Source organism: Mytilus trossulus, chromosome 1 (assembly GCF_036588685.1).
Source record: "Mytilus trossulus isolate FHL-02 chromosome 1, PNRI_Mtr1.1.1.hap1, whole genome shotgun sequence".
Classification (NCBI taxonomy): Eukaryota; Metazoa; Mollusca; class Bivalvia; order Mytilida; family Mytilidae; genus Mytilus; species Mytilus trossulus.
In genome coordinates this window covers 32,225,777-32,297,865 of record NC_086373.1, presented here as the reverse complement: position 1 = coordinate 32,297,865, position 72,089 = coordinate 32,225,777, and the positions used below count along the sequence as shown (strand labels likewise).

The 72,089-nt window shown below is 32.2% G+C and overlaps 1 protein-coding gene across 4 annotated transcripts; it reads left to right on the top strand.

Moving 5' to 3' along the window:
* Positions 1 to 21,994: 21,994 nt before the first annotated feature.
* Positions 21,995 to 59,498, top strand: LOC134721679 (uncharacterized). Of its 4 annotated transcripts, none has more exons than XM_063584848.1 (3): positions 21,995 to 22,270; positions 52,100 to 52,565; positions 57,917 to 59,498. In XM_063584848.1, the coding sequence occupies exons 2-3, from the start codon at positions 52,476 to 52,478 to the stop codon at positions 58,817 to 58,819; spliced, it is 993 nt and encodes a 330-aa protein (XP_063440918.1). In that variant the 5' UTR covers positions 21,995 to 22,270; positions 52,100 to 52,475; the 3' UTR covers positions 58,820 to 59,498. The 4 variants fall into 4 exon arrangements, with proteins under 4 accessions (XP_063440918.1, XP_063440910.1, XP_063440925.1 ...); XM_063584840.1 differs by lacking the exon at positions 21,995 to 22,270 and adding an exon at positions 48,361 to 48,869; XM_063584855.1 differs by lacking the exon at positions 21,995 to 22,270 and adding an exon at positions 49,741 to 49,839.
* The last annotated feature ends 12,591 nt before the right edge of the window (positions 59,499 to 72,089 follow it).

The following is a 72,089-nucleotide window of genomic DNA, read 5'->3' as shown; positions in this document are numbered from 1 at the left end:
ACTAGTAATATTTGGAGCCCTTTATAGTTTGCTGATCGAAGTAAATCAATACTCCGTACCTTGACCTATAATGATTTACTTTTATAAATTGTGACTTGGATGGAGAGTTATCTCATTGGTACTCATACCACATCTTCCTATATTTGTTTGACACGTTACCTCTAACCAAAATATGAAGATTTTTGATGAGTAGTTCTAGTAAATGAAAATGTTTTTTTGCAATCTACAACTTTGAAACATTGAAGATTTTTTTTTCATACATGAAACAGTCTTCGTATACGTTACAATTCATCAAGGTGAAGCAGCTGACCATTACAAGAGACATTCTTAGTATTGGATTTTCTTGAGAAACGTTTGATAAAAATATCAATTCAACATATAGAAAAAAGAACAAAAAATCAATCAGAGACCGTAAACGTCCGATAGATGCCAAATGAGGATCAGATATTAGAATTTCTTTTACAATTTTAAACTACGTACAGAATGTGAAAAATTAACTCGACTTTAATTTTGTGCTGCCAAAGTTCTTTTTCTGGATTAATTGGATTTCATCATGAAAACGTTAACCCAAACTTTGAAATTAAGCGATGTATAAACACGTAGACACGTTAGGAACTTAGAACAAAATGACCTTAAAAGAATAACCAAGGAGTTGGAACCATAATTTCTTCATATTTAAACAGTTAATGTAAGGTGAGGGAAAATCAAAATATGATCATGTCAGTAAGAAAGCACGGAATACAGAGCTGACGATACTCTCGTACACGAACAGTCCACCAGTAGTGGTATTGATCCAGTGCTCATAAATGTTAATAACACACATACACACAATTTCGTGCATCCAAAGAGTTTGCGGGATTGACCTTAACCAGGAGCGCACAAAACTTCTTTTTTTAAGCCAAGTGATGTTAAAATATGTCTAATCGTTAGGAGCCATATGACTAAAAGTGATCTTAACAGAATAGCCAAATTCATCAAAGGTCACCTATGGCAGATCTATACTGCAATTGCATTATCCGTCCCTTCGTCTCAGAAACTACCGAATGAATCCGTATTTTGCTTTTCTAAAATTAATTCCGTACTCAAGAAGTATTCCAACGTTCCATGAGCAGTATCTAAAATTGCTTAGAAATGGAGCCTCTTAATAGTTTTAGCCAATTTTTCAGCTGGAATAAGACTTCACCCTCCCTTTTTCACAACCTACCTGTTCCGTTTACAATAACTCTCTCTCTCACACTCGCTTGCCTCCTCTCTATATATAGTATCACTAAACCATGGTGTTAAGAATGCTAATCAGAATACAGTATAAAAGATAATGTCAGCTTTTAATGGGGGTCCTCCCTCAATGTCGTTCAAGCATAAATTAAATACTCTTTGCTTTTGTTGTGATGATCAGTAAGATCTTTCATATTGGGGAATTCCTTACGAAATCATATGCTTGTCTGATATGAGTTTATAATAGATATTATGAATCCACGGTACACCCTTACATATTACATCTCTATCATCCTTTCATTAAAAGATTAGGTATATTAAAGACTTGGATATTTTCTCTGAAAGATGGCCTACAAATTGTTACCTACAGACAAAGACATACGCTGTGCTAAAGATTCCTTATTGTAAGAGTTTTATAAAGGGTATATTTAGGAAGTATTACATTTTCCCGTTTTAAATACCCTGGTACACCTAGTTTCTCTGTGATATATGTATCTATAAATTACTCCATTTTTTAAATACGAAAGGGACGTTGCGTTTGTTTAAACAAACTGTATTATTTATTATATTTCCCTAATAATAATTATATATAATCTTCACAGATGGTTTTCTTTTCTTGTACATTTTTCAATATCAAGAATTTCTTTATATTTTTTTAAAATAACACACCCAATTCTATGCTATTTGAGCTAGATAGACAGCTATTTTGAACAGGTGTCCATGAACAATGGCGGAGTACTGTACATTAAATTCGTAATAATATTATCATTGATAACGATAAAAGCATTTAAAATGTTTCTAGTTTTATTAATGTGAATAGTTGTATTCATTTTTTATTTATTTTTGTTGACTATCAGTCAGGCTTATATTTTATCAAATAAGTTTTGTTTCTTTATTTAAACATTCCAAAGAGAGTTTGTGGATTGAATCAGGAGATTCATATTCTAATGCGATTTTTTTCAGCAGTGAACTGTAAAATAGTTGCATTCTCCCTTCTCCTAAAAGCCCCGATGAAAATGTATTTTAAAGCATGAACACACGAACCTCTAATACTTGAACTAAATCAATGGTTAGTTCACAGCTTAGCTATACTTTTATTACTTTTTAGAAGTAGTTTTTAAACGACTTAAGTGTACTTAAAAAGATTATTTTTGGCGCGATGTCCATTATATGTAAACATATACGGTATGACTTTAAAGAACTTTGTGTTGAGACGTCCCTTGGCCACTTCAAAGACACTTTCATTTCAATAGTTGACGTGTATACTTAATAAATTTCTGTATTTGTAGAACAATTACCATCGAAAAATATAGACAAAAAGGTAAATCAGAGTACAAATATGTCACATTAGTCTCAGACATCGACAGCACACTACTTTTCTCCTTTCTTATCATCATATACCTTTTTACTAGAATTCAGATGTTTATCCTCAATAACAGTTTTCAAATATTTAATGCAGACCTAAATTCAAATGATAAGGCAGCAACCATTTGATTTTCTGGGGGGGCTATGTTTTTTTTTTTCTGTGCAAACTTTTTTTCTCGCCTTCGGTGATGAACAATCTATTTTTTTAACGACAAACTGAAAACAATTTTTTTCTTTTTTCAATTTTAGCATTACATATAGTGGAAGCTGATGGTGAAACAAACAAATTTTTTTTCTCAGGGTTCAAAACAAATTCTTTTTTTCACCAAAACCTGGAAACAAACTTTTTTTTCCAAAAAAAAACATAGCCCCCCCCCCCCCCCCCCCCCCCCCCCCCCGCCCCAGAAAATCAAATGGTTGCTGCCTAACAAAGAGATGAATTCGGTTTTTCCTAATTGTAAACTTTCTGTTTCTAATACTTGAAATCTTAAAAGGAATTTCTATATGGAGTATCTATTTCTGAGTATCAACTTTGTATCAGAGCTAAGGTGTTTTCATTGGTAATGGCTAAATAGTCTGCTGATGCTTACATACATTGTACAGGCTAATACATAAAGGGTTACAAATGACACGTGTTTTTGTTTCTACAATTGCCTCCCTCGCTTGATTGCTCGGTTTCATACAAAGCACTGAATTTTCCGTTTGTCAAAGCTTTGAATTTATTACCAACTATTATAAGAGTTTCGTTTCATACATGTACTGTCCTATCTTATTTTTAGTATTGCTGTTATTGAAATTTATATATATATTCTACAATGTTGAGGCTTCAACACGGAGAAAACTGTATTACAACAAAAGTAGTCCAAGAACAGAATATACAATTTTGTGCATACATAGTTAAATTACCTCATAGAAAAACATTGCCACCTTAATCGCATGAAGTTGGTGTTAATAAAATTGAGAATGGAAATTGGGAATGTGTCAAAGAGACAACAACCCGACCGTAGAAAATAAACAACAGCAGAAGGTCACCAGCAGGTCTTCAATGTAGCGAGAAATTCCCGCACCCGGAGGCGTCCTTCAGCTGGCCCCTAAACAAATATATACTAGTTCAGTGATAATGAACGCCATACTAATTTCCAAATTGTACACAAGAAACTAAAATTAAAATAATACAAGACTAACAAAGGCCAGAGGCTCCTGACTTGGGACAGGCGCAAAAATGCGGTTAAACATGTTTGTGAGATCTCAACCCTCCCCATTTACCTCTAGCCAATGTAGAAAAGTAAACGAATAACAATAAGCAATATGCAATGCTGAGTTACTGTCTTAATTACATTTTTATAACGCATTTTATATGTATAGAAACAGGTAAACTAGATGTAACTCCTAAAAATCGCTACATTTATTTACAGTCATCAAGCGGTCTTCAACAATAAGTAAAACTCATCCGTATGCCTGTAGTTTAGTCATCAAATCCCCAGTCTGATAAGTGTGAAACCAACTTATTCTAAACCAATGTAAGAAAAACAAATATAACATACAACCAACGGCCATCACTGTATTACAATTTCACTGGGACAGGTATGTACAGAAAAAAGAATATGAGTATCAACAGAATTTAGGACCATTCCTATTAATCCCTGGAAAAGAATGCATGTTTAGTTATGTTTTAATCAAATTAACTCAGTAGCCGAGTGGTTTAATATCACTGGCCTATCAACACCGAGTTGGAGAGTTGGAATCTCGCATGTAGCAGGTGTACTCGACTCCAATATAAATTGAAAAGAATTTCCAGGTTCTTTTTAGAGAAGGTAGGTGGTTTCTCTCCGGGCACTCTGTCATCATTTACCAATTAAAACTGCCTGCTTTAAAGTAGCCAATATAGGGTTCTTATAGTGCTAAAAGTGTTAAAACACCAATTGATCAATTATTATATGAAGTAAAGAGATATTTCATCAAAACCTCGTGTTCTGGTTTTAAGATTCCATATCGATCTATTTTAACCTATACAGTACATATATGTCGATCATTCCTATGGTATTTACTTTTCATTTTTCTGAAGATTAAATCCTTCAAATCTAATTGAAAGATGACGCTGCATTCTTTATGGTCAATTGAAGGTCAAGGTATTGAATTGACGTGCGTACACACATACAAATGGTAATCTATTCTATCTAAAACTACCATTTATCGTATAAAAACACATTCCATCACCAGCTGGAAGTCTATCTATTGTTGAATATTTTTGTCAATATTTAAATCGTTACAAAATATTTATATATACAAGTGCTACACCTCCATCAACTGTGAGAATTGCCTTTCACATAAATGGATTTTCTTTGTTATCATAATTTTAGAAGATCAATCTCAGTGGATATGGAGTGTTCTACTTGACGATACTACTTCAAATGTTAAATGAATCAGCGAATTCCGTAAATTTTCAGTAGTCTGCTATGATAGTCTAATGAAGCAATTATGATATAATCCCTGTTTTGTGGAGTATTTCTTTAAATGGTGTATACTTTTAGTTATATTTGCTCATAGTGTAAATACATGTAGACCACACCAGCTAGTTAGTTTGATGATTTCTTTTGACACTGGTACTGGTACCTTAAACAACAAAACATTTACCGCAAAAACAAAATGAATTTTGCAAAAACATGAACTATTCTATCAAACTTTCCCCACAAATACACTTTGGTTATACTGACGAATTAATTCTTTTTTTTTGAAGACCAAGCTTGTAAGATATAGCAGAGAAATTGCCTCTAAATGGAATTTAATATTAAACTCAATATCAATTTAGTGTAAAATTTAATCAAATTATAACAATTACTTCAAATGCAACATGGATAGTTGTCATATTGGGACTCATACCACATCTTCTTATATCTGCATATCAGCTTTTGGTGGTTTTACGGGTGTGTGCTCTTGATACAAAAACAGGTTTTTAATAGTTGTAAGAAAAAACTGACTGAACTCGACATTACACTAGTGTTACAGTCACTTTCACAAATTGATTAACCGATGATACGCTGTGATTTGTGTCGTAGTTCAATTCACGGGGCGTGGTTTCGCGTTGCGGATGATGCGTCCCCTTGCGATGCTCCCGTATCGCTCCAATTGGAGTTTTTGCAACTTCCAAAGATTGTTTTTCTCTCACATTGATTTGTGCTTATGAGATTTGAATGTCGGAAACTACTCTTGCTTATAATGGGCGTGGTTTCGCATTGCGGATGACGCGTACCCTTGCGATGCTCCCGTATCGCTCTAATTGGAGTTTTTGTAATTTCCAAACAATTACTCTCTCTCACATTGATTTGTGCTTATGAGATTTGAATGTCAGTAAACTACTCTTGCTTCTAATGAAACTTAAGTTCACATTGATCTTAATATATTTTGTTATAACGAAAGAAGTAATGAATGAAATGATACATCAACTACCTACCTAAATATCAGCTGACAATGCCATTCATATTGCTAAAAAGTTAATAAAGTCTATAACAATTTCGATACTCCCAAAACACACAAGTTGTAAGGATTGACAATCTCATTCCTGTAGGCATTTCATTCATTTTCAATATCAAAATATGTTCAGACAAGAAAAGCACTAAAAGATAAGTCGATTAACACAATTTATATATAGTAACATCGACCGAAATTCACCAGCATACGTTATTCTGATGAAACAGTTGAGCTGACTTGAAATTGTTCTTTATAAAGTTATTACGCAGAATCTCCGCTTGTTTTCGAAATTAAAAGGTTTTGCTATGGCTTATTTCAATGGGCGTCTATTCTGTTCAGTAATTTGTCTTTTTATTCATATTTTTGCTGTCTCTAAATAAATTGCATCTTGATCTCAGTTACTTGAACGTGTTCTGAATTACCGAATACACTTTATAAGTGTCAAATTTTACAAAAGTATCAGACGGCCAGAAGCCATTACAAAGTCAAGTCTTAAAATAGGGACATACTAAGATGATTAAAGAATTAAAATCAAGTTGTATGGTTCAGCAAAATTTTTATTTCTTTGTTAACTTCCTAGTTTTCTTAATTTCTAATTATTAGCTACTTATAATAAAATCGTTGCTTGCGGAAACATACCAAAGCTAAAGGGTTCCCTATAGAATATAATACCAAACAGGGTCATTACTGGAATTTAATCCGAACCGTATCATTACAACAGTGAATTATCATAGGTTGTATTGTTCAAATTGCCTTATATCTGTTTAGAAAAATACCGTGGACCATCTTTAACACAGTTTTCCTATTTAATTCAATGTAATTAAAATATCTGCTGTATCATGATACAAGAAAAGACTTTGGTTAAACCCTAAGGACATGCGTCGTATTTTAACAAGAATTTAAATCCTATCAACAATTTTATATTTATTGCTAATATTAAATAACACGAAAACAATATCCCACATACGGTAAAAAGTATGTTGTAAAATGCTATACCTTCAACTGATGGTTTTCGAATACAAGACAAACATTCGCGTTTATTTTTAAAAACCTAAAGGGTTATGTAACACGTTTTAGTAGTTTTGTGAAACACCACCCGCTTTAATCATAATTACCAAGTTGCATAGTGTCAGAATGTCAAGTGTTCTAAGGAGGAAAAGGTTTCATCTACAAAGAAACGTAGAAAAAGTTCAAAGCTATAGGTAGGTAAACACCACCTCGGTATGACGCAAATTTTTACATCTATATAAAACATCTAACCATACAACCACTACTATGGAATGTCTACATAATACATGCATCTTCGTCATTATTATAAAGCAGGGTTACAATAGATATATATATAACGTTGAGGATTAAAATTTATAAAGTGAAAAAAATGATAACAATATATTGCACTGCAATCGGTATTAAAATATCAGCGATAGTGGTCCCCTAGGGTGACATTTATTCAATATTCAAGGACGGGAGTGAATGACATTAATTTACTTTTGCATATTTCTAAATTGTAAAGAAACTATGATGAATTCTAATGGATGGTTGAAATCATGCCAGTAGGTTTGATTTAACATAAAACCACTATTATACATAGTTTCTTGCATTTAAAAGCTTTTAGATCCTCTTTAAAATATTAAAACGTATATTAACTAAGTTAATTTTTATTTATCTTTATTTGGTTAGTGAAATCGTGACTGAAAGTTGTACATTTCTGTTCATCTCCATTTGTCTACTTATCAATATTGGCCTTTTAATCATAGTTGTGTCTGTTAAATCTCATATCTTTTGTGAATCTCTAGTCATTAGTTAATTAATGTAACGGTCTGTTAATTTCACTCCATCTCATGTGATCTCGATATGCTTGCACCGAATTTTGCAGGTTATAGCATGGGTTCGACACTCGACCAATCACTATAGCATTTTTTTTAATTTGCTGCTAAGCAAGCGAAATTAAGGAGTAAGAGCAGGGACTGTTCGGTTTGAATTAAAAGTTAAAATAATGTGTCTCTTTAGGATGACATGTCTTCCTGCTACTTTGTGATCACCTTGATACCCCCTCCCCCTTTTTTGGTGGGGATTGTGATGCTTAGTATTCATTTTACTATGTTGTGTCTTGTGTTCTATTATTTGTCTGTTTGTTCTTTTTCTTTTTTAGTCATGGCGTTGATAGTTTATTTTCGATCTATGAGTTTGACTGTCCCTCTGGTATCTTTCGCCCCTCTCAATTCTTGAATAAACGTTTTAAAAAAATTATACATGTATTTAGTACAAGTCATTTGTTAATGTATAGCGATATTTGTTAATCAACATTTGTCTGTTAAAATGATAGTAGGGAGCTGTAGCGTGATTGCTATTGAGTCAATTTTCAAGCAGATTCAAAATTACGTGGCTGTAAGCATTAATTAATCAAGCACGGCCTTCAATAATGAGAAATGTATAGTAAATTGTGAATAGCTTCATTATAGTCTGTTAATTTCATAATGATAATTAATCATAAAGTATGTTGATTTCTATGTGTCTGTTATTCTATCCCTATTTGTCAAATACAGTGTCTGTTAATATACCCCTATCTATACACCTTATCGCTATTACCCTTCTCGGCCGGCCGACCCGACCGCTTGACCTTTTGACGCATACAACAATCACTTTTCCATTGTGGCGTCAGATGTTTTGTTTTATGACGTCAAAATTTTACGGGAACCTGTGTGATATCCAGTAATGGCGGACAAAGAACCTGTGTGATTTTACGTAATGGCGGACAAATTTGCATACAAGTGTAAGACGTATTTACACTTACACGTCTATAAGACGTATTTACACTTGTATGCAAATTTGTCCGCCATTACGTAAAATCACACAGGTTCCCGTAAACTTTGACATCATAATTTAATATAATATTTGACGTCACAATTTAAAAGTGATTGTTGCTTGACGTCAAAAGGTGATTCGGAGTAGATCTAAGGTCATTCGGAGGCAAGATTCAGCTAAAAACCAAAAGTGTGAATACGTTTATTGACAACAGTGTCTCTTAATCTTAATCTGTTTATTAATAAACATTACTTATTAACATAATGTCAGTTTATTTCTATTCGCCGTCTACCTATAAGAATATCTGTTAATCTAACCAGACTCAAGCTAGCAGCCACTCGCTAACAGCCGCTTTGCTAGCAGCCAGTTTAAGGATGTGTCTATAAACCCAAAAGTTTACCTATATATATACACATATATGTGTCTGTCTGTTAAACTCCATCTGTCTGTTTAACAGTATTTGTCTATTCATCACAATGTCTGTTAAAAGTTAATTTGCGCGTACATCTATATATGTCTGCTAAACTCTATTTGTCTGTTAAACTCTATATGTCTGTATTGAGTTCACTGATTGTTAATCCTAACAGTATCAGTTCATCTCCATCTGCCAATTAATCAACAGTAGCTTATGATTCACAATATTTCTATTTGTGTTTAAATCTATTTTTGTCTATTAATCGCTATCTGCCTTTAAATCAACATGTGTTTGTTAATCTCTGTTTAATTGTTTACCTCAAATTTGCCATGTACCCAAATTTATGTTTTAGCCCCCCTTTTCACGTTCCAAATTTTAATATTTTGGAACTTTTTTGGTGCTTTTTTTTGTCAATTTCGACAACTATGGTTGATTGGAGTATATACATATACATATGATTACACCCCTCCTGTTGTAAAACTAATGCTAGCGGTCGCAATGGGAAGGTTAAATCCGACCCTGCAAAAAGGAAGTATGTCACGCTCAACTCTCATTACTAAAGACAATGGAACAACTTCATTTGTGGTTCATGGTTGCCAAATAAAAAAAATGTCTATTCAAAAGTAAAATAACAACAATATCGAACTCCGAGGAAAAATCTTAACGGAAAGCCTCTAAGAAAATTACAATATCGAAAGCTCGAACACATTAAACGAATGGGTAGCAACTGTAATATTTCTGACTGGTACATGTATTATTGTATGTAGAAATTGGTGGATTAAACCTGGTTTTATAGTTAGCTAAACCTCTCACTTGTATGACATAATTTCATTTGATTTCTGACGATGTGCGAACAAATAAAACTAACAATAGACTTTATCGTAACCTGATCGACCCATTTTGACCCTATCTATGATATAAACTTGTATCGTCCTGAATGTGCATGAGCTATTTGCCACTGAACGGTTAGCAGACGACAATTTAATAAAGATGGCGTCATGTGTCAAATTGGTGTTTGCTATACAACGGGAAAATGATTTCAAACGCTATTTGTGTGAGTTTAATAAACTACTTGAAATAAAATGTCTGCAAGGAATTTATTTATTAAAAATTTAAATAAAGTAAAGTAGTAGATACCTTTATAACTTGAAGCTAAGGGGTAAATTTGTAAATCAGTCCTGCGTAGTTGATAAAAATATTGATATAACTGAAAAGATATGAATGTGCATTGATAAACACATGCATATGTAACTTGCCTGCAGTTTTAATATATTTTAATCCTTTTAAGGAGTAATTGAAAACACTAAAAACGAAGCAGGTGATGGCAACGTACTGCTTATTAAACGATGAGCACGTCTGATTCAAAGAGGTAAAATAGAAGCCAGATTAAGGAAGTCGAAGGAGGTCCACTGTGCAAACAGTAGAAACAAAATGTTAAATATATATTCTAACCATGAAAGAGTTCCCTATTTCAACAAAAAAACATAGTGTACATGAAAACTAAAATTACGCTGTAATCCTCTGTACTTAAAAGTTAGAAGTACAAGACCCACGCATTGGCTGGAATGATTTATTCTCCGTGAACCGAACATATTTTATATTTTATAGTTAAACATTACACGCGTAATTAAGTTATATTTGAAGGCAATAACATCAATAACCATAAATTATTAAAAACATCGTTTAGATTTTGCAAGAATTCAAAGGAGTAAAATGACAATACTAAATCTTTACACTTTTCTTTTCTGTTCACAAGATGTTCGGTTCCAGAACACAAATCAATAACAAATGTTAAAGAAAAAAAACTCTTAACAATTAATATGATGATTTCTTCTAATTTTCCTTTGTTGAAATAAATTCCGATAAAAAGCGCACACTCATGGTTTTAAACACGAACATTGAAAAGAGAATCGGGTGCAAATATAAGAAATGACACCGTTAAAGGCATTACACCCACTGGGTCGATAACTTAGCTTGTGGACTTAAAGTCCCTGAGTGTATCACCAGCCAAGTAGCCAGTGTTTCGTTCTGCCATGCAATACACACGCTGTGTTATCAAAATTTGCTTTTGCTTAATATTTTGTATAATTTTAAGTTGAAGAATACATCTCCCTAATGCAAAACTTCTACTCCAAGCCCGGTTATACAATTATGACTATACGTTTTGGCCATTTTGGTTTATATATTATCTCTTCATCTTTTATAAGTTTTCGATTTTGAAATATTTTGGTCTCAGTCATCACTGAACGTTCTGTATTTTCGAAATGGGTATCTGGTTCAGAAATATGTGTCCGTTAATGTTATGGAATATTATAGCTGCGATGTTATATGCAGAGGAAACTAAACGTAGCCCTGGACGGTACTTTTACTGTGGCAATAGCCTCGTAAATAAATAGTAGCACTTATGTGTTGGCATGAGTTGTCATTGATATGGTCATAATTGTGAATTGAATGTATATAAAACTTTTAAATATTTGAAATAGGAAGGCTTTTCTACCTCAGGAATAGATTGCATATGTACCTACGCTGGATTTGGCTAAGCTTTCAAGAGTTTTTGATCCTCGGAGCGATTCAGTTTCGTACTTTTTTTGGTCTTTTTAACAACTTTGATTCGAGCGTCACTAATAAGTCTTTTTTTGATTGAGTTAAGCCTGCCAATTGATATTTTATTGTGTGTTTTTCTATACAGTGATGTTATACTATTGTTTCAGAAAAGGGAGAAGGTTTGGTACCATTAACGCATTTAATCCCGCTGCAAATGATTGCACCTGTCCTAAGTCGGAAATCTGATGTACAGTAGTTGTCGTCTGTTTATGTAGTTCATATGTGTTTCTCGTTTCTCGTGGTTTTACATTACTAATTTTTGGGGCCCTTTATAGCTTGCTGTTCGGTGTGAGCCAAGGCTCCGTGTTGAAGGCCGTTCCTTGATCTATAATGGTTTACTTTTATAAATTGTTATTTGGATGGAGAGTTGTCTCATTGGCACTCATACACTGTGTACCACATCTTCATATATATCTATTTTGTAGAAGAAACGTGTGTATGGCGCAGACACAACATTTCAATCTTGGTATCTGTGATGAGTTTATTTATACACATCAAGAACCTTAAATGACAATAATCAATATCAAATAATAGCATCACCATCTATCTTAAAATGTCCTTGTGGCTTTTATATTCCTTTCCGATCCGTCGGTTTTGGTCTATTGGCTAGATTGAAATGTTTTATAACTTAAATGTTACTTTTATGATAATATCAATATTATTACACTGCATTTTTATTTGGGTTATAGTCAATTGAGTGTGAAATTATATTGCAGGTCAAGGATTTTCTCTATGCATTTGAAATAAGCATAAGTATACTATTTTCTTTCCTTTCAAACCGTTTATCCCGCGTTCCATTGATTATACTTTCTGAAGATGAATTTATAAAGAAGAAATTAATAGAAGTGTATTTTTGCCGCATCGGCCTAAAAAGGCTTTATCGTGGTGTATTTTAAGAAGGAATAGCTGTTGTAACAATGTAACAAATGTACCAATACAGAGGGACCCCACCAGCAGTAGTGACATCGACCCAGTGGCTGTAAATACATTCGCCATAGATACATGGTTTGAAACTTGATCAAAAATGTGTACGCAAGGTGCGCGATTCTTCTATAGAAGACTCATCTGTTACACTCGTATCAAAAAGTTAAAAGGCTAAATAAGGTAATAAGTTGAATATCATATTGTCTGCCCTATGGTCGGGTGGTTGTCGCTTTGACACATTCACCATTTCCTTTCTCAATTTTATTTCTTACCGATACAAGAACCGACTCATCAGGTCATGTTATTGCCTACGTTTCTAGATTTCAGGAATGTTACAGTTGAAGGATTTCGTGGATTGATCCATTGTTGATGTTTATTAATTACTTTGCACGTATTTTTATTTCTATACTTTTACAATTTATAATTCATATTGACCCTAAATTTTACAGCGAGGTTTAATTTGTTATCTTGTTTATCATTCGCGTTGTCATCTTTTTTGTAGGGTGTATCGTAATTGTGGTTAAAATTAACTGCCTTTGGTTGTTATTGTTTTTGTGTGAGGTTTTTCGCTTCTCTTTGGAAACACATTGTTTTAGGCTGGTTCATTACATAAAAGACTAATTTATCAAGAGTTTAATTAATCAAGAGTCTTGTGTGTTACATTGATAGTTTAGATCGCTTAATTTTGCTTGTATAGGTTTCTAGTTATTTTGTAGGGCAATCATGCTTCACTATCTAAGTGCATTTATAATGTAAATAAATAGTTTGCCCTTCTGTATCATGTAGAATAACCTGAGTATAATTCCTGCTAATGGGGTGCATTTAACAGTGCAGGATGTATAGATACACAATCCCGTCCAATCTTATTATGGACGTTAAATCAAATACGTATACATGTATGACTTTGCCAGTATTTATTTGCACAATAGCCCACTCAGACTTCTCTTGCTTCTTTGCCTCAATTTGCTGCTCATTATGTTTATGCATAAATAAACAGATGGTTTGTTGGTTGTGCGGGTGTTTGGATACAAACTACATCCGAATCGGGACATACATTTTCAATGATTTGTTTTATTCCACTGCTTGAGTTATAACGGAATTGAGTGGTTTCCATGGCTGTAGGTGTCATCTATATCCATATTTATCCACACACCTTCTTCAATACTTTAAATTTTTTTTACAACCCCATAATGGAAGTATTACACTTCGATCACGTGTCTGTATCCAGGAATAACTTTTCAAATTTATCTGATCTTGAAATGTAATTTTTTTATGGGGATGATTTATTATTCATAAAATTAATCATCGTTTTATTCATTTTTAATTTATATTTGTGAAATATCAGCTCATACATTTACTTTAATAGTAATTCTAAGTTTCAGAACATTACATTTCTTTACTTGTAGCCGTTGCTGCATTTATACCCATATATGATTTACTGAAATTAATAAGTTTAGTTCTTTCAAATATTTAAATAACAGTACTAAAAGCAAGCTGTATATGTATTTAATATTATATTTATCTAAATGTTAGACTTATAGGTAGTTTGCAAACTTTAAAATGAAGTAGTTTTTATCTGAAGACCTACATTAACAGGTAGTGCTAATCTACTAAATATCTTATTCACACCTTACATAGGTATATATCACCAGAGAGGAATTAATGTGATTGATATATTGCAGTATTTCGAACTGTATGTGCGTAACATTTCATTGAAGTCAGTATTTTTATCGGTAAAACGAATTCCGCTGGAATAGCAGCAAGATAAAATAAAGTGCATCGGTTAAAAAAATCGACTCGCACGTCAGAACTTTAAAATACATTCAGACAAGGGTTTAAGGGGGAAATTCCTTATTAATGTACCTGACAACCATATCTTTTGATCTTATGTCAAGGCATTACCAAGTGGAATGTGTATTGCATATAAATGTAACAAGTTTAATACTGTTTAGAAAACGATAATATTATAAGCTTTTAATATTTTAAAATGTGCACTGTTTTCTTAAGGATAATCTCTGCTGACTTTTTAAAACTAGATAAAACGCAATAAGGTCAAATTGTATTCTATATGGGCGGCTGGCCATCTAGAGATATATTTTTAATCTGTTCCACACGTTTGGTGTCATTATCAAGATTAGAATGAGACTCTTCCGTCACTCCATCCGACAAACAATGATATTGATGGAGAGTTACTGTTAATTTGTTCTCGTCCCTAACACGCATGATACATTTGCCACTGAAAGTAAAGTAAACAACAACCAAACAAACAAAGCAATGTATTTGTATGCATAAAACTTAGTATGATATATAAAACTTATACACACACAGTGGAAGAGTATAACAACACAACATAGGAACCATCAAAATCAGTTGAATAGAGGTTGATTCGTTAGATCGATATAGTGCATTAAAACAACAAACAAAATCACTTATGACACAAAGATCCTGTCTTGTAGTTACCGAAATCTAGTCCAAAGACATGACATTGAGGTAGACGGGGTCGGTAATGATAAATAATAGCAACAGTAGTATACCGATGTTGAAAAGTCATAAATCGATTGACAGAAAACCAATCCAGGTTACAAACCAATTGACGGAAACAAAACAAAAGAACAACAGGAACATCGAACTGTAACCATTAAAATATTCCTGACTTGGTACTGGACTCAGAAGAAAAAAATGTTGAATTGAACTTGGTTTAATGGAATGCTTAACTTTCCGCTTAATGACAATGTTACAAATATTGCTGAAACACTAATGTGACAGAAATACAGAACAAACACACCCATGGACATTAATAACAGAGAAACGCACCAACAAATAATTTACCGGTTGTAGTCGACACAACATGCAAACCGCAGAACAACAACAAACATATTTCATCAAACGACAAACACCAGAGGATATAAAAAACAGTGACGCGCTTACGTAACTTACATGCAATATCGAACTTGAAATTGATTGCGTTTTTGCTTAATGTTATTTGATTTTTTTTATTAAGTATCTCTGATCCCTCGGAGAATTAAACTGTTTCTCTCTTAAATTACGTTTGAGCACTATGCATAAACCCTTTTTAACTGATTTTCTATTGTTTGTTCTAATGATGTTCTTTATCTCCACCGTCCCAGGGTAGGGGAGAGTTTGCAAACAAACACTGTACCAAGTCAGGAGTGTTTTGCACATAAATCAGGACATTATTTTTCTCGTTAGAATTGTTTTACATTATCAGGGTCTTTTATAGCTGACTATGCGGTATGGATTTGTCTCATTGTTGAAGGCCGTGACTTTTAATTGTAAAGTTATATATGATGTTGTCTCTTGTGGAGAGTTGTCTCATTGGCAATTACTAGTAAAGAACATCTTTTTATTTTTGTATATACATAAACAATTTAATTTTGTATACTAGAAAGAAGACACATAGCTCTTCGTGTTGCTTAGTCTTTAATTTCTATGTTGTGTCTTGCTTTCGTCCCTCTCTTAATTTTGCAAATAAAAATATTTAAGAAAGAGGGTCAAGCAAATCAATTTCAACCACAAAAAAAAATGGTGAAATCATAACACATTTCTTTATAAAAGATATTTGAGTTAGCTCCAATTATATGGCAAAGATAAAAAAAAAACATTAATGAAAAACAAATATTCTGGTTTTTTTGTGGATAAGTCTTATAAATTAGATAAAATATGCAAAAGAAAATTCTTACAAATAAAGATATTCCTCTCTCAAAATTTACACATTTTTTTTTCAAAGATACCCATTGCGTTCTGCTGTTAATCAATTACAAGATGAAGGAAGACATCCGATGTACTTTAAAGGGTCTCAACTGGAATACGACAGTTGTTGTACATTCGTTTGTTGTGTTTGTACTTTCGATTTAGCCATTTGATTAGTGAATTTCCATTTTGAATTATCCTCGGAGTTCAGTATTTTTGTGATTTTACTTTTTGGTACACCTAGGAATACATACAACCTTTCGTTAAACAAAGATTGTCAGTGAAAACTTGTCACTGATGAGTCTTATGAAGACGAAACGCGCGTCTGGCGTACTAAATTATAATCCTGGTACCTTTGATAACAATTTACAGCTTTAATCATATAATAATATATCGAGAAAGTAGATTTAGCATATTGACCTGTTGCATTACAGAAGAAAGGTTCAAATGAGTTGCAGCAAATGAATGTTTCATATTTCATTAATTTCATCGAAGAATATTTTTTCGATACGACACGGGGACAGACTGCAACAGTATATATAGACAATAACTGTTTAGTGTCTTTAAATATCAGCTGTATTTGTCTTTATCCTGCCATTAATTCTGCATATTGTTGGTGTTTTGAAAGACTCAAAACTAACATATTTAGCATTTATTTTCGATTTGTCATCCCTTGAGGCGCGCGTAGTAATATCAAAATCACACATTACGCTGAAGACGGGTTCGCAAAAAAAAAATAATCGAATTGTCAACAATAATACATCGCTTAAGGTGAATAATTATCTATTTTACTTGGTTTTAGTTTGTTACTCCGATTTTGTTTTTTGTCCGAGAATTTATGAGTTTTGAACAGCGGTATACTACTGTTGCCTTTATTTAACATAACAACTAATTTTAACATTAAAAACAAATAACAAAACATTGTTAAATTTGAAACAGAAGATTGAGAGTTTTCCTACGCTTCACATGACATTCACTAAACATGCATGCTGAAATTAACCAGGTTGATTTTGTAACACAATCATACACATTCAAGTTTTGAAATCGACAATTGTCATCGTCATTGGAATGCAACTGGAATACAAATTCTGAGGTCACACAGGTTCAAACAATACTCAGTCCGGCAGTGGGCGGAGCTTTAAAGCGATACATGTATAGTATACAGATACAGCATAGCGATATCTGGAGGGCTGTATCTGTATAGTAGGACATCCAATTGCAGGATAATATAAAATGATGGCCGTATAAAAGCACACAATAGAAATAATTAAAAAAATAAATCGGTCATGGATGTATATTGCGTCAAGATGCATTTTATAAAATTCGAATAATGAGTTTTTCTGTAACTGACAATTAGACAGATACAATAATGCAAAGTTATAAAAAGCTAATCACATATTTAAAGCTAATGATAAATATATAGTATCTTTACTATATGAAGCAATTGACAAAGTTCAAAAAATTGGACAAGATTTGCAAGACCAATATTTAAACCAAGAGTGAAAATTCAGTAGATACGACTTCTCTGAAAGAAATAAAAACGTTATTGACGTGTTTTAAAAAAACGATAAGTAATTTCGCTATCTCAGCTGATCGGACTTAACTGTTTTTTTTAAGTAAGCCATGTTTTATGCATTTCCTGATAAAAAAAACCATTCCTTTATTAATGCATTCCCAATCACCATACAGTTCTGTTATTAATTCGGCATTTAAAAAAAGTTTAATGACATATTAACAGCAAATGTAGAAATTATTGCTCTTCGATAGGCGTATATAAACTGTAAAGAGGTAATTATTTACTGCATGATGTATTAAAAATACCTTATACCAAATAGATATTTAACTTGCCATTTCAACGAGTTAAGGTGGTACCTAAAACTACAGGGAGATAACTCTGTAAAATCAGATTTAGTTTTGTCAAAGGGTCAAAGTAAATACTTTGTCAAAATTTTGAGAACATTAAACAAGCCAAATTAATTTTAGTTCAGGTGTTGGGTACCACCTTAACAGGTAATTAGTTATGCGGCTTGTATATTCTAAGAAAAAAGTATTAACATAACCAAGGTTTGTTTTTAATATCAATGGTTATGTTAAATCTGGACGTCTTTTCTGAACACCACTTAAAGAAGGATATGCAAAGACAATGAACAATCTATTTTTTGAATGGATGCAAGATAATAATACAGTGCATTTATACTGGATTTTCTCGCTGTGTTCAAGACATGTTGCTGGTCTTGGACTGTTTTCTGGTCTGTAGTTATTATCTTTTTGGCACATTTCTTAATTACATTCTCAATTTTTTTTCGATTATAAAGGATAAATAGTAACGTTGCAACATCAACGACAACTATCTGTATATGTATGTTACACAGTGCAGGATCCGATCACGGATATATGCGCAGGTTAGTCCAACCGTTGGAGGGCAGCCCGGAAACCCTCAACTGTCTTTTGACATGCAGTTATCTCGTCTAGATGGTTCCACTCAACTATTGTTTTTGGAAAAAAAGAGTTCTTTCGAATGTCTGTTTTGCAGTCTATTAATTTATACGATCTGCTATTTCTGGTTTGTTGTCTTTCCACTATGTTTGAATATTGGAAGTCACTAAAGTTTTTTGCTTTGACTTGGCGTTTATTCCTCGTCTTTTGTAGATAATCTGTTGGATCAATAGCCGGCACCAATCCCTCAACCACTTTGTAGAACATAGTCAGCCTCTGATGTTTCCTTCGCTCTTGGAGAGGTGGTAGTTTTAGCTTAGAAAGCATATTTGTGACGCATCCGGTGTCTCTGTATTTATAGTCGTGCAGAATGAAACGTGCTTCTCTTTTCTGTATACTTTCTATTTTTTCTATATCCCTGATGGTGAATGGGTCCCAGATGACAGCACCGTATTCTAGTACGGATCTTACCATGGCTAAGTAGGCAAGTTTTTTGCACTCTTGGGGGCACTGGCGTAAGTTTCTTCTCAGGAACCCTAGTGTACAGCTTGCCTTGCTTGTTGTTTTCCCTATGTGGCTGGTCCATTTTAGGTCATCAGATATGTTAAGACCTAGGTAAGGATTAGTTTGTACCTGTTCTAGTATGTGGTTGTCTAGTTGGTAGAAGTGTGTCGATTTTTGTTTGAAGCTCATTATATAGCATTTTTTGGCGTTGAATTTCATTCCCCAATTTAGTGCCCATACTTCCAGAGCTTTTAGATCTTCTTGGAGGGTTTGGTTGTCTTTTGTGTTTTTAATCTCTCGATAGAGTAGGCAGTCATCTGCAAATAAACGAACTTGAGATTTTACGCTTTCCTGGAGGTCGTTGATGTGGCATAGGAAAAGCAGCGGTCCTAGTACTGTGCCTTGTGGTACGCCAGAGTCTACGTGGGCGTATTCTGAGTGCTCACCTTCTACAACAACCCGCATTGATCGTTTTTGCAGAAATGCTGCTAACCATTTGTTCAGATTTCCATCTATTCCGAAGCTGTTTAGTTTTGCCAAAAGTTTGTTATGTAGCACAATATCAAAAGCCTTTTGAAAAGTCGAGTATAGCTATATCGAGTTGAATGCCACTGTCGAAGCTCTTTAGTAGGTCTTCTGTTGTGACTAAGAGCTGTGTTGTACAAAAGTAACCTGATCTGAATCCATGATTTAAATTTGTCAGTATTTTGTGCTTTTCCAGATGTTTAAGGATGTGTTTACAGATGATGTGTTCCAAAAGCTTACATGATACACAGGTCAGTGAAACTGGTCTGTAATTTTCAGGTGCGTGGACGTCCCCCTTCTTAAATACTGGAGCTATGTTTGCACTTAACCAATCTTCAGGGAGAGTGTCTGGATTTAACGAATTTGATTGTCTCATTATCAATCTACTAATCGGACTTCACTGTTCCTGTTATAAAAACCTGGTCTATTCTTTCTACACTTTTTTGATTTAAAACTTATGCATGCTAGAAAAAATTGCATTCCCTATCATCACAGCAGTCCAGTTAACATCTTGACAATAAGATAAGGCATAATGATATAATAATGAGAACAATTAGAAATATCAAATAATTTCTCTTCGATATGCATGTATCAACTCAGAAATATCGAACACCAAGAAAAAGTCATAAAGGAGATGTCAATAATCAAACTGTTCCAATCAACGGAACAAATTAAAAACAACTGTCATATTCCTGACTTGCTACAGACATTTTTTCCATAGAAAAACTTAATGGTGGCTTCAACCTGGTTTTATAGCTACATTTATGTTTAGCGACACCTTCCACTTGTATGGCATTCCGTTGTTTATGGTTCCATTATATTTGATCATGTCATATATACATAATTACCATTGCAATTAGTTATACAGCCTGTGTCATGTTTTACACAGAAAAATGTTAAGGTAATAAGTGGTAAATATTTAACATCAATGGTCATGTTGGTACCGTTAATTTTATTACTTCCACTGGGTCGATGCCTCTGCTGGTGGACTATTAGTCCCCTAGAGTACAGTATCACCAGCCCAGTAGCCAGTACGTCGGTACTGGCATGAAAATACGGATTTTTTGTGTTATTAAAATTTGCTGTTACAAAATGATAGAAATTATTATAAATTAAGGAATGTATCTCCCTCCTGCAAAGCTCTGATTCCTTTCACGGATTTTTACTTTTTGGACCTTTTGGATAATAGCTCTTCATCTTGTATATAAGCTTTGAATTTTAAATATTTTGGCCACGAGCATCACTGAAGAGACATGTATTGTCGAAATGCGCATCTGGTGCAAGAAAATTGGTACCGTTAATTTTATTAAGTCTGGACGCCTTTTCTGAACACCATTTAATGTAAAAACGTTTGATATGTATAGACAATGAAAAGTCTATATTTTTGAATGGAGGTAAGATAATAATACAGTGTGTGCATCCATGTAAAATTATTGCCTGTAGATACGGTTATTTATCCAGAATGCATGATCAATCTAGTGAAAGTGGTGTTTAAAATCACGATAATTATAAGTGAGATATGATTTAACATATTTTCAGTATACTGTTCGTGATTGGTTCACCTTTGTTCGAGTGTCCTCTGAGTAATTTCTAACTTGATACTACGAAATCAAAAACACAAATAAAGCATCCCATACACTTCTGTCAAATAAGATCATTTAATTTCCTGAATGAATCGTGACTTTGTATCTGGATTTCTGACTAGGTTAAAATAACATTGATGATTAATCAGGACCTTTCTTTATTTCCGTCAATCGGATGTCATTTTTTTTACGAAAAAAAAGGGAAGCATTTCAAATATTCTCTCAATGTTCTTAAATTCCTCGGAGTGTTACGATATATGTTGTGTTGAACATCTTATCGTTGTACAGTTAGGGTTATACACGTGAACAAGAAGTTTTCACTTGTATAAAGTCACAGGTAAAATGCCCTGCCAATCAAAGTATATGAACAGCGATTGGTAGCTGGTAAAAACGACTGTTAGATCAACCTGTTCAAAAAATTAAATCTTCAAAAACTATTATAAAGTTAAAGTACGATTAAGTGAATTGACGTTAAAAAATAAGACGAAATTGAAAATGCCACATTACGTATAAGATATATTTGGATTTTTATCTATATATAGATTTATATATCATTAAACAGTGGTTATTAGTGGTTTTTGGATGTATCATCGTTTTTTGTATAGTAGAAAATTTGGTGCAAGGAATACGTGAATCTCATAAAAGGATTATGTAACTGTTATAGTTTTCTTTTAATGGTTTTTGAGGGAAGCAAAGAATATTCAAGATTTGACAGGTAATTGTAAAATTTTAATAAAATATTACTTATAAACACACATATATAACCATATCTCTTTATACCCTAAATCTATACCTATTTTGTGTAACATATCTTTCAAAATAAATCTTCGTGTAATTTATGCAGGAATTTAATCACATCAACTTATTCTAAATGACATAATATTTTTGCAACAGAAATCTTCTTTCATATTCTCATTATATTTCGTGAGGTGAATGCCACAAAGCCATAAATATAATTCGGTAAAGAAATAAACTACCCTATGGAGATGAAAAGTTAGAATAATTATTTAAAGCAAGCATGATATCTTTTTGTTTAACCAGTGATGCGTCGGTAGAATTTGGAAGAAGAGCAAATATTATCACATGCTTGGGTTTACGTTGAAGTATAGTTTCAAATTGATGCACATGAATGGTTCACACATTCGGTATTATCATTGGCGTTTTAATCCAAAGATATAATCTTTTGATTTTACACTAAATCTACCTAACTATAAATGTTAAATGAAATGTAAATTCTCCTAAAATGCTTAACTTTTCATACTGAACATAAAACTACAATAAAAAAAAGGAAAACTAGTGGATAACCACAGAGTACTATATTTATGAATAAGTAGTTGAAACTGGGAAGTAGGTACTCAATGGCTATCATCAAATGGACTGAACGTAAATGTATTTCAATGCAACTGAACACTAAAGAAAATAATGTCTCCAACTGTTTTGTGTTGAGCAAACATCAGGGAAGGGGACATGCGATCAAAGTAAAATCGAGAACTGGACAACTGTATTTAATCATTTTGTTATACTGGTGGAGATCTTTACTTAATTATCAAAACGTTAAAAGAAATTTCATTTTTTTTTCACGTTATTCCAAAATGCTAATAAAATATATTAGAGCCTGGTCACATCTTGTGTATTTTTGTACGTAATTTACATTTTAAAAGTCAGCCATATAAATAATCTGCCATCTAGTGACGAGTTCAGGCATACATTGAGCTTAAATTCTTATAACAAAGTTAGGTGAAGTTACAAAAAAAACCAGAAAAGAATTCCAAGAAAACAAACTGCTGATAAAAATAGTCCCATGTGCAACTCCTCGTGGTTTTGTTTTAACATAATAATAGCAATTTACAGCGAACTTGACCTGAGGAGAACGTCAATATTGTATGTCCATGATTTAACTAGCGTATAAGAATAATTTTTTTCTGAAATCCACTTACTTCTTTACAAGAAACTGTAAAGAAAAGTCGGAGTTTACAAAATTGGTGCATATTAACCTTAATTTCTAATGACACCAAAAGAATAATATTTTAGCGAGTACATCTATACCTCTATTTTAAAACTCTTCAAATAAGACAATGTTGAGACCAAATGCAATGACATTGTTCTGGTTTATGTACCGATTAAGTAGAAGTATTTTGTGAAGCTATTGTAAAATATATCGGGTCAAAGTTGAATGATCCTTGATTAGATATTCAGCAGTTCCAAGTAGGTCCGTTCTGCAGCTGCGTATGTACTGATTATCACTTCTTATATCTTATATCTCGAAAACTTAATATGTAGTGCAGGCTTTCGATAAAACCCATGATCATACGTATATTTTGAGGTTTAAAAAAGATAAAAGACAGGGTATAAAATTTACCTTAAGATTCATGTTCATATTACTTGCTGACTATTTAGAACGTATAAAGTAAGATGCACAACAAAAGTTCTAGATAAGGGGCGTTTTCTTTCAATGCACAGCAGAAACATTAAACAAACTGTATATATTGTTCTTTTATATAGGTTTTTGGTTTTATGCGATAATAATAATAATACTTAACGCTTAATATTTCTTAATATTTACTTTTTTCCCATCTAAATAAAAGGATGATAAAATTCGCATCCTTTTATGGATCAGAGAGATATTTACAAAACATAAACACTAACTTGAAAGAAATATATGTAAATACAAAACATTTGTAAAAAGCGATATCCATCTTTACAATAATAAGACAAGATTTTTTGTTATTTTTGTTTTATGTTTATTTTTTGTGATCAAGAAAAAGTAAGAATGAATTGATATTTAAAGTCACTGGACGATTTTACGATATATGTAATAATTCTTCTTTTAGAGATGTTTTCAGTTAAAATGCTGATCATATCTCTGCAACATTTCTTATGCAAGTCTAGTTTTGACTGAGAAACAACTTTTATCAAAAGGTTTCGTTATATGTTACGACGTCAGACAAAATGGTCCCAGATGCGATATAACGTAATTTTAATTATGACGTTGCAAAGTTAACGTCGACGAGCACCTGCAAAATATGTGTTCGCTGCCTCTAAACAATATTACTTTACTACTTTAAAAATGATATAACATTATTTTACCTCAAAATTGGCAAAACAATATTTTTTTTCATTGCTTATTTTTCGCGCAAATAGAATACTGTACTTTAAATTTTTTCGCGCGCGCAAATGTCGTGCGTCTCGTACAGTTTGACCCAATCCCAGACAACAAACGTACCGAAATGAAAAAAAGTATAGTAAGCCACAGTGTTACCTGGAATAAAAATAACACATCATTGTAGTTGTAAATCAACTTATATATAATTATTGAAGAGAAATTCGATTTGGTTTGTGCAAATCCTCATCTTTCATCATGCATGCAAGTAAAAACATGAACAAATAGATGCAAAACCATGAGCTCTAAAATCGTCCAGGCTCCCTTCTCATTATAAAAAAATGATTGCTTACACGCTGACAAATCTACTAAAGAAAAGTACATGATAATATTGCGGAATCCATAAACAATTGAGTCATATTTGACTAAAAGTGCAAGTATATGGAATGTTTGTATGATTCAGATAATGGAGCGACAACAAAATCAGACAACATTTATTCGTTCAATGACCATTTTGTTTCTCATATTTCTGTAGACTTAAACAATAATTTAGATATATATCTGATTGACCTTTTAAGATAACAGTAAGCAGATTTACGCAAAATTTAATACGTAAAAATGATACGTCTGTTAAAACATTGCCGATATTTATAAATTAAAATTATCCAGGGATATAGGTACATACTGAACATAAGAAATCTGTTTAAATTAGTACTGCATTCATGATTTGTGCAATCGGTTGTGTGTTTTGTTGTTCACAACAATTAGTGTGTTGAAATTGCATACCTATATTTGTAAAATTACAAATTTCGTGCATTTTGCCTATCAAAATACAAAGGAGTTTATTAACATAGGGATAGAAGGCTACCGTTTAGTATTTAAACCATTTAGAAAACATATTAATTATACTTGAACATATCTTCACCTTAAAGATTAAATGATAACGGTAAACGTGCGAAAATACCGCACACTTAGCTACGATCTTCAGATTAGTTCCTATAACTAGAATTCAAAAGCAAAAACAAAGAAGACTTTCAGAACCATTACTCTACATCCGTTGATATACGTGTCTTTATCCAGATAGCTTCTTATTCTAGTATTCACCATATCTAGCTAGACATGGGTGTAGTTGCTTGTCTTAAGACCAGCAGCAAGTATCGGCATAACAAGCTTGTAGATGAACGATTTTGTGTTTGGAAAGTGTTGAGTGAATGATTGCTGAACGGTTTTGAGACAAAATGAGTACATCTTTTCATGTTCAAATATAAAAGAGGTGAAGGACTCTCACGACATTAATTTACGAGCCTATCATAGTAAAAAAAACCAGAATGGAAATGGGTAATGTGTCAAAAATACAACAACCCGACCATACATCAGACAAAAAGCTTTTTTTATGAGGAATATAGCGTGAATTCAAATTTATTGAAATTTGCAAAAGCATATTCATACTATTGCACAGTAAAGGAATACATATGCATCCTTTGCGCTGTTCTTTTACAGTCGGTTTGGAAATGTACGATTTCAGGCGCCGTTCCAGGATCCCTCTAACTATTTTAATGTGTTTTTTATTTGCATATAATTTGAGGGTTGTCATTTTGGTTTTCGTCGCTCTTTTATTATTTTGATTCGAGCGGCAATGTTGATTCAAGTGCTGAAGAAACGCGCGTCTGATGTTATAAATTATAATACCTGATGCTAACTTTTAATCGATGATTTGCTTCTTTATAACAACTGTTTGGTAAGTGTTACTGCGTGGTATACCCAATGATTTGTTAGGTTCAAATATAAGTATTGATTAGCTATAATCATGTTCAGATGATAACTTATAATTGAAATATGTCGGCTTACTTATTCAAATATAGATAATAAGTAATAAAATTTCATAATCGATTGTAAATAAATGCTCACTTAAAATGAAAATGTACTGAAAGCATGCTAGTAACATTTAGATATTGCATATTTCTTTCTAATCAAAGGATTCCTTTTCAAGAGAATGTGTTATTACGCAGCATTTGCACCTCTTTAAAACAAGATTTATAATAGTTAAGTATAATCTTATTTTTCTCGTTTATATGATAATAAAACATATTTTCGTACGTTTCGAATTATTTAATACTGAACCAATTACACATATTTGCATGGTATTGAAGTTGTTTACCGGCCAGGAAATTTATATAGGTAATCGGTTGCCATTTCAAATTAGATTATATTTTTTTTAAATATAGGTATGTATACCATAAAAGAAACATCTTATTAATAACATTAAGATCGGCCTAGTTAATCATTGTTTTATACATATGACAACCTATACATGTCCTACATTAAGCCTTAATATTTACTTCTTTTTCTTCATGATCTCATTGTCGCGTGCTCGTCTAGCCTCGAATGCGGGTTATTCGGTGGGTTCGTCTCCGGCCGAGTCGTCACAAAACCTTTCTAAATTGGCAAATGCAACTACTCCACTAAGCATACGGGATTTAGGAGCAAGAGCAAACACTGATATAGGGTCAAAAGTCTGGCCATGTGATGCATTATCATCTTTTCCCCGATTGTAATACTACCGAACAGATACTGCTGAATTTACCCCCGTTCTATAGGTATGGTTCGTGAAGCGAAATTTTCACCGTTTGTAATGGTTTTTTTTCTTCAACTTACGAATTTTGATTGCCCTTGTGATTTTCTCTCCCACAACTGTAGTTGGACAATACAAACCTCATCCGATAAAAAAGGATAAAATTTAAATAAGTTAAATCGAATTATTTTTTTATCAATACTAATGTTTTGAATTTTGGATCCTCAATGCTCTTCAACTTTCTACTTGTTTGGCTTTGTAAATATGTTTATATGAGCGTCACTGGTGAGTCTTATGAAGACGAAACGCGCGTCTGGCGTACTAAATTATAATCCTGGTACCTTTGATAAAAATTTACCCATCACAGTATATGTAATTACACAAAAAAGTTCCATCTTAAATTGTACCAGTCGTGCCACGTGTGTTCAATTGTTCAATGATTTAATACAGAATCTTACGAATACAAGATCATGCATGTTAATTTGATCGTTTTAATTGTATAGTCCATCCACCCTTTATATAAACATAACTTATATATAATGCATTTCTGTCAGATTTAGTTAAAAGAAATATTTTCATATTGGATGACACTATCAATGCCTTTTACGAAATAATGAAACCCAGGGCGTGGCATCAATGAACCTTTGTAACGTGTCAAGGACGGACACTTTAACTTGGAATGCAATTTGCATCTGCTTATTATCAGATTTAAAAAGACATCAGATTATATAATTACTGCATGCTATTTGACCCCACATTCTGCAGATAATGCATACCTTGTAGTAGTCAAGATTCCTTCACACGAATAAAATCATTTTTTCATCGTGAAATTTCAGCAATTTTATAGAGCTTTTGTTGCATATTTTGAATACCGTGAAAGAACTGACTTTTTATTGACCGATTCGACGTCTAATGCCTCAGTTTAAGATAATCAATAACAACCATTATTTCCTCACACGTATTAAATAAAAGTGAAATAAGTTGACCTTAAATCATATATAAAAAATATTTTCCTTAGATATCAATTAAATTGAAATAGTGTTTTTATCTATCCGAAGAAGATTCAAAATTCCAGAATAACCTCTAAAAATCCCTGGAGAGTAATTCCGTTTTTTTTTAATATAAGGTATTTCACAAGTACTCGCAAAATTAACACAGGTTTATCATGATGTATTTAATGTAATTTGATTTCTTGTAAAAATATTTTGAAAACCAACAGTGACCTTAGCTATTGTTAAGAATAGTCCTTGTATTGACATATTTGCCCAAAAAATCGTAGCCTTGGAATTTCTTACCGCTAATTTTGCCCCCTCGGTTGTTTAATATTCAATTACTAGTAATTGGTAAATAAAATAAGTGTTTATACAATAAATTTACAACTAATTTATTTAAATATAGTTTGGATCGAGGAAAGTGTGAGTGAGATTTCCGCCATATCCGCAGACGACTATTCAGATTTCAAAACAATTTGAACGAAATATCATAAAGAACTAGAATGTCAAAATTTGAAACTATCTTCATTCGTTTGACCTGTAATATAATATAAAATACAAAGTGGATTTATGATGGATTATCTATGGGCGGAAATCGGTGCAACTAACGCACTTTGGTAAAACAAAAAATCGAATTAAAATCACCCCAGAAAACAAAACGGTTTTTATGGGTATGGGAGCTCCTAATGTATAAGGGCTGCTGGAAATTATCATTATGAAATAATTGACTAGAAAGTTCAAACAGATATAACGTATGAAATTTATTCATAATCTGTTTCGCTTTAAAAAAAAAAGTCAATGTTTACTAAGTGTAAGGATACATTATAAATTCCGAGGCAATAAAATTCAATCGTAAACAAGTTATATGTTCCCCGCGGGTTAGCTATCAAAATCGTTTATTTTTCACAGTATTTAAATTTGGCTTTAATTGAAAATTGATCAGTATGAAATATCGGAAAGATTTTAAAATCCAGTACAATGCATCGTGAAACATATAATTATACACGGGGCAATGGGGTCGTTCACACTTGAACAATAGAAGTTGTCCTTAAGTGACCATACCAAATAATCGTATCAGTTTAAAGTAAATAAGGTATGATAAATATAACTGATCGTCGAAAAATCATGTATCCAATGGCTTAAGCAAACAAACTGTCGTTCAACTAAATTTCAAGACAAACATTTGAAAGACTTTATGACAAAGATGAACAGATATTTGAAAAGGGCTTATTTGCTCATCATTTATGCGGATAATTCAATTTTATGCTACAAACCACTCGTTATTCTATACTAAAACAATCAAAATACCATAACATGTAGCATTATTGGCCTATTAAATCGGTATTTGGTTTTTAGTTAGAGCACTCCGTCCTCGGAATGTTTTCCTTAGAATTGACACGGTCACCCTATACTTTATACATTGACTATCTAATCAAACAAAAAGGTAAAGTTTTATATAAATATTCAGACAAACTTTCTACTTGACGTATTTACTTTGATGTTTGTTATGTTCTAAATAGTATTAAGATATTGCAATAGTTAAATAGTCTGTAAAGTAACCTTTTCCCATCAAAAGTTTTTATTAAACAGTGTAGTTTTAAAACATTAACCATTATAACCTAAACAAAAAAGGACATTCGAAAAAATGTTGAAGAAATATGCCGACATTCTGTCGGGAATAATAATCGATTTTAACTTGTTGCGTCATTGAAGACCCTCGGTCAAATCATTTAGATTTCTTATTTGAATAACGAATTAATCAAGTGCACCTTGCAGTCTGCTGGAATGTGTTTTCCCGCCAAATTTTGCCATCGTTCATTAGCACTTGACCTAGAAAGTTGAGAGTCGTATCTATTTGTTATGGTAACGACAACATTTAAGGTGCATGCCCATTATAGTTTGGTCAGTGCAAGATCTAAACATTTACAAAAATCTCACATACACGACAAATGCTTTTAAAAATTACATCGACCAACGTCATTAACAATCATAACTGTTTATACATAAAGATGACACAACTAAAGAAACACCCAAAGACCTCGTCGTAGGGTATTCGTTATCAGTGCAACGCGATCTAGCATGTAACATATTACTTAACAGTTTGGAACCTACTTGTGAAAACCACACCGGCGCACGTTTTGTATTTACCGCATCATCACTCTCCAGTGTTAATCCGTGCACATATGCAAATTACTGGTATACATATTAAATACCATAACATACTTTATGGTAATATTATGCTGGTATCTTATTGTTATGTGCTATATAATCGCCACGGATAATTAAGGCTTTCAATCCTCTAAAATACAAATTATTGTATCATATGTTGATAAATCATTCCAATAAATAAATAACATATTTGTGTCTTTACAAAAATGTGAATATTTGTGTCTTGCAATTCAGAAAAACAAAATGTTTTAGAATGGATTTTTTTCAACATAACAACTCTTGTTACAATGAAAAAAACAGTGTGAAATTAAGATACATCATTAATCTCAAATAGAAAGGATAGGATCGTTTGGCAACAAGTAGGACAACCGATAGCTATGGTGTTATCATATCAACAATGTATCAGTTTTAAAGTCATCATTTATGAAACGCTATAAAGCGAAACACATTTAATCGAGTACCAAATATTAACCTCGCAATGCAGCTGGTTCTGCAGCTACTAATTTTTTTTACCAGTCAAAACAATTTTGAAAAGTCACACACATGCAAATAATTGGAAATATTTTAATATTTATTGCTTATACTTACGTTTAAATGTTAAATAAAAGCCTGCTTTTTTTTTTTTTTTTAATTTTTTTTTTAAATAAAACTGATTCGAAATAAGGCTTGTGCTTAATATATCTATATCAAAATTAATTGAAAATTAAAAGCAAAAACAAAAATTGCTGCCGGTTACCTAGTAGATTTAATGTTAAGTTTAAAGTGTCACGTAAGGGGAACCAATGTATATTATCTAGTTAATACTGTCTGCAGTGTCAACGTTTTTATGTTCGTGCAATAGTTGAGAGAATAAAAATATAGGCGAAGAACAGGTACTTGATGCGAAGATGAAACAATACCTGAAGGTTTTTGTGCAAGTTATCTAGATAACACATGAAAAGAAACCTTATTCAATATGATAAGCTGACCTGCGGCAGTGAGATATATACTGATTGTCATCTTATTTTATTACCGTCGCTATAAAATTATAAACACTTTATTCCGATGAAAATCTGTGGATTGATTGATTGCAATTGCCGAGTAGTATCTAAAATTTTAAAAATAGCCACATAGTGCACCACTGTTTTTTATTTCTTTTGTAAAATCTAATCATACTCTTCCTTTTTTCTACTCGACAAGATTCTTTTCCTAAGTATACGTAAGTATGTATATTTGAGTCTACCCAAAACATTCATAAGAGGAAGAAATAGTTTATTAATCGCATACTTCATACCCGGAGACAGGAATTGCGAAAACATTAAGGAACAACAATCATATGATTTTCTCCTAAATAAGGTTTTGCGTCTTAGGATGACCATAAACAGTGTGATGCTCTTGCTTCGTAATTTATTTGACCTTTTATTACTTTTTTGGATTCGAGCGTCACTGATGAGTCTTTTGTAGACGAAACGCGTTTCTGGCGTATATACTAAATTTAGTCCTGGTATCTATGATGAGTTAATTTGCTGGTAAAGACAGCAATGTCCGTATATGTTTCATTGAAAAAAAAACCATGTTCTTAACTTATTATGCAATCTTTATAATTTAACTGCTTCAGGGTTTGTAGGAGTGATTTGTCTGAGTCTCCATTGGATCTGTGTACTTTTACAAGAATCTCAAGCAGAGCTTGCATTAAATTGTCATTCAAAAAATGTTTACAGCTTCACCTTCATTGACATGTTGGCTGAGGGAAGTTTTACCGACATTTTGTAATTGATAAAAGAATATTACGACCATATTAAGAATCCGTAATATTTGAATTGACATTCGATGGCCATACAAGCTGTTTGACCAAGTTAAATTTCTATATTTTGATACTGAGAAACAAAATTGAGAATGAAAATTGGGAATGTGTCAAAGAGACAACATCCCAACCAAAGATAAGACAACAGCCGAAGGCCACCAATGTGTTTTCAATGCAGCGAGAAACTCTCGCAACCGGAGGCGTGCTTCAGCTTGCTCAGTTCTGTGATAATGGACGTCATACTAAACTTTTTTTTACGAACCTTTTCAATTCATCGAAACTGTCGAGGAAGTTGTATTTTAAGTGGGCCGGACACAACACCAGTGACTTTCTATAACAATAAGTATTATTTTTTATTCATAGACATGCATATATAACTCATTGACATATTCGGTAGTTCCGGCGTATCATACCAAACATTTTATAAATACCTCCGTTATTTTATCAATGTTTATCACAGAAATAAAAGCTTGGGCCACAAACTTCCGATTTGGTCAAATTCATCAATGTTTGATATAAGGTATGTTAGAAAATTTTCTTTCCCTTTTTTTAAAAGAAAACATGAGTTTTTTTCAGTTTAAAAACACTTATTCTAGTTTCAAAAAGTAGAATTGGAGACAGACACGTGTTTTTAGTATATACCGACATTGAAATTGGTTCTTCTAATTGTTTTGAAGTAGTAACGGTAATAGAAAGGGTCCAGTTTGTAGAAATTTTTGTGATTCTGGTCCAAATATTATCTAAAATTGAAGGCATTAGCATATTAACAAGGGTGGGACACAAATTCTCTTTAAAAAGCAGAATAAATCGAATGGGCTGCTTGCTTGACATCCAGTAGGAAATATTCTATGAATATTCAAGAAGAAACTAGAGAATACATGCATACAAGCAAACGATTGATCATATACACTAAATACCGAAAACCAAAAATGGAAAAAGTCTTAACAAATAAAAACAACCGTCATAAAAATTTAGAGATTTCTACATATACCTTAATGAAACAAGATCTTAATACTTTTTATTATTTTCTTAAGACAAAAATAATTGTTGAAATTGATTTAAAGAAGTACATTGAAGATGTTATTAGTTTTATCTTAAAAAGAGAAACAATATCTGGTGTATATGGGATAATCACAAGATGCACTCGCACTCCTTAATACATAGCAAAACCTTCTCCCTATCTTAACCAATCAAAATCCGATATTTTACTTGAAAATCCCCATCTTAACTCCTTAAAAATTATTCTCACTTAAGATATGATAAAATCAGTCCCGATAGTTTTAATCGGCATCTGCAGTACAGATAAAGTTAAAGCTTTCGACCCATGGGCTAATATAGGATATATTATGACTTCCGATTGCAAACTTTAGACGTACTTTAATGCATATGATACCTTTTAAATAGCCAAAATTACTTTAAATAATTGTTATGTTCCGTGCATAGCTAGGATTGAAACGGGGAAATTATGCAAACTTTCCATGTGGTATTTTTAATTATCTGTACACAAATAACGAGGTGTGGTGTGTTAACTATCCACCAGAGATCTTAGGACATGGATTTCAGCAACAATAGGTCACCATACAGCCGTCAACAATGAGCAAACCCTAAACCGTAAATCAAGCTATGAAAAAGCCAAGCCCCGGCATGCCAAGTGTGAACAATTCAAACGAGAAAACACATAGCCTGCACTTTGTTTCATGTTATACCTTTCGACTGAGGATGCAAGAACGGAAACATTAATAAAATGACTAAATGTCTGACATACTCGGCTCACTAAGTTTTATTTGCTTGATAAAGTGAATTGCTTTAGCAAATATAAATTTATTGGACGGAAATTCAATTGTGTCCTCAGGGCTGACAGAAATGCATTGGACAGGTATATGATAAATTAATTTAAGGCAAAAGAAACAATACAAAGATTCAGACTCTTACATATTTGTGGGGAAATTCAACTGACTATGAATCTTAACTAGAGTCACCCAGATGCGAATCTATACCTTAAACCAGGGCCAATAAAACTAACCACGAAACTGAACCCTTCACCAGAACCATGCATTACAATTAACTCTATGATATTTTGAAATCGGTTTTAAAAAAAAAATGACCACATACCAGATTATGATCTGGTAATAGGCTGCAATAGTTAATACGAAAGTCTTTTTGTTTCGTTTGTCTTAGTCTCCTATTGAAAAATTATAGCATACCATTCAGTGCAATTGTTTAAAATACACATTTCTGCAGTATTTTTTTAATCAGTGTTTAGATATATAGCGTTTAATTAAAAATAAGAATGACTTTTATTTAATAAAAAAAGAAATTATTCAACATTACAATGCAGTATTAGTTACTTTAAATTGTAAATTAGAAAATTCTTTAACGTAATAAAGACATAAGGTAGAAAGTGTTATCAGTGATTAAAACATTTCGTACTGGGAGGTACAGTTCGGAAATCCTCTGGAATCCATAAGGTCAGATTATATCGGATATTCTTGTAGTGTCTGAGACCAAAGTGGCCTATAGATGTTATCATAAAATACTACACTGTAGGATGTGCATTACTTATGTACATTTTCTCATGAATCAAGTAATCCAATAAATATGTTTACGTCACTTCTGTTGTTTTTTTTGGTAAAAAAGATTCGAAGAGTTTTAATCATCCCTTTTATTCTTTGATCTTTCTATTTGATAATATGCTTCTTTAAAGCAGTTTATCTCAATTTGATTCCCCAACAACTATAACAAATGATCACACATTGTAATGTTGATATTTTTTAGTTAATTCGTCTATTGACGCTTGTCTAGTTCGCACTATTCCAAATGTAAAGCCGGTATGTACACACGATGAAATTTGTATTATAACGTCAAGATCGACCTGTGAATATATTTTGAATGCATTATCGTGTAAATTGTATTAATTATGGAGCAATGCCTTGTATGTGATACAAATAATACATTGTCCTTGATACAGAAATCGTGCATTCTTAGCTGACCATTTATATTCATCCAATATATATGTTCTATAAATTGGTCATTTATATAGCTCGTTCACCACAATAAAATTATCATGTGCCTTTTGGATGCTGTATCATCGGTTTTGAAACGTTGAAATTGTTGTCTATTTTTTATACCGAACTTTAAAAAGTGCGCTTTCAAATCCTTTGTTTACACTTATATTATATTGCTTAAACATGAATGATGAAATTTAATGCAGATACATGCATAATTTACGCACATTGTCGGAATATGTAAAGGTTAATAGCTTAAGTTTTATGAATAAGAAGGATCGCCGAGATTGTTTATAAAATGATCTGTTATTGTCCTCTGTTATATCATATACATTTTAAAGCATTTTGGATTTCATTCTAATAGACGTGGTTAAGGTTTATGTACCCTTCTGTAGCCATTTTTGTACGAACTTTTCAAACTTCAATTGTATCAAAACAACAGATATAATGAATAATAGAGATAGGCCATTTAGTACATATTTGAATAGGAAACTTGATGCAAAGCATTATTTTTTACTGTTCCATTGCATTTAATAGAAAAAGAGGACTTTGTGGCAAATAAATCAAGATTTTTTTAGAAAATTCACAGCCTTTATCATTGTACTCTCATATTTGGCAATTTGATGACTGATAGATACATGATTATTGCATGCAGTGCTAGCATTGATTTTCTTAAAACAAGTTTATAAATGTAGTTATTGGTTAAAACAAATATAAATATGGCCAAAATCAAGTACACCTTTTAGGATGCGCTCGACTTTAGTGACTCAGCACGAGGTGTTGTGGAATTTACAGGTTTCTTAGAACTTTTTGTAAAAAATGAACACTAGCACATGATAGAAAATCAAGTGAGTAATTTATGTTTCAAATTTTATAACAAAAATCTCTGTATTAAAGCCTGTGGATTTTCTATAAAAATCTTGATTTATTTGCCACAAAGTCCTCTTTTTCTATCAAATGCAATGAAACAGTAAAAAATAACGCTTTGCATCAAGTTTCCCCTTGGAATATGTACTAAATGGCCTATCTCTATTATTCATTATATCTGTAGTTTTGATACAATTGAGGTTTGAAAAGTTCGTACAAAAATGGCTACAGAAGGGTACATAAACCTTAATTTGAAAAAGTTTGGATGATATATTTCGCTTATTGGTAACGTATTTTCTTTATAAACAATTCAATTCATATTACTAACAAGTGAACAGTGTCTGAAAAGTAGTAAAAAGTATGTTGTAGTCAAAGGAGATGTCAAGACAGTGTTTTACACATGTAAACATGTATACCGGACGTTTACAACTTGGTCATTGGTAGGCGTTCTACATGTCAGGCCAATGTTAAACATATATAATGTGTTTACTAAATAATGGTCAACAGTTACCATGATATGCGAAATATGTAAACTAAACATTTAAAACTTATATCAATGAAATCTCGGTTTCAAATATACGTCACACATACCTTCCATTGAAATAATACCAATTATGATTTTTGAGCAGGGTCTCTGATGCGCTTTGAATTGTTATAAGATAAAGATTGAAACACAAGTATTTTCGTTATCGGAGTACCATCATCTCTTCGTGGTGGTCTTTTAACGCGTATTTAGCACAAAAAGTAAAATACGGTAGGCATTTAAAACAATCTGTAGAGTAATTCAACATAATAGTATTTACCTGAGGATTATCACGCAATGAAATGACAAGAAAGATATTAAGATTATCAGTTTAATAGGATAAAAATAAAACAAACTAATATATTTATCTTTATGTTAAAGTGTTGGTTCTCTATAACATGATTGAGGACATCAAGTTCGTCGACACTTCCAAGACGATGGGCATCAACAAATATCCCATTCTCTGCTTTACGTTACACTGTACAATGTTCATCCACACCCTAATTAACAATTTGAATAGTATGACCATAAAGATTAACACCCTAGCTTAAAATAAGTCTGCACGAGTGTCTCGTCAGCAACACTTTTGATTCATATTTTTTATGTTATTTTACTGTTCAGTCCCGAAAGTCTATATAAAACAGTCCAAACTATATAATGTTAAATTTACATAACAGGGTCGCAACCAATGCTTGAGCTTTAATAAAATATTATAATATTAATTGAAAACCTGACAATTTGAATCAAAGCATCTAACGAAAAAATGCATATGTACTGGGCGGATTTTTCTCACCAGAACTGATAGTCAACCAGCAGAGATATTAAAAACAAATCTTCCTATTTGTATATTACTTTTAATGCGTAAAGGTATGAAAACAATTAAATTTGGAATGAAACCATGATGTAAAATTGGGCAATGCATCATACATTTTACTTAGAGCGACTGAACGAATCCTTCATGTACAATGAATCAGTTCGTCATAGTACAAAGAGACTGAATTAATCCCTGACGTAAATAGAATAAGCCCTGATGTAAAAAAGATTAATCCCTGATGTAAAATGGATCAAATTCACAATCTGATGAAAATAGGTCAATCCCTAATGTAAAATAGGTCAATCCCTCATGTAAAATAGATCAATCCCTCATGTAAAATGGCCCAATCCCTTATATAAAACAGGTCAATCCCTGACGTGAAATAGATCCCTGATGTAAACTGGATCAATTCCTGATGTAAAATAGATCCCTGATGTAAATTGGATCAATTCCTGATGTAAAATAGATCAACCACTAGTGTTAAATGAATCTAATATAAAACAGAAAAGTACACATAGACACGAGATTCATGACTATGACCACGTAAAACATTACATAAGTTTGACGAAGGAGATTTGTGTAATATTTACTATATCTAAATAGATATCTTCAAAAAATCTCAACCACTTCTTTTGGCGATTATTCAATACCTTTAATGACAGGTTACGTAATATTAGGTTTTAATATGAAGACGGGTATGCACATAGAAAGCACAAGCAAATACGTACCGTCGCATACCACCCGTTAGAAATTGAACCCTGGGTCAAGTTTTAAGGAGATAATGATCGAAGTATTGATATGTTTATAGGTAAAAATCAAATGGTACCGTGCAACCGGTATTGTTACAAATATTTTAAACGGAATACTTGAAAACGAATGGAATTTGAAAAATGTGTTTCTTGTTTAATTTTCTATCATTATATATGTTTCCTGGTGTTTAATTTTAATCTCTCCACAATATGTTTTTGAATTGGACAGTTAATATATTTGGATTTTCTAAATCACTTGTTAAGAATTTGTATATGTTTTTTCTTTAATAATCAACTGTATAAATCATTGTTGTGTTACTTTCTAAATATTTATATTCCTCCTACAAGTTTTTCATCAGAGCAAAAAAAAATACATGCATATATTACGAAACAGTTAAAAGTAATACCTTTTGTTTTTTAGATATAATCTTACAATGTCCGTGGGCATAGAGATAGTACAACTAAGAACTTCTGCTTATCACTGAATATTTAGTCCCTGGTCTTGTTTTATCAACAGAAATCCAAAGTTATGAAATCAGCTTATTAATGCAAAATGATATAACAGAGGGATAATCTTAACACCAACCCACGTTCTTCGTGTTACTCATTTGAATTGCATTCGTTGTAGAGATACTTTTTGGTGTTATAAAAGTTTCAAAAAGTGCGCTTGAACTTCCCAATAGTATACTATACTATAAAACAAAAAACAATTTCGCCGTTTCACTATCTTAAGTGTATTACGGTTATTTTCACTTTCAACATTCAAATTGTTGTTCATCAAAGGCCATTATATCAACTAGGTGATCTTTTAGTCGGTAAAATAGTACTGACATAATATATAATGAGTTTAGTAGTAAAATGTTAAAATTCATTTTCACAAAAACGAACTGTTTTTATTAGCTCACCTGGCCCAAAGGGCCAAGTGAGCTTTTCTCATCACTTTGCGTCCGGCGTCTGTCGTCGTCGTCCGTCGTCGTCGTCGTCCTGCGTCCGGCGTTAACTTTTACAAAAATCTTCTCCTCTGAAACTACTAGGCCAAATTAAACCAAACTTGGCCACAATCATCATTGGGGTATCTAGTTTAAAAATTGTGTCCGGTGACCCGGTCAACCAACCAAGATGGCCGCCATGGCTAAAAATAGAACATAGGGGTAAAATGCAGTTTTTGGCTTATAACTCAAAAACCAAAGCATTTAGAGCAATTCTGACACGAGGTAAAATTGTTTATCAGGTCAAGATCTATCTGCCCTGAAAATTTCAGATGAATCGAACAACCTGTTGTTGGGTTGCTACCCCTAAATTGGTAATTTTAAGGAAATTTTGCTGTTTTTGGTTATTATCTTGAAAAATATTATAGATAGAGATAAACTTTAAACAGCAATAATGTTCAGCAAAATAAGATTTACAAATAAGTCAACATTACCGAAATGGTCAAATGACCCCTTCAGGAGTTATTGCCCTTTATAGTCAATTTTTAACCATTTTTCGTAAATCTTAGTTATCTTTTACAAAAATCTTCTCCTCTGAAACTACTGCGCCATATTCAACCAAACTTGGCCACAATCATCATTGGGGTATCTAGTTTAAAAATTGTGTCCGGTGACCCGGTCAACCTACCAAGATGGCCGCCATGGCTAAAAATAGAACATAGGGGTAAAATGCAGTTTTTGGCTTATAACTCAAAAACCAAAGCATTTAGAAATTGTTTATCAGGTCAAGATCTATCTGCCCTGAAAATTTCAGATGAATCGAACAACCTGTTGTTGGGTTGCTACCCCTAAATTGGTAATTTTAAGGAAATTTTGCTGTTTTTGGTTATTATCTTGAAAAATATTATAGATAGAGATAAACTGTAAGCAGCAATAATGTTCAGCAAAATAAGATTTACAAATAAGTCAACATTACCGAAATGGTCAAATGACCCCTTTAGGAGTTATTGCCCTTTATAGTCAATTTTTAACCATTTTTCGTAAATCTTAGTTATCTTTTACAAAAATCTTCTCCTCTGAAACTACTGCGCCATATTAAACCAAACTTGGCCACAATCATCATTGGGGTATCTAGTTTAAAAATTGTGTCCGTTGACCTGGTCAACCTACCAAGATGGCTGCCATGGGATAAAATGCAGTTTTTGGCTTATAACTCAAAAACAAAAGCATTAAGAGCAAAACTGGCATGGGTTAAATTGTTTATCAGGTCAAGATCTATCTGCCCTGAAAATTTCAGACGAATCGATAGTCAATTTTTAACAATTTTCATAAAATTTGTAAATTTTTACTAACACTTTTAACTGAAACTACTGGGCCAATCATTATAGATGGGGATATATGTACGCAGCAAGAATGTTCAGTAAAGATAGATCTACAAACATATCACCATCACCAAAACACAATTTTGTCACGAATCCATCTGTGTCCTTTGTTGAATATTCACATATACAAATGTACCAAGGTGAGCGACACAGGCTCTTTAGAGCCTCTAGTTTTTAATCCTAAGGGGAGATAACTTTCTTATTTTTAATGTTAGGAACGCGCAAACAGGCGACAGAGCAACAACTGTTAACATGATAATATTGATAAAATATTCCTAAATTAACTATGAAAGTTTTGGAATTACTACATACATACATAATCGTTAGTAAACGACAAATCAAAACTAGGTAATATCAGTATTAGTAGTCTTTTAGTTCGATAGTATAGAATTTGTGAGATACTAATTATCTAAATTGGCAGACTATAGAAACAGGTGAATAAACTTGAATTTGTACTATTTCCAAGTCAAACCATTTCACAGGTAACATCATCAGTTTTTAATAAAGCATTTCAGATATGAAAATAAAGGCCAAAAGGTTGGTGACATTGATAGGAGTTATTTATATTTGTTTACGTGCCTAGTTCTATCAATTAGTATCATTACGTGTGTCAAAGTGTGGAGTTTGCTGTGTATTATTGTATACTCAAAGGAAACCTGTCAATGTACTCAGATAATGGGAACTTACTAAGCCGTTGCATAATATTAAGGATACAGTAAAGTTGGTTTAACCTTTGAAACAATGTCACGATCTGCAATTGTTATCGTGTGCGAGTCGATAAATTACCGTAAATATATATAATTGTACCAAGAATATGATGGTTGAAGGTCATTTGCATATTGTTCGTTGTATTGTGTTTGTATGAAAGCACAACCAAAGCAAAGAATTTCGAGCTTCTGACTCGCTTTTCTGGTTTGACCTCGGTTTGACCTTCATCAAAAACGTCCAAACCAAATAATTTGATAGCCAAATAGATGTAATACCCTCTTTTTGAAAATGTTTGTTGTAGGACATTGGACACTATTAATATTGTATTTATATTTTTAATGCGAAAAATATTTGTTCTCTCTATAGAACGCAGTTAGTTTTTACCTCAGCTTTTGACGCAGACCTTATCCACACGAAATCAAAAGTAAACTATCTATGGAATATCAAGTTTAAAAACCGATATCAAATTTAAATAAGAATTAATTAAAAAAACAGCCATGTCAAAAAGATATGTTGGTGTACTGGTGAAATGTATTTATGTTCAAGTGGTGCTATACAAAATCCAAATATAATAAAACACTTTTGATCAGTGTATGTTTTTGGTTAAAGTACATACGATGTTCATGTTTGCAATATTAAATGTTAAATCAATCTTTTCACAGTACGACTTACATTATAATAGATGAAAGAATTGAAAACACAAAAAAATGTATTTGCTTGTTTGTAGTGAATAAATACTCATGTTGAAGGCCGAAAGACTATGAAGTGTGTTTCAACGCCTGTATCACTTGCGCGTATTTATCAAGCACCCAAATTAAAATAGCCATAATGCATTTAAAACCTTTAACTTAATTTTTCAATTTCATCTGTTGAGTGTTTCCTCAAATGATGTCATACAACGTTTGATGTTACTTTGGGGTTACTTCATGAATGATATTTACATTTTTTGTGGGTAAAATAAAATAAAAATGTATTTACTTATTCTGGTAAAAACCCAAGATTCCTTCATCTATCTATAAATCACGATCAGTGCTGAAGTGCATTCGCCTATGTAATACTCTGCTTGTAGTTTTCCGGGTATATAAATCATTTTATTTTTTGCATTAAAACCATTGACGACATCGTTCTATGACTGTTGGCTAAAATTTTTAAACAAAATGAAAAAAGTTACCATAAACTTCAAAGGGAAATTAAGGTTAAGATTTAAATCTTGAGAAAAACAAACCTACAATATGAATTTTAATGTAAACAAGTAGAACTTCTTACATGCATATCTTTAGCCATGTCATTTTTAAACAAATTTATTGATTCCCACACAAAGGAATAGTTTGTGATACAATCAAGGATAAATATCCTTTAGGGTAAATGTTAACATAAGACAATTGTTTTTTAAAGAATGGCTTGTTATCAAATTGGTTCATTCTCAATGCATATGTATACAGGTTCACACCTTCGGTATAAATCATACCTAAATTGTGTCGTTCTCGTTGACAATTGACAGGTAAATACACACACAGAATTCATTACTGTTCGTGCTTCCACATTCCGACAGCTATCTGACACTCTGTATACAAATATTACTTACCAAACTAAGGAGAATGAAAATTTAATATGATTTGAACAAGATTTGAAGAGTTAGCTTTATAATTGTAATAGAGTTCATATTTCATTGATTATCCTACTGTAATGTCAGACGTGAAATCTAACACTATTCTAATCATAAAAAGAAATAATTATCCGGTCACCCATTTCAAACAGTATGCAAGTTCAAGGATTACTATCACACAGTGAGCTCATCTCTTTCTCACATACTATACTGACTTGTTGCCTTTTATGTTTTAAACTTTGAATGTTTATTATCATAATCTATATCTCGTTCAACAACTCATCATTGGAGTCCAGTCATTAAGGTAAAGTTCAACAATTAACTATGTAACACAATTAAAGAGAGGGGGTAGGAGGGGTCCTGGTCCCGAAATCCCGGGCTTAAAAACACCTGATCCCGAAATCACAGGCTTAAAAACACGAAATCCCGATGTCCCGAAATTCGAAAAAAGAATAACCGGATCCCGAAAGGGTCAATCCCGAAATCCCGAGCTTAAAAACATCCGATCCCGGAGTCCCGATGAAGGTCCTATCCCCCTCATTAAAAGAAGGGCGAAAGATACTAGAGTGACTTTCAAACTCATGTTTCGAAAAGTTGATCGATTGATTGTTGATTACTGTTCAGTAGCAAATATTTCAAGTTATGCATTTTCAGGACGAGAAAAAGTTAACAAAAAATAAAATAGGAAGATCTTGCAATAATAGAGGCTATCGAAAAGATACAGACAACTCGGTGGCTAAAAAAGGAAAATACCTCTAAAACATAGATAATTAGAATAAGAACTTAAGAACTTATGTACATTGAAAACTCTAAATTCTTTAAATTAATTTTATTGACGTTTATATGCTGTAAACATGCATGCAAATGCATTTGAAATATTCTTTACTATCCTACCAGATCCATTTGTTAAATAGTGATATTTATATCCTACCAAATACATCTGTAAGGTGAAGATATTCTATCCCTTCCTTTCAGACCCATCTGCATAAATCAATCGAAAGTTGTATAATGATATCTACGATATACACGATACCGTACCCATGACGAGACACTTTTTATTGTCATAAATCAACACTTTACTAAAAATATTGCACGCGATCTTGTTACACTGCATATGCTTTTAAAGGCATTTAAGATGTTTTTATTTACCCTTTGTTCCCTTACCCGACATTAAGCAGGTGGCCATTACCGAATTCAGATCTACTTTTTTTTATAATTAAATTGGACAAAATTATGAATGAGTATTTAGCTAACTTAAAATACAATTCGAAAAATGAAAGAAGTATATTATTGATATAAACTAGGAACAGTATATCAATATATATGTTCCTGGTATAGATAAGTTTAATCTCAATCAGAGAAACTATTTTGGCAAACATGGTTTTAGAGTCGCAGAGACCATAAAAACTTAAAGTGCAGTCAATTGGGCCTTCCATACGAGATTAGCTAACGGCACTCTTAATCGATGAAAGTCATTATATATAGTAAGCTGTTCTTATCCTTCAGTCAGTTCTTATAATGACTACAGCTCTCAATTTACAAATACGAGAGATATATAGTAAACTCATAAATTAAAAGTAATAATATACACAAATATGATGAATTAAAGACGTCGACATAAAAGTATAGATTACAACTGTTATTTTCTTCGTGAAATAAATGTTTCTAAATCGCTTTCAGACATACAACTTGAAAAGACAGTAATTTATGGATTATAATTTTTCTAACTGTTTGATAGATTAACGATGTCTAGTTAAACGAGGTTAACAAGGTCAACACTTAGGTTGATTTGTAATAATCATCGTTATAAGGCAATTCTCTTTGTTCAACGAGACTTGTAAGACAACGCACGCGACTTCTTGTTTGACATTATATATATGGTGTTAAACACTGTATATTTTTTGTACATGAAGTCTTTGACCTTTAATTACAGATAGAAACTAATTTCTTGATAATGATTTGAAACATTACACAATATTAACCCTGGCTATAGGATATCACATTGTTTAACCTAGATATTCATAAAGTTCAAGTTAACGGTCGTTTGACTTTCTTACACTGTTATAGCAGCAAAACTTGCTATGCTTCTCGCAAGTATGGACAATCTTTTATAGAGTACTGCGTGCTTTTCTATAGTGTTTATAGTGTTGGAGCATTGCATGCCTTCTCCTGTTTAGTTTTAGTTAAATGTTTTATCGAGCACGCAGCACTGTTTGTCTTCTTGTGTTTAGTGTTAATGTAATGTTTTATGGAGAATTGCATGTCTTCTCGTGTTTAGTTTCAATATAATGTTGTATGGAGCCCTGTATACCTTCTCGCGTTTAGTTTTGATACAATGTTGAATGGAGCACTGTGTGCTTTTTCGTATTTAGTTTTAATGTAATGTTTAAAGGAGCACTGTATGCCTTCTCGTGTTTAGTTTCAATGTAATGTTTATGAAGCACTGTATGTCCTCTCGTGTTTAAATGTTTTTTGTTTTGTTCAGAAGTGTTACCCCTCTCATATTTAATTTTAATGTAATGTTTTATGAAGTAGTACATGTTATCTCGTTTGAATGTTTTGTTCATTACATTTTCTGTAATTTTTGAAGTAACTATGTTTTACACCTCCTCTGATATCTTCTATTTTTCTCTTCATACTAAGTTTTAGCATCTCCTAAAAAAAAAATGTTTTTTTTTTTTTTTTTTTAACAATTTAACTTAAAAAACAGCTGATTTGAAAGCAGATTTAAAAAAAACAAACTGTAGTTTAAAGAAATGTAACACGCTCAATTGTGCTTCACATTAAGGGCATACTATGCAAATATTCATTGACAAAGAATTTTCAAAATGAATAGACTGCAATTAAAATGCATTGCTGTTGTTGGACATCTTTAATTGTATACTTTGATTGTTCAAACCATGTATTATTCATTAGACATACATTAAATACCAAACTAAGTACTTGAATTGGTCCTGCTCACTGATGCAGCTAAATAAAACACCTTGTACTCAAATAAAGGTAAACCACAGCTTGCTCATTTAGAAAACTAAACACGTATTCAGGAATGAAATAACTGATCGTGGAATTTCAATGTTTAAATAGCTTTGAAGCAAGAACCACGAAAAGAAAATCTCCTTACTTTTATACCTGCTTGATTTTTAAAGCTTTTTTGTATATCTATTTGAAATTGGTATGAATAGAATTAATATGTTTTGCATTCCTTGTTTAAATAATAAAGTCATAAAGAGATAGATCTTCACTCTCTATCGTCATATCTTCCTCAAATATTTGTAAACATTTAACCAATAAATAGGAAATTTAAAACCGATTTATTTATACACTGTTTAAGCATATTTTTACTGCTTAGTTTTTAACATGAATTTTTATTGAAATGGCTTATATGGTTATGAGATTGTATATTTTACCTGAGAAAAAAACTGCACACGTTGAAGTAGGGGTGTAATTTCCTTTGCATATATTTGATATGACAGGTTGTTAGAGCACGTGTGAAAGGTCGTGAAATTAAAAACATATTTAGCTTTTGATTTGGTGTTTGAAATTATAAGGAGAAATTTATCTTGAAAGCTACTGGTATCAAATTATAGATACATTAAAGACCTTTAGACATGCCTCTTCCACTGTACTATAGGTACCTTTGACTGAACTTCATTTATCACTGTCAACCAAAATTACTTTGAAATTTTAAGACCTACATTTTTATGTGCATAATATGTTTGAAATTACATGTAGGGTAAATATCTGTATTGTATGTGCATATTTTTCAAATGATTTAAAACTAAGGTCTAAATTCTTTACTGTCGAAGATGCAAGTGAAACTTTCGGTGCTATGAAAGGCAATTTGTGACATCTCTGATTCGTACAAGAGCACGGAAATACTTAAAGGTATATATCTGAAAGAAGTGTAAGATTATACCTTTTGTTAGTTAACACAAAGTACATACTTGCTGATCGGTTTAAAAATAAACGAACTTATTGTACTTAACAAGGTCGAAGGTTACTGTAAGGAACAATACGGCCATAAACACTAGAACAAGACAGCTAAAATAGTTCAATAATTTGTTGATTTTATTTTTACATTCATCGGAAACAATTTCATGCAAAGGTCTATTTAAAACAAGAATAAGCCAATTTTAAGTTCATTAACATATTTTGGAGTTTTATATGACGTCCTTTATCACTGAAGTAATACACATTTTTGTTAAGGGGCCAGCTGAAGCCCACCCGAAGGAACGTGGATTTTCTAGCTTTGTTGAAGACGCATTGGTGGCCTTCTGTTGTTTTCTGCTGTTTGGTCTTGTTGTAGTTTCTTTGACACATTCACCATTTTCATTCTCAATTTTAAACAGTATAAAAAATCAAACTCTCTGAAAACAATAATGAATGCAGACAGACTATACAATGTGTACTTTTTTTTGTTAGTTGTTGACCATATTTTTTAACGTACAATGAGTGCTGTGTTCTTTTAATGTGCGCATTTGAATTATGGCCCCAATCATTTATACAGACATACAAACAAGTGTAAGAAACTCAAATAAAATACTAGTATATAAGCAACTTCAAAACATGGCATGTTGACGGGAACTTATATTGGTTAGTAACTCCCTCTAACACTAGTTTCATGAATTCCAGAAGGATTCACATATTCAGGTCGCATGTCATGTTTTCTAGAAAGGTTCACATATTCCTGTCGCACATGGCATCTTCTTGTCTGTCTATCATTTGCATACGAACTTTGTGAGTCATATGATTTTTGCGGTTTTATAGGGCTGAATATTTGAGTATCGTGATGAAGATGTTTGAAAGATAGTATGCCAAAAAATAAAACTATGCTCAACATTTGATATGAAAATGTTTACTCTAAAATAACATACCGGTTACCTTAATTAAGGTGCAAAAAGAGGGATCATATGGTTACTCTTATTGTATGAGTTATTTTAAATGTAGTCGACCTAGTTTATGCCCACTCAAGACGAGTAAGATGCCATATGCAACGTTTTCACAGTATAAAATCTGTCTAGCTTGTTAATTTCAAATACATGCGCTTCCATGTACAAGTGTAATTTTCAACGGATCCGTAGGTAATAGATTTCGCTAAATAATAAACAAAAATATGTACCGTGACAATATGAATAAAAGGGGCGAATAAATGGAATGTATAAAAACAATCTCCCATACGTAGTATTTAAACCATGTATTTCGAATCAAATTAGTCTTTTTGTAATATTTTCATCAAAAAGAAAGAAAAAAATGTATTTATCGTATAAAAAAGAAGCACGAGTGTGCGAAATATTTCAACTTCCTTACGTCCTTGGTTTAACACTCTATTTGACTTTGTTGTGAAGTGATTTTTACCACACGTAGTTCATTATGACTTTACATAGTATCAAATCAAAACAAATACATGTCTTTGAATAGATTCTCTTTTTTCTCAACCTGGTGTTATATTTCCATGTGTAAATATTCTTATGAAGTCACACACAAATAAGATGCAACAAGGTATTTTAAAAATTTCTGATAAAGCAAAATCAGCTGTTTTAAAAAACTTTGTCATTCACACAAGCTATTAAAGGGTTTGATTATGCGAGGAGTCTAAAGTATAAAATTATTGCCGCTCATACTTGCGTGAAATACTTGTGACACGGATTACAAGAAGACGTTCAGTTATATATATAATTTGTCACCGAGAATGACATGTAAATATAAGGGAATATACTGATACCGATTTATGCATGTCTTTGTAATGTGTTTTTGAAAGTTAATATTAGTTGAATATATATATATTCATATATTATACCTATACAGACAAACGGATAGAAATTTAGTTATTTATGTGAGTTGGAATTAATATCACTTTAATTTTGTGGAGAAATTTAGTTATTAAGTTGCTGAAATACAGTTATTTATACGCACTAGTACTAGTGAAAGATGGAAATGTGCTGAAAAATATTAAAAGGAGTTTAGTATTGCTTGGAATTAAAACAGATATAAAGTACGTTCCGTTTTGGATAAACGTACATTTCAGTACATACAGAAAATTCATCTATTGATTTATAATAAATGTATTTTGGAATGCACATTTTAAAAGAATTCAGATCGTTGGTTTCATAATCAGGTAAATATTTAGGAATTTTGTCACATGTAGTTTTCTTTGTTATGTGTATACCCGCCTTCTCATTGCAGTGAATTGCAAAGGAAGTGCATGTGTGTAAAAATGCATACCTTTGAATCAAATAAAAAGACACATTATCTTAAGTATGGCTATATAAATATCGTAAGTAAAAAGTTTCCTTTCATGTATAATACATATATATTTCATATACTTATTTCATGTCTTTCTTTCTTTAAAACATATCCTTCTTAAAAGTAAATATATGATTGTACATGGGTTGTAAATAATCATAACGAGCATATTACTAAAATTATATTTTGGTAACACTTTATTTTGGATAGAAAATTGAAGTATGCGAAGTAGTTAAAATGTTCTGGTATTTAAAATGAAGATGAATTGGTATATAAGAAAAAAGTGTACATATATATCCTGATTTTTGATAACCCATATAAATCACAGCAGAAGTACACACTGTTGTATAACATATGATATAATGATGATCATCAATCACAGTTAAATGACATTGTCTAATTGATTTTGGCAGCTACTGGATTCATCTTGTTCTTGTGCAGGGAAAGGGAGTGAACTCGTAATACTCGCGTGTCATATGTATACAGTTAAAATCAAAAGTATATTATATCATCAATTTTTAATTCGATAATCCGTATTTTACAATTATAATCTTGTCTTTTATTAATTTTTATTTAGTTTTTAATGATAATCCAATATTCAGACAGATATTTTTGCTTTCTCTGTTAATTAAAATGTCTGCATATGGATTAAAAAGAAAACAAAAAGTATGAACTAAAACACCGTGAGAACTTACAACAAACAACAATAGAAAAACCTTATTAAAAACCAAAATTATCATAAACTATAGGGTACAAAAGAAATGAAAATGTTAAAGCAATTCGAGATAAACAGAAAGTAGATTTGTTTTACTTTTAAGGATTTCTCTTAGGCCGTGAGTAAGGTAGGACATGATGTTCAAATTTTACACTTAAATTATATCAGATAAAATACAATGAAAGGTATTCGTTTACAACGTCTGTCAGAGAAAGTTTTTATATAAATCTTTATAAAAGTGAATACATCATAGACGTTGTGATTATTTGGCAGTGTGTTTATACTATCAATATTCAACCGATTTAACAAACATATGTATGGTCTTTTAAAGACAGTTTTCCATGCTGGCATAATATCTTGTTGAACCAATGTTTTACTTTTTGAAAATGTTCTTAGTCCACAGTAGAACTTTGTTCAAGAGTCTTAAGATACTTTAAGTTATATTCGATTTCAATTTCCATGTTTCTTTCAGAAACTTTGGTACAATTTTTCAACGATTTTAATTTATTCACAGTCACGAAAATCATGAAAACATTTATTATTTGTATGTGAAAATGGAAAATATATATATTTAATACTTTTATCGAATATAAGTGTGTGTATTTTTTACTAATGTTCTTCTACTAGGTACAAAACATCTAGACTCTTAACTTTTTAATTAAAGTGAAAAGTATTATACTTCAAATTATGAGATCAAATGTTCATTACATTTTATCAACAGCTCGTGAATTTACTTTTACTAGGTGTTTTGACTGTAGATATCAAAGTTATGTGATCCAATATTTTGACAACATACTTTTTAACCTACAAATCTTCTGTTAGAAAAAAAGATGAGTGTACAGTTATATTTCAGAACGTGTCTGATATTAAACTATGTTTCAATTCGTTACAATGATGACTTCTGTTTTTTTTTTATAATTCGTCATCACAAATAGTTTAAATAATTTTAAATTGCAAGATAAAATCTTCTATCTTTAATCATTATGAAAGTTTTTTATTACGTAAATTAAAGAATAAGCGATACATGAAGAGTAATTGATTTTCACATTACACTTTTGAAATTGAGACGCGACTTGAAGAGCAGTATAGTATTTCCTAACTATTTGTACATATTCGATATAGATTTCCCCGCCTTTGTAAACATCGTGGCTTAGAATACGTAACCAAAATAACAAACAACTCTATTTATTCTATTTTTTACTCTATGGTACTTGATCAAAAACTAAAATTCCGATCTAAAACCTCATTAGTTCATTTAAGGTCTAATGTTTGTCCGTCACATCCAAAAATAAGAAAAATGCACCGTAACTGTGACGGGTTTAGAATGTATAACCAAACATTATGGGAAAAAATGTCTTATAAGGCGTCATGAGTAAAATTGTTCACTGCTTCGTCAATATTGAATTTTATTTACGCCTATTTTAGCGTGGTGATAGATTGTGACACCAGCGTTACTATTTTGTAGTTACTAATTAGATACCGTTAATCAATTTAAATCTTTAAGTAATTATTTAATATTGACAAGTTATGCTATTTTTATGATTTTTAGTCACCTATTTTGATGGGACTAATTATTCGAATGTATTCATACCTGTCGTAGTAAGGAAATAACAAACACGTGGAATTATAGAAACATCTCAAGACCTTGTAGTTACCTTGTAAGTTAAATAATACTAAAACGTACGTTATACTAATGTTTTGAAAAATAGAGAATAGGTATTCAAACTGATAAAATACATTTGGATTTTAAAATGAAAAGTTATCAAGGACAAACGTGTAGAAGTTAAAAATTTAAGTGAGTCTTAATGTTGAAATAAACAACAAAGAAAACATATTTTATAATGATGTACATTCGTTTGATTTGAATTCGGTGAAGTAAAATTTATGACTAACCTCTTAAATAATACTTATAACTCAATCAAGGGTTTTCCTGAAAATTTAAGTGGTCACTTATCCATATCATATAAAATAACTATAAACAGGCTTATTTATCGGTAATCCTATCACTTTGATATTAACTCTATCTAAAGACAGACCTCTCGAAGAACGATATTACCAATTATTGGAAACCCAACTTTCTGTCGTAAATGTAACAGGATTTTACCTTTTGTTAATTTGAAGAATGTAAATGACTGCGGGGGATGAAGAAGTCATGAATTAATGTAATTTTGAGGTTTTTAAGAAAAAGACAAAAATGAACCACCTCCAAGGGCGTGCTTTCATTTGTTGAAGGTGTGTTTTGACCACTAACATTTCTGTCCGCATAAGTTAATGCATTATATATTTCCCTTATATTGTATCAATGAATTATCTATCACGAATTTATATTGGAAAATGCTATAAATATTCGACAAATTTATTTATTTTCATTTATTGATATCTTTCAGCATCAAGAATTATTGTGTCTGAGAAGTGTTGCGTGGGAGTCTGCTGCCCTTATGACCCATTCGGATGTGTTATAAAAGTCAGCTCTAGCCGAAAGTTGAAATGGTATTTCCCGTCAGACTGTTAATTCATATATAGTGAACTTATCTGGATATCTCTATGAATACAATGAATGGAATATAATATTATTTAATATGAGAGTGAATGGAACGCGTCAACTTAGTGGACGGTAGCAGTATACAGCGTTAGAACTTTTAGTAGCAAAGAACAACCGAAGGGTGAAGAAGTTAAAACATCTATAAACCCAACTGAGAAGTTATTTTAAAGCATAGACAATAATGTTCCTGACAAAGTTTCCTCGGTTAAGAGGAGACTGATATGGTTTCATTGATATTTCTGCAAGGAGAAAAGACGAAAAAGTACCGTACAAATGTTCGTGAAATGTGTTCTTCGTCAACATTACTAAAGGTTGGTATATATATATATTATATATTTTCTTTTTTTCCCAGGCATAGATTACTTTAGCCGTATTTGGCACAATTTTTTGGAATTTTGGATCCTCAATGCTCTTCAACTTTGTTCTTGTTTGGCTTTATATATATTTTATAGTTAATGCATACTAGTACTTTTAATCGTTAGGCTTTTCTACCTCAGGCATAGATTGACTTTGCTGTATTTGGCAAAACTTTTAGGAATTTTGGTTCTCAATGCTCTACAACTTCGTACTTTATTTGGCATTTTAAACTTTTTTGGATTCGAGCGTCACTGATGAGTCTTTTGTAGACGAAACGCGTGTCTGGCGTATATACTAAATTTAGTCCTGGTATCTGTGATGAGTTTATTTATTATCTTACAAATGTATTGGAGAGTACGACTTTAAAACAGTTGATAATGAAGAATGTTGTTCTTGGGAAAACATATGAAACCTAATTTACAGTAACTTAGTATATTGTTTCAAGAATAAGTCCATGCTTTTTTCCTCCAACAAATACAAACCTATACAATAACTTTTGTTTAGCATAAAAACAGTTACACAAACGGTAGACATTTGATAATTGCGATTTTCGAATTCAAAAATGCTGATTTTGGACGTAAATGAATTTTCCATCGGCTATACAACTTTTATCAACCACATAAAACACATCATTCATGTTGAACCTTCATCGGTCATTTTTTTAATGTTGGATAAAACTGCACAGGAACAATTTTGGACCTATAAACAAAAGGTCACTAACATAAAAAATGATATTGCATGGAACAAAGTAAGTGATCGCCTATGTACATGTTCTATTTATACAAATGTAACTAGTGCTTTTGTTTTTATGGACTTTGGTGTCGCTGGCAGAATTTGTTTTTTATTTCATTTGGTTGAAGTTAATTGTCAGATTAAACAAATCTCCGTTAGTTCATAAGATAAATTGTGCACGGAAACTGAACCCGATCTTAAATACAAATCACTAACCTGTATATATTAAATTCGTTTAAATGTAAGAAGCCAGTGGCTTACTTGATGCATGATACCTTAGATACTAAATATTACCTACAAATGAACCAATATCTTACCGAATGACCAAGGCGGTTCGCATATCTTTAAAACGAACTGCACTCTAAAACATCGTTTCTTTGAAGAGGATTATATTTAAACGTTAACAAATAGCTTACAAGTTCGTAATTTCATTTTGAGCAGAAAATTCATGAAAATTATCTTCTTTTTAAGATGTTGTACATTTAAACAAACTTGTTACAAGGACTACAAGTTATATCATTTAGCGCAGACAAAAGTCTCTAAAATGATCTTAAACAACTATAGTTAGTTAAAGCGTAATTTATGTAATGAGGCTAAAATAACGCATTCAAAATATGTTGCATTTGTGTTGACTTGAATCCAGAACATTGTCTCTGAACGTTTGCTCCAGGCACGCGCGCCAATTACCGTTATGTCAAATACATGTACTTTAAATACACAGAAAATAGCAAAAACTTACAATAAGATTAAAGTTTATAAATGTTCACAAATTTATTTCTTTAAAAGTAAATTACAAAGAGACAGTTAGGCTTAAACCACAAACATTTATTACAGAATGGATGTATAATGTGTTCATGTCAACTAAGACACAAGGTCACTAGTAGTAGCCTGTTATGTAACTCACTGCCTGTTACTTTAATGAAACCTGAATACAAGATAATATAAAATATCGGCTGTTGTTTTTCAATGGTTAAACAAGTCAAATAAAGAAGTATCCATTTTTATTTCTTCCGAAAACACAGTTTAAGAATGGCGGTTTTAGATTCAAATATGCATGACAATGCACTTATCTGGGGTAGCTGTTATGAAGGGGTCTGGATGGATGACCTTCATTTCTGTATTTGTAAATGTTTTAGACTCGTTTCTCTCTTTTCTTTAATGAGTTTACACATTACTCATTTTTGTTTGTTACAATTATTTTTTGCACTCCATTAATCTTCACATTTGACAGTTTTGGTCTATTTTTCATTTTTGGGCCCTGTATTACGTATTATTTTTTGCCCTTAATTCTCTTTTCTGTAAACCCCACCTAGACCCTGCTGATGCTCTAAATATGCCAATAATTATGCAACTTTTCAAAAATACGCACCTTCAATGCACGGTAGCAAATAAAGTCCGGACCGTTATTTTTTTGTATTTCCCTGATGCTTTATGTTGCTCGAGGATTTATAGGTATATACCAATAAAATATCATTATTATATACTTCGGGTCACTCTTATCTTTTTCAAGTCAAAAGCCACTTTTAGTCTTTAATTATTTTTCTGTTGTCTTTGGTTACCTTGCCTTCGTATACCACATGAAAGATAGCGCTTTCAAATTAATCTATTTAAACTGGTTGTAAAATATACGTGTTAACTTTTCTTGTAAATTACCCTTTTTAAACTGAAAGAATCAGTCCTAAACAGTAGAGATTGAAATAGTTTGACCTTGGATAGTATTATAAGTTATAATAAACCACTTAATAACTTTCTATCTTAGATATGAATTCATTGATTCAGACAAATGAAATGCAGTAGGAATGTCCACCGACGCATTTTATGTAAACATATCTACAAGCAAAAACAAACTAAAATAAATCTAATTTTGTCCAATTCATTTTCTCCTATGCAGTGTAATAAACAAGTTGTCAGAAAAGCAAACGTTGAAGAGACTGAGAAAATCAAATCAGAGCTGACTCTATCTGATTTTTGATTGGAAGCATGGAGTCCAAAAACTGGTAATCAAAACGATTACGAAATCCCACGTGCCGTTTTGATATCATTAAATATGTAACTTTCCCCAGTCACTGTCTAGATGCTTTTAACCTATAGCGAGCTGAAAGGCAAACAGAAAACATGAATGAAATAATTCAATAATTGCAAATAGCATCAAATGGTAATAAAAAGACGTTTTGTATGAAATATTTATTGAAATCGTGATACAAATCTAGACAAACTTTTCCAGTTGAGCAAAATACTAAAAGGTTTTAAAAATTAAATGAAAAACAAAAAAATCAAGAGTTGAAAATTCTTGTGTAGTACGTTGATCTGTTGATTCAACAACAAAATTTAATTCGTGGATGCCAAACAGTTCGATGTAATTGTATCGATGTTTAATGGCCATATAAGAAATTAAAAAGTTAAGCTTGAACGTCCTGCCATCGTCTTAATTTGCATAGAAATCTCATTTCAAATTTAGAAATTACAGTTCCAAACACTGTGAATTTTAATGTCTTACTTATCTTTATTTACAAAATACAACACAGTTGTCACAAACAGAGATAGAGAAACAATCCAACTTACATTAAATTCTTGTACTACTATTTGCTCACGTTAATCTTTAATTGTGAACTATCAAATAAAACAAATCTTGTATTAAAGTTGCAGAAAGAACTCAATGATCAGAGAACGGACGGACATCTATTGAATTGATTGTTTTGTTATTTTTCGATGATTGATTGGTCCGTGTTTAACGTCCGGTGGTGAATATTTCATGCAAATTAAGCACGAATTATAAATCGATATCCCCTTTATATTTTGGTACATACTTTTTTTAAAAAGTGCAATTTTTGCATCGTTATGAGTTGTATAGCTTTAAGTAGGCTAAAAGTTGCATAACACAATTATAAATTATCGCAAATAACTTCTAGTGTTTAAATTGTCGTTTTCGCAATTAGCTTATTAGGTAAATTTAACTTTCATAACAGTACATTGATAACAATAAACAATATATTATACATTTAATCAACGACTATTATTAATTACAACAATCAAACAATTTGTGTTTATTTTTGAATCATTTTAGAGTTATGTTACCTAAACCCACAAACATTTAAAATCCTGTTTCTTGTGAAACATATGTATAAATTTGTTTTCCTATACTTCATAAGAAAGTTTATGTGATTGTCTATGCCTTTGTTTTCTCAAGCTTGAGATTAAAACAACTCCATACGAGAATATATATAACGTATTTGTCTATTGATAACAACTATATTTGCTAGCGTTGAGAATTTTGGAGGAATCCTGACGCTGACCAAAAGACGTGTCCTTGTACAAGTTATGATTCATCCCTCGATGTCTTACTCATAGTTCTGATCAATACAGTTATAATATAAGTGTCAAACACAATCAAATCTTGACAAATGTTTGAAGAGTAAATTGGAATTATTATGTATAGTCTACATTAACTGAATGATTCTATCATAGTTTTCCTAATAGAACAGTGATATATACCAGACTTGGTATACGTCGTGCCTAACTGTTCCCATTGGGTGAAAGTCAAGGGGAAAAACAATGACGGAAAACTGTTTTGTTGAATCTAAAGATACCCAAGAGATTATTATCGTTATAGGCTTTCAACTCTAGATAAATATCAGAAGATCAAATGAAAAAAAAAATCAAATATACACTTCCATATTTAGACTATTTTATTATTTGTTTTCTTGCCCTCAACCTCTGGTCTGGTATGTGTAGTCATTTAATTACAATTTCTGCACATTAAAGTCAAATAAGATAGATTATGCGACAAAGCATTATGATAAGTGTCATAACTTGCGCTTTTCAGTTTTTAAAGTAATTGAAAACCGCAATTCAAAACACCCACAACCAATGTTAAGTTGTTGAAGTGGGGGTACTTAAAGAGACAAACGCTGATACTATATCCCTATCACTGAGTCAACATTGATTCATTTAATAACTGATTCACGGGCTTAAGCTTTTTGCGTCGAAAAAAATTAATAAATTCAGTTATTTTGAGATTTTCATTGCGGACTATGGTCTTTGATTCGTATGACCACCGCAATAGTTTAATGTTGGCAACTTGTGAATGAGGGTATCGTGATTATCTCAGTTTGTTTTTGGGGGAGGGGTAGCAGACACCTTACCATCTAGATAAATCAGGTGTGAACATCAATATTAGAATTTTACAGTAAAATTCAGAAAATATCGCGATAAAGCTGTTACGGATTGAATATGTTGCCCATGCATATAATGGTGACCAGTCGATATTAAAAGAAGTTACATCTTTATATAGATATGAAGAGTTGCATCATTTGCATATATAAAAAAACTCTTCATTACAATATATAAATGTAATGATTGTATAGAAAACTTAAACAGTGTTCGTTATTGTCGATGTATGAAAGTATATTTTTGATTAAAACAATCTTTTACAAGGGCATAATATACAAACAATAAATCTTCAATTTATATTCTTTAGCACAATTTAACCATGCATATTTAATAAAAACCATTATAACGAATAGACTCTTAGTTTATATTTCAACGATCACTTATCAATGCTCTTCTTTTTCAGATCAAGGGAATCAAAGAGCTTGCTTATTTCGTATTATTTTCCGTGATGCTGACAAGCTCTACGCTGGCCGCCCCAAATCGAGGCTACACGAATATTGATGCTGGTGGTCAACAAGGAATATTATTTCACAATTGTAGAGAAGTGGACTTCGAACATTTACAATATCTAATGGGTAGTTCGTTCGACTCGAAAAGAATGGCAATAGATAAGAAAAACATAGATCATAATTCATTCACAGAAAGATCGATTTCAAATGCATTAGACAATGAAATAGACGATGATAATTCAGACTATTTAAATGATATGCCATATTCAAACACAGATGACGATGAATTCGGAGACTTTTCTGATTTAGAACGTTCTGAAAATGGACTAGACGCACAAGATGATGAAAGCTCAAAGCCGGATCAAAATTCAATAAATTATATGCGGCGGAAGCGACAAACAAAAAGTAACTATGTAAACGAAGACAATGAAATAGATAGAATTAGATCATCACGTAAAAATTCAGGTGAAAAACCTCAAAAGAAATTATTTAGTGATTTAAAAAAGTTTATTCGAAAGTCTAAAAAAGGCCGAAAGGTGAAAAAATTGCCATGGGCTTGTCATTTGCAACAACAGTGGGTTAAAAGGAAAGACACTTATCCACCATTCCTTTTGTCAGGATCATGCCAAAGTCAAAAAAAGTGTTTCTATAATTTGTATGACTGTAAACCAGTACTGTATGGTGTCAAAATATTACGAAGAGATCCATCTAGGTGTAATCCTATTCCGGCATTGGGAAATAGCACAGTGTACGAGGAGGTATGGATCAAAGAACAAGTTGACGTCACGACGGGCTGTGAATGTGGCGTAGGAAAGAACCGTAAGTCACGACGGAGGAAGAATAAAGGACGACCATAATATTTTCACATTCCCTTCATGCGAAAAGTAGATTTTTATTCCAGTATATGTGATGCCGACGAGAAATCCACACAGTGGAAGTTAAGAAAACTCACCGGAGTAAACTATTTTTATATACATAACCAGTGCAATGTATTTCCCAAGTGTTACTGTTGTGATATTCAAATGTTATTTAGCATTTACTTCCATATTTACTGCCAAAGTTAAGACATTCCTTAATGCTCTGTTGGACTAGAGGCTACAGCACTTAATTTCAGAAATCCAAAATCCGTAGCGATAGGGATTGAACTGTGATCGTGTGTTCAGCAAATATCATTTGTTATTTATACATTTAAACTTTTGCGGGTAAACTGGACCTTATATCGTTGTAATACATCCGATTCGGCAGACCGGAAGTGTACAAACATTTGATATAAGTTTTGTTAAATAAACCGACATCGGCAGTGTTTGCTGAATATAAAAGACATTCCTGTTTATAGTTGTTAATTAGGAATGGGTTCATAATGAAAGCACTATTGGTGCTGAGAAAGATTTAAGGCCAGCAAAGAAACACGTGTTTCTCAAAGTATTTATCCAATGGCGTGAATGAGAGAATGTTTGTTGATGAATGTTTGTCCTTGTTAATACTTATTTAAATTATTGTTGTATATTTCTACAAAGTAAAATACAGTTATAAAACTATAATTTTGTGTTTGAAGTTACTTTGACTGTAAGGCATACCAAAGAACGAACGTAATATTTCCCTAAAGTACAAACACTCAAATTATAGGTGTAAATCTTAAATTAGCCACAAAATAGCAATATTTATATATGATTTGATATCTTAATTTTAAACCAAATATTATCGTCTCGAGCAATTAGGTGCCTATTTGGACATTTAAGTTTGCTAAGCACGAGTTCCTCATTTAATAATGGTCGTTTTATGGTTATATAACTATATGTAAATGAAGAAAAGGAAATAGATCACCAGTGCAATGCATTTCCCGAAGTGTTAAGATGGTGGCACAATGTTGGCTGCTGTGCCCCTGTTGTTGAAATTTGTGCTTAATGTGTCTGTTTGTTTTGTTTGCACATCATTATTGATGTGGTGGAATTTCTTGTGACTGTCATACAAGTGAGAGGTTTGACAAGCTATAAAACCAGTTTTAATCCACCGTTTTCTACACAAGAGGATGCCTGTACCAAGTCAGGAATATTATATCACAGTTGTTATCCTTTCGTTTGATCTTTTAATTTTACCATTTAATAAGGAACTTTCCTTCAGTTTGAATTTTCCTCGGAGTTAAGTTTTTTATTTATATTTTACTACTTTTTATAAGAGAACTGAAAACTGTTCATGGAACTGCTACCTACAAAAAAAACCCGAATAATGTTATTTTCACTACAAAAACCTATCTTAATACTTCAATAACAATTAACTTTTGAAGATTCAGTTATCAAATGTTCTGACAGTATACTTGTAGCTGTAATACAAAATAATTTTATCTGCAGTGTATCAGTGTTCTTGAAAGAATGCTCTGTAATGGATATATTCGCACACATCATGTACGTTGTCCACTAAGCCAAAGTAAACTATAGAGGTACCGGGATATGTGTGTAAAGTACACTATATATATAAAGATAAGACTGATGGGTTGGTGATTGATTTTAGCTGCTGCACCCGCTGATTGATTGGTCATTGACTTACGCTGCATCAGCACAATACAAGTAAATCGCGACAAGATGTGGTGTGATTGGAACTGTCCATCAAGGTACAAATACAGTAGAAGTAAACAACAATAGGTCATTGTGCAACCTTCAACATTTTTTTTAACACTTTAAATCTTCAACAATGACCATAACCCATGTTGATACTCAGTTATGCAAGTTTTTCTCCAAAGTATTTGAGTAGAATGATCTGTTGTTATACTTAATACGACACGGAAAGAGAAAGAAGTGAGAACAAAAAGCACATACAAGTGACTCACTATATGTAACACATGGCATAAAACAACAAAACTACTAATAATGTTCGACTTTTTTCGGATTTTTTCCAGTTTGAATCCCTATATGATTAGTTTGAAGGGTTTGTGGTAATGATTTGTATGTCATGAGCTTTTTTGTTAGTCTGTTGAATCTCTTCATAACTTTTAAAGACTCGATCTGACATATTGTATAGATACCTATTTATTGTTGAAGACAGCACGTGTGTTGGTTATTCGTGTTGTTGGGTTGTTGTCTATTGGCTATTTCTGTCGTTGAGTTGTTGTCTTTTGGCTATCTGTGTCGTTGGGTTGTTGTCTTTTGGTAATTTATGTCGTTGAGTTGTTGTCTTTTGGTTATCTGTGTCGTTGAGTTGTTGTCTTTTGGTAATTTTTGTCGTTGGGTTGTTGTCTTTTGGTTATCTGTGTCGTTGGGTTGTTGTCTTTTGGTAATTTGTGTCGTTGAGTTGTTGTCTTTTGGTTATCTGTGTCGTTGGATTGCTGTCTTTTGGTCATATGTGTCGTTGGGTTGTTGTCTTTTGGTTATTTGTGTCGTTGGGTTGTTGTCATTTGGCTATCTGTGTCGTTGGGTTGTTGTCTTTTGGTTATATGTGTCGTTGGGTTGTTGTCTTTTGGCTATCTGTGTCGTTGTGTGTTGTCTTTTGGCTATCTGTGTCGTTGGGTTGTTGTCTTTTGGTTATTTGTGTTGTTGGGTTGTTGTCTATTGGCTATCTGTGTCGTTGGGTTGTTGTCTTTTGGCTATCTGTGTCGTTGGGTTGTTGTCTTTTGGTTATTTGTGTTGTTGGGTTGTTGTCTATTGGCTATCTGTGTCGTTGGGTTGTTGTCTTTTGGCTATCTGTGTCGTTGGGTTGTTGTTTTTTGGTAATTTGTGTCGTTGGATTGCTGTCTTTTGGATATATGTGTCGTTGGGTTGTTGTCTTTTGGTCATATGTGTCGTTGGGTAGTTGTCTGTTGGTTTCTTGTGTCGTTGGGATTTTGTCTTTTGGTAATTGTCTTTTGGTCATATGTGTCGTTTGGTTGTTGTCTTTGGTTATTTTTGTCGTTGAGTTGTTGTCTTTTGGTTATCTGTGTCGTTGGGTAGCTGTCTTTTGATCATATGTGTCGTTGGGTTGTTGTCTTTTGGTTATATGTGTCGTTGGGTTGTTGTCTTTTGGTTATATGTGTCGTTGGGTTGCTGTCTTTTGGTTATCTATGTCGTTGGGTTGTTGTCTTTTGGTTATATGTGTCGTTGGGTTGCTGTCTTTTGGTTATTTGTGTCGTTGAGTTGTTGTCTTTTGGTTATATGTGTCGTTGGGTTGTTGTCTTTTGGTTATATGTGTCGTTGGGTTGCTGTCTTTTGGTCATATGTGTCGTTGAGTTGTTGTCTTTTGGTCATATGTGTCGTTGGGTTGTTGTCTTTTGGTTATATGTGTCGTTGGGTTGCTGTCTTTTGGTTATCTGTGTCGTTGAGTTGTTGTCTTTTGGTTATTTGTGTCGTTGGGTTGTTGTCTTTTGGTTATATGTGTCGTTGGGTTGCTGTCTTTTGGTCATATGTATCGTTGAGTTGTTGTCTTTTGGTCATATGTGTCGTTGGGTTGTTGTCTTTTGGTTATTTGTGTCGTTGGGTTGCTGTCTTTTGGTTATCTGTGTCGTTGAGTTGTTGTCTTTTGGTTATTTGTGTCGTTGAGTTGTTGTCTTTTGGTTATTTGTGTCGTTGGGTTGCTGTTTTTTGGTTATTTGTGTCGTTGAGTTGTTGTCTTTTGGTTATCTGTGTCGTTGGGTTGTTGTTTTTTGGTTATATGTGTCGTTGGGTTGTTGTCTTTTGGTTATATGTGTCGTTGGGTTGCTGTCTTTTGGTTATCTGTGTCGTTGGGTTGCTGTCTTTTGGTTATCTATGTCGTTGGGTTGTTGCCTTTTGGTTATCTGTGTCGTTGGGTTGTTGTCTTTTGGTTATATGTGTCGTTGGGTTGCTGTCTTTTGGTTATATGTGTCGTTGGGTTGCTGTCTTTTGGTTATCTATGTCGTTGGGTTGTTGCCTTTTGGTTATCTGTGTCGTTGGGTTGTTGTCTTTTGGTTATATGTGTCGTTGGGTTGTTGTCTTTTGGTTATATGTGTCGTTGGGTTGCTGTCTTTTGGTTATCTGTGTCGTTGAGTTGTTGTCTTTTGGTTATTTGTGTCGTTGGGTTGTTGTCTTTTGGTTATATGTGTCGTTGGGTTGCTGTCTTTTGGTCATATGTGTCGTTGAGTTGTTGTCTTTTGGTCATATGTGTCGTTGGGTTGTTGTCTTTTGGTTATTTGTGTCGTTGGGTTGCTGTCTTTTGGTTATCTGTGTCGTTGAGTTGTTGTCTTTTGGTTATTTGTGTCGTTGAGTTGTTGTCTTTTGGTTATTTGTGTCGTTGGGTTGCTGTCTTTTGGTTATTTGTGTCGTTGAGTTGTTGTCTTTTGGTTATTTGTGTCGTTGGGTTATTCCCTTTTGGTTATTTGTGTCGTTGAGTTGTTGTCTTTTGGTTATATGTGTCGTTGGGTTGCTGTCTTTTGGTTATCTATGTCGTTGGGTTGTTGTCTTTTGGTTATATGTGTCGTTGGGTTGCTGTCTTTTGGTTATATGTGTCGTTGAGTTGTTGTCTTTTGGTTATATGTGTCGTTGGGTTGCTGTCTTTTGGTTATATGTGTCGTTGAGTTGTTGTCTTTTGGTTATTTGTGTCATTGAATTGTTGTCTCATTGACCTTTTCCCTGCATCCTCTTATTTTCTTCTTATCTAGTCTTTTTAATAATACACATTCTCTAAATGAATTGTGCACTAGAAATTGAAAATGTTTACCAACCATTACAATAACTTTAAAACACAGACACAATAACAGCTGACCTTATAGAAGGAACATGTTAATTTAGAAATCCATATTATCACATTATAGGGGGAACACAGTAAGTTAGACTAACATTACCACCTTGTCTTATAGGGGGAACATATTAATTTGGAAACGCACATTAACACATAACCTTATAGGAGGAATATATAAATATTTCAAACGCACATTTACACTTTGTTTTATAGTAGGAAAATATTAATCTAGAAAGCCACATGAACATGTTGTCTAATAGGATGAACATATTTAATTAGAAACCCTCAAAAACACATTGTCTTATAGAAGGAACAAATTAATTTAGAAATCCACAGTACCACTACAGTGTCTTATACATTATAGTAGGAAATATTAATTTATAAATTTACATTACCACCACAGTGTCTTATAGGAGGAACTAGTCCAAATAATTATGACATCTTGAAAGGCTATTGTATTTCTTTTCTTTGACGCCTTACATCGACGTCATAACGCCGAACTAATATTTTCAGTTTGACTTTGAGAGGGAATTTACTACTTTATTAAAACGTTTAGCTGGCTTATCTCCAAGATGCTTCATTTTGGGAGTATAAAATATATTCATGAACCAAACCAAGTAACATTTGACTGACCTGAATTTCCAGATAATATTTAAAAAGTTCCGGAAATTCGGGTCTGTCAAATTTTACCGAGTTTGCATTTGTTGCAAAAAATATTTTATAATATCCTAAAAAGAAATCAGATAAACGTTTTTAAAAAAGCAGTCGACAAGTTCCCGCCTCGAATGGATTTGTAACTTATCTAATTTTTACTGTAGGGATTTATTGGAAATATTTTGCACAAACAAACATATAAAAGGTAAGAATTTTTGTATATGCACACATTTTTAGCCTTCAAAGAAAATTTATGGCTAAATTGGGTCTCAAAGTTGAGACCAATATATGCTCCAAAAGACCAACCAAAAAATGGTGGCTTCTGCATAATAACGTCACAGGAAGGCGTCAAATCATAAATTTAAAATAGCCTTCCAAGATAATTTTTTGGACTAGGGAGGAACATATTATACAAATATAGCCTTTGTATGAGGTCGATACAAGGATAGATTGACATGAAAGAAGTATATTGACTGAGGACCATTATCAATATGCATATTTGAATCAAAATCTTCATTTGATTTTGTTTGAAAGATATCATATTGTCTCCTTGACAATAACAACATATATTAGTTGTTGTTTATTTTTATTTCTTTGTTTATTTGACATCTTATGTATTTGAAGATTTTTTTCGTCAAATAATCGATAACAGATATCATTTGTTTCAAAACGTTTAACGATATCCTGAGATTCATTACATGACGTCACAAAGTAAATCGGATTTTAAATATTCTAAAAATAACCGTGCAATATGCTCTGTGCAATATGCTTTTTGCTATCCGCCGTTTTCTCTCTACCTTCGAAAATATAGTTTAACATGTGACTATCCCTAAACAAATCAAATTTGTTGTATTATACGAATTAATAATATTAATTTGGAAACATACATTAACACCTTGTCTTAACGCTAATATAAAAACAAGGGGATGTGATTAATTGCCTGTGAAACTATCAAAATATCTTGAATGTGCTTAGTAGATAAGAGTCAACATACAGTCTCCAAAAACGAGCAAAACCGACATACCGTAAACCAACTTCTGAAGGCACCGACATAACAAAATGGGAAATAATTCAAACGAGAAAACAAACGGCTTAATTTATAACAAAAGAAAATATAGTTCCAAAAACCTAATTTGACAGGCATAAACCAACGACAACCACTTAATTACAACTCCGGACTAGGAACAGGCACATCAAAAATGGGGCGGAACTAATCAAGTTTGTGATACCTCAACGTTCCTCCTAAGCTGGGACATTGTTGTCAAAAGAACGAACTGTAAAAACCAGTTACCAATGGCTAAACTAAATATCTCAGTACGATGCACACATAAAAACACAACAAACATGAAATCAATAGACACAAAGCACTAATAGAAGAGTACTTGCAGTTTCTGAAAGCTAGTTCAAAGGCAATTACAACTAATAAATAAATCATGTTCTCCCAGACTGTAGTATCAATCAGTACATATTCGACGGATAGTACAAATGAATCGTTTCTTAATTTACAGTCTGGCTTTATAGACAACATCACCGAAAACATTAGCATGTGATATCCCGTTACAAAACAAATTCTATGATTACAAGCAAAAATCCCAAACTAACTTCTTGTATCTTTAAAAGAATTTAGTAAATGTTTAAAGTAATGTGCGATAACTTAATCCCTGATTAAACAATTTAGAATTTATATACATAGATGACGCTCATTGAAATCTAAAGCATCACTCCAAACATATGCTGGAAATGCTAACCTAGTACATGCTCTTAAGTCTTCTTTTTAGATCCCAAAAGGGAACCACAAAATACTTCAATTTTATCGTGTTTCTCCGACTGTGAATGCAAGTCCTCATAAAGAAGTCAGTGGTTGTGAGATTAATAGTAAATATGCAATTATGTCTGGTTCAAATTTGACAATACTTGTTTAGAGAATTCTAGTAAAAAAGATCTGAGGTATGCATTTTTTTGCTGACCTGTTTGATAATATAGATCCAACACAAATCTCATCTCTATCCAGTGGCAGTAAAATTTCCAACATTCCATCCTAGTCTATCCACTTCGCAGTACCTAATTTTGTAATGCTTTATTTCTGTCGTGAAAAGTTTATATGCCTAGGACGTTAAGCAAACGGGTGTTATTCAAGCAATCGCTTCAGTAGTAGTCCAAGTGATTCTGTTGTTTTCCCCATGTTGTTATCTGATCTTTGTAACCTATGTGCATCTTATTTAAGAAAATAAACACTAAACTATACCCTCTTAAGTAGTAATATAAAACTGACCCATATTCTGGTGATGACTCATATCAGTCTACACAATTTCATAAACGTGTATACTCTTCACTATCCGAAACAAGTACCGAAGATAAAACCCTCACTTTACAAGTCCTGCCGTTTCACAACGTCTCTGATCATTTATGTCAATGTCTATCCTATTCAGTGTGTTACTTTATTTATTTTAAGTTCAGTTTGTACTTTGCAAATGACGGGTTATACATGCGAAGCAGGACATATCGATGCTGCAAAAGGTTTTGGTCAAATACCGTTTTCGTAAATCACTTCCCAGTTTATCAAAAAAAAACTAGAAGTTCCAGCTCCGATCTGAATACTGTAATAAAAGAAAAAAGTTCCGGAAAGGAATCGATCAAAGAACTGAGTTTGCAGTATTTCCTTATTGGGAAAATAAGAAAGGTCGCCAGTAGAATGTTTTGATATAAATCACATTACAACGTTTTGTGTGTAGGAAAGGTAACTACATAGGTTTCTGTTTGATATGATACGTGAAGTCATTAACACTGAATTCTATTGTTGACAATGCTACTTCATTTAGACCTCTACAGATGGTACATGTATAAAGATAAACAACATTATTTTACCATTGATTAAACATAATCTGAACCAAAATATGCATCTTTTACTATAACATGAAATAGATGTTTCAAATCGTGCAAAATCGTCAGGGGTAATATTATAGTTTAAATTAAAACTGGCTGCATTGTAATTATTTATATAAAACTTTGAGAAATATTCAAATCTTTGAGATAAAGTAACTTGTAACAATAAAACCAATATTATATTTCAGATCCCACTATAAAAGTAACACATCAGCGATACTTCGTGCTGAATAAGAAAGGTCACATTCAGCACACAGTCGAGGTATTGCCCTTCAAGCGGTGTCTGCATTTTTCGAATTAATGTGCACCTCCAAAAAGACAAATGGACAAGAGTCGCATTTCAATTGTAGGGAAGTATTCAGTTGAAGTCATTAAATTGAATAATGATACCGGTACATGTGACAGAGGTAACTTGTATCACATCGAACGCTGATATAAAATTACGATCTTATAAAATAATATCTTATTTTCTAGTTTGAAATGTTCCTGATGTCGAGAAAACAATTGAAAGATATGTATCAAATCATGTTGTCGTTGGTTAATTTGGTTCACGAGTTTTTCTCGTTTCTTGTTTTTTATATAGATTAGACAATGGTTTAACTGTTTGAATGGTTTTACGTGTCATTTTTTGGTACCCGCTATAGCTTGATTATTCTGTGTTGTTCCATGGCTTTGTATTAATGGCCACACTTTGACCTATACATGTTTACTTTTACGAATTGTGACTTGGATGGAGAGTTATTTCGTTTTGTTACTGAATACAGCTTTGACTTACTGAAAATCCGTTTACTCACAGGAGATGAAGGATTTGAAATATGAAGATGTGATATGATTACCAATGAGTCAACTATCCACAAAAATCCAAACGAATTGGATATAAAAAGGAAAATAGCAAAAATGAACTACGAGAAAAATTCGAAACGGAAAGTCCCCAATTAAATGGCTAAATCAAAATCTCAAACAATTGAATTGAATGGATAACAACTGTCATATTCTTGACTTGGTACAGACATTTTCGTATGTCGAAAATGGTAGATTGAACCTAGATTTACAGCTAGCAAAACCTCTCACTTGTATGAAAATTCCATTATATTGACAACGATGCATGAAAAAAACAAACAGACATAATGGGTAAATAAAGGCAACAGTAGTATATCGCTGTTCAAAATTCGTAAATCGATGGAGAACGAATATTATTATAACAATTATGTCCCTGTTGATATCCATAGAAAAAGCTCCAACCTGATAATGACGTGTACTGCCAAAACGAGCGAAGATGACAAAAAAAAAATAACAGCTTTAATCATCTGATTGATATCAAAGTTCTAGAAGTATATCTTGTATATCTTTTTCTTTTCGGTTTATGTTTATTGCATTTAACTTATTTATAATCAGAATGGTAAAAAAGAACGATTAGAATAGATATGAAAACTATTTCGAGTTAGAATTTCAAACACGTATGTTATGACCCTCAAACAATGCATCATTGTTTAAAGAACACAGATAGAAATAGGTCTTACGTTTAAAAATTAACACGAGATAAAACTTCCTACCAAATTCAATACAAAAATCAGGCTACTTTCAATTGGTTTCTCGGATCGGAAACAAACAGTCGATGCGTCGACAAGCAAGATAAATTAACAATATGTTTTTGTTTGCCATTACCATTAAACATATGTGACATACATATTAAGTGTGGTAGGCCCAAATGTTGTTCAACTGAAGACGATTTTGTAATTTTTACCACAATCTTAATTTTAGTTTTTTTGTATGCGACTGTCATATAAGTTAGTGGTTTACCTAGCTATAAAAAATGTTTAATCTAACATTTCCTACATACGAAAATGCCTGTACCAAGTCAGTAATATGACAGTTGTTATCTGCTTATTTGATGTCTTGGAGCTTTTGTTTTTTCATTTGCCGAGGGACTTTCTGTTTCGAGTTTTAGTTGGCGTTCGTTATTTTTATTTTTATTTTTATAACAAGAGTTGATTCATTTCATTTTCTTACACAATTATTCTAACTAGAAGTTCTTTCAATACATCATGAAAATAAAGATTTATTATTAGGGGCAAAAGAGGAACCTCAAACAATTTATCATTTTCCTTGAAACAACATTTCGATTTTGAAGAAAAATATGTGAACATATGTTTCTAGCTTGAACAGGAACATATAATGATATTAACTTTGAAAATCGTTTTCCGTCGGATTTTGTGTATTCACCATAAATTATCAACTGAAAAATATACTGTTGACATACTGTTGTTCATTGACCTAATTATAAGAAAAATCTTTCCACAGAGAAAACTAATACGTCATTACATTTTTTTACCTCATGACTTAAAATCACTTTATTCAATAATATCATATTCGTACAATAAAGACTTTATCTACGTGTAACTTTAAATTTCCATTTTCTAAATTTCTAAACTTAAATCTATGCATGTTTTCATACTGAAAATTCCTTTCCGCAATGTTGGCTAGATGTCAACTGTCACAGTGTAATATTTTAACTCTAATTGTCTTATTAAAAGCTCGGAATCTCGTTTTCATCTCAATCTCAGTATCTTCCATTTATTGTTAGCAAATGAGGCATGACGGAAATGGCCTCTTGCATCAATGCTCCTCCATGGTAAACAGCACAAGGTCGGAAGGGTATAGAACCATCTCTCGTATCATTTTAATCTTGCTGGTAACTCAACCAATACTGAATCTATAATATACATGATATGTATCATTATTATAGTTATAGACGTAAAAAAGTTGGGAATTCACTATTTTATCCATTTTATAAGCGAATATATTAATAAAACAAATTAAATTTTGTAAAATATGATGATTTATATATCATTGGAAATCCTCGAAAGCTAAAGATAAAAAGTCTGTTGAAAGTTGATGCCCCGCCCTCAATTACTTTATAGATGTTTACCTAAAGAGGCATAACCCAAATACAAACAGTATTTTATATAAATTCATACATCATAGAAAGATTTGCGTAGTTTTATATATGAAAAGAAAACTCTTCATAGCTCAGTATTTATATATAAAAATAACCCGTAAAAATTTTGAACGAAGAAAACGTTACTAGTTTTGAACCAAAAAATAAAACATTGGAAAAACCCTTTAACTCTTACTATACCCACATACCTTTCAAAAATGCGTACTTTTTCTTAGTAAAATAAAAAAAAACACCAGACTTTAAACTAAGTTGCAGAAACCTAGATTTGATTGTATTGTTAAACATGATGACAGATTTTTTTTCAGTTAAAACCTATCAATTTAATAAATTAAAGTTGTACAGATAGTTCGGTTAAAATGGATTCTTTATTTTTATTAAAGTGGTTAGATTAAACATATATAGCCAACATTACAAAAATGGAAACAACTGTTGAGGACAATAGCGTATACAATTTCAGTTGGCTTTAATGCGCAATAGCTGTTTTCCTTCATTTTCAGCATGTCGTTTTTCTTTACTTTTCGTAATTTTTAAAGGCGTATCGACAGAGTTCCTGTTTCTACCAGCATATAAATAAAGGCAACAGTAGTATACCACTGTTCCAAACTCATAAATCCCTGGACAAAAAAACAAAATCGGGGTAACAAACTAAAACCGAGGGAAACGCATTAAATATAAGAGGAGAACAACGACATAACACCGAAACGTAACACACACAGAAACGGACCAAGCATCAGACAAAACACCACGAGAATAACAAATATAACATGAAAACCAAATACATGAATTTGGGATAGACAAGTACCGTGCCACGTCTTATCTCAATATCTCAAAAATAAGAGAAAACACAAACGACTCAACGTTAAAATGCAACACACACATAAACGAACAATAATATAACAATGGCCATCTTCCTGACTTGGTACAGGACACTTTTAAAGGGGAATAAAATTGGTGGGTTGAACCTGGTTTTGTGGCATGCCAAACCTCGCACTTTAATGGCAAAGTTAAATATAACATTGAGATGACAACATAATATTACAGGACTACAATACAAATAAATAGGAGAACATATTAGACAAAGAAAAACATGATTAAAAGATAACAAAAAACATCAGGTTTAAGATTCAATACGCCAAAAACGCGCCTTGTCCACACAAAAATCAACAGTGACGCCCAGATATAAAAGATCGAAAGTGAAAAAAGTACAAAGTTGTACAGCACTGAAGATCAAAAGTTGAAAAGGTTTCGCCAAATGCGGCATTGTTTTTATGCCCGGGATAAGAACATTCTTATTATATAGAACAATTCATGCTATTGCAAACAGTAAATTTTATCAAATGTATATGAAAGAGTTAACATAAAAAAACTAAGGTATTAACTAATTACAGAAAACTAAACCCGAATACATAACGCCAAGATATAAAAGATCGAAAGTGAAAAAAGTACAAAGTTGTACAGCACTGAAGATCAAAAGTTGAAAATGTTTTGCCAAATACGGCATTGTTTATATGCCCGGGATAAGAACATCCTAATTATATAGAACAATTCATGCTATTGCAAACAGTAAATTTTAACAAATGAATATGAAAGAGATATACATAATGAAACTGAAGTATTAACTAATTACAGAAAACTGAACCCGAATACATAATGCTATTAAAGTTTAACACAGAATAGACACAACCGAATCAGTCCAGGCGTCAACGTGATTAAAAAAATGTGACGTCACATACGATGGCGAAACGGCACTAACGTTATGTCACATTTGAATTTATAATTTATGAAATTTAGAAACAGCATGACGTCACATATGAAAAACTATCAAAGTGAGATAGAATTAGGATTGATTTAAGATTATATTAGAACTAAATACTGATAATTCATTTAAACAAAATGCATATAGCAATACTTATTAATAGCATATATTTGTTTACTGAGAATTTAACGCTTTCAGTTTTATCTTTCACCAT

Bases quoted from the DNA above. Each gene is read 5' to 3' on its own strand.
- LOC134721679 (XM_063584848.1), top strand. From the start codon at position 52,476: ATGGTTTCATTGATATTTCTGCAAGGAGAAAAGACGAAAAAGTACCGT. The intron at 52,566-57,916 runs GTTGGTATATAT...CTTCTTTTTCAG, and splicing joins CTTCGTCAACATTACTAAAG to ATCAAGGGAATCAAAGAGCT.